At 35.3% G+C, this 71,936-nt stretch overlaps 6 protein-coding genes and 2 long non-coding RNA genes across 13 annotated transcripts in view; 2 read left to right on the top strand and 6 right to left on the bottom strand.

Moving 5' to 3' along the window:
* Positions 1–679: 679 nt before the first annotated feature.
* LOC131013363 (protein RICE SALT SENSITIVE 3-like) lies at positions 680–3,327 on the bottom strand. Its single transcript, XM_057941428.1, has 7 exons — positions 2,788–3,327; positions 2,642–2,692; positions 2,275–2,403; positions 1,954–2,059; positions 1,742–1,783; positions 1,571–1,627; positions 680–1,452 (listed from the first exon to the last, which is right to left on the bottom strand). The coding sequence occupies exons 1-7, from the start codon at positions 2,916–2,918 to the stop codon at positions 826–828; spliced, it is 1,143 nt and encodes a 380-aa protein (XP_057797411.1). The 5' UTR covers positions 2,919–3,327; the 3' UTR covers positions 680–825.
* An 8,249-nt stretch (positions 3,328–11,576) lies between these two features.
* LOC131008309 (uncharacterized) lies at positions 11,577–17,952 on the bottom strand. The gene is made up of 2 exons (XM_057935196.1): positions 17,826–17,952; positions 11,577–12,016 (listed from the first exon to the last, which is right to left on the bottom strand). Exons 1-2 carry the CDS (start codon positions 17,950–17,952, stop codon positions 11,577–11,579), a joined length of 567 nt encoding a protein of 188 aa, XP_057791179.1.
* Positions 17,953–39,096: 21,144 nt separating this feature from the next.
* LOC131013365 (uncharacterized) lies at positions 39,097–39,900 on the bottom strand. The gene is made up of 2 exons (XM_057941429.1): positions 39,245–39,900; positions 39,097–39,154 (listed from the first exon to the last, which is right to left on the bottom strand). Exons 1-2 carry the CDS (start codon positions 39,889–39,891, stop codon positions 39,145–39,147), a joined length of 657 nt encoding a protein of 218 aa, XP_057797412.1. The 5' UTR covers positions 39,892–39,900; the 3' UTR covers positions 39,097–39,144.
* Positions 39,901–39,984: 84 nt separating this feature from the next.
* Positions 39,985–44,001, bottom strand: LOC131013366 (uncharacterized). The gene is made up of 3 exons (XR_009097659.1): positions 43,707–44,001; positions 40,175–42,864; positions 39,985–40,086 (listed from the first exon to the last, which is right to left on the bottom strand). It is a non-coding gene; the product is annotated as an uncharacterized LOC131013366 (long non-coding RNA).
* Positions 44,002–52,198: 8,197 nt separating this feature from the next.
* Positions 52,199–65,901, top strand: LOC131013367 (uncharacterized). Of its 5 annotated transcripts, XM_057941434.1 has the most exons (22): positions 52,200–52,441; positions 52,781–53,015; positions 54,483–54,539; positions 57,230–57,257; positions 57,337–57,459; positions 57,951–58,062; positions 58,338–58,375; positions 58,475–58,528; positions 58,916–58,984; positions 59,108–59,224; positions 59,320–59,388; positions 59,931–60,010; positions 61,452–61,571; positions 61,655–61,922; positions 62,699–62,785; positions 62,881–63,048; positions 63,304–63,431; positions 63,560–63,707; positions 64,708–64,832; positions 64,947–65,120; positions 65,364–65,408; positions 65,782–65,901. In XM_057941434.1, the coding sequence occupies exons 2-21, from the start codon at positions 52,921–52,923 to the stop codon at positions 65,398–65,400; spliced, it is 2,097 nt and encodes a 698-aa protein (XP_057797417.1). In that variant the 5' UTR covers positions 52,200–52,441; positions 52,781–52,920; the 3' UTR covers positions 65,401–65,408; positions 65,782–65,901. The 5 variants fall into 5 exon arrangements, with proteins under 5 accessions (XP_057797414.1, XP_057797417.1, XP_057797413.1 ...); XM_057941431.1 differs by lacking the exon at positions 65,782–65,901 and having other exon boundaries at positions 52,199–52,441; positions 61,658–61,922; positions 65,208–65,693; XM_057941430.1 differs by lacking the exon at positions 65,782–65,901 and having other exon boundaries at positions 65,208–65,693.
* Positions 60,195–61,156, top strand: LOC131013369 (uncharacterized). Its single transcript, XR_009097660.1, has 2 exons — positions 60,195–60,597; positions 60,930–61,156. It is a non-coding gene; the product is annotated as an uncharacterized LOC131013369 (long non-coding RNA).
* LOC131013368 (protein yippee-like At5g53940) lies at positions 65,724–67,145 on the bottom strand. Of its 2 annotated transcripts, XM_057941436.1 has the most exons (5): positions 66,861–67,145; positions 66,595–66,638; positions 66,284–66,392; positions 66,151–66,206; positions 65,724–66,065 (listed from the first exon to the last, which is right to left on the bottom strand). In XM_057941436.1, exons 1-5 carry the CDS (start codon positions 66,954–66,956, stop codon positions 66,014–66,016), a joined length of 357 nt encoding a protein of 118 aa, XP_057797419.1. In that variant the 5' UTR covers positions 66,957–67,145; the 3' UTR covers positions 65,724–66,013. The 2 variants fall into 2 exon arrangements, with proteins under 2 accessions (XP_057797419.1, XP_057797421.1); XM_057941438.1 differs by lacking the exon at positions 66,284–66,392 and having other exon boundaries at positions 66,861–67,022.
* A 3,723-nt stretch (positions 67,146–70,868) lies between these two features.
* Positions 70,869–71,936, bottom strand: part of LOC131013370 (uncharacterized) — an 8,744-nt gene continuing 7,676 nt past the window's right edge. The window contains exon 17 of the mRNA XM_057941439.1: positions 70,869–71,064. Coding sequence (XP_057797422.1) covers positions 70,978–71,064 — 87 coding nt within the window. The 3' untranslated portion in view covers positions 70,869–70,977. The remainder of the gene's footprint in view (positions 71,065–71,936) is intronic.

Below are 71,936 nucleotides of genomic sequence, written 5' to 3' on the forward strand. Positions count from 1 at the left end.
TTTAATTAAGCCCACTTAATTAAATACTAATATTTCTACTTTTAGAAAGTGACCACTTTTAGTGGGACAAACCAAAATGAAAGGTGACCACATTTATTGGGACGGGGGGAGTATTATATAGGGAAATAGATGAGCTAATTTTTGTAGGGGAGTGGGATGCTCAAAGATATATACCACTCATGATTCGTATATACATATACACATAAATATACTAGAATCAAGTACAAGGTAGCATGTCACTTCATGTACACATATTACACAAGTAGATATTGCACTAAAAATCACTATATTTTGTGCTTTATGCAAGCATAAATTGATCTTTCCTACTTTAAACCCAACAAGATAGCAAAAACTTGACCATTTGGGCTGCAAGACGACTGGCCAGCTATACATCTCTTTGTTTCAACTTTATAGGAAAGCTACATTTGTATTTGTGAATTTTGTTGGGTCATCTCATCATGATCACATGTTTCGTATCGTACATCATATGTATATGCTGATGCTTCCAACCAAATAAAATGAGATAAGAAATCTCATAATCAATTGGGCCCTTTGTTTTGCATGTTGTTGGCAATAAATGATTCTAACATCATCACAAATATCAAACTCCTAAGGCAAAATGCTAGGCTTTTGTTTTCTTCTTTTTAAACGAGATTATACTAATTGTTTGGTAATCGGATGAAGTCTATAACTACTAATATTGCATATGAAAGAAGAAGAAATTACACAAAGTTCTAGAACATACAAATAAAGGTGAGACATGAGACATCCAAATACAACATGTTCCTCCTAGCCCTAGGTACAAACTCAACATATAAAAAAACACTAGTCCAAGAAAGTCTCCATAACATCGCCATACATCCCCCCACCTTCATTCCTATACTCCCCGGGATTGTGGGAGAGATGGTTGAGCGACGACGAGGACGACGACGTCGCCATCCTGGCGGGCAACGTGAAGCTCCTCTTGAACTTGGCATCCATCTTAGAATGGCTGTCCAAGCTCAAGAAGTCGTTAGGGTTCGCCCCGCAGTTCGGATGATTATCGGGCTTCGAGTCCGGATTGAACAGCAGCTTCGCCTCATCGGTCCTCCCCGTGAGGGCGCTGAAGAAGGACAGCCCGTTCGGCCATTTGATGTCGTTCTCGTGCTCCCCGATCATCTCCCCGTTAGAGTGAGGGTGCAAGAACATGTGAGGCTCATCCTTGGATGGCGGCATCCCCATTCGAGCACCCGAGTTCGGGAAATTCGGCATCGAAGGGAGGGGCCTGGACCCCCAATTGAACAGGGGAGGAGGTGGCCGTGTCGCCATTGCCGGCTGCTTTAGAGGAGCCGGGGATGACGACGAACCATTCCGAGTCGACGAAAACAGCTGGGATAGGTAGAATCCGGATTGATAGCCCAAGGATTCAAAAGTGTGCCTCATTCTCAGCACAAAATGAAGGTCTTCTGGTATCTGAACATCATCACATTAATCACACAAACCTCAATCAAATAAAAAAAAACAGTTCCAAACATCATTTTTGTTCAAACAAACAAGCAAAAATACTAAAAAGGGTCAATCGAAAACTCACAATCTTGCAAGAACCAAGCTGGAGTAGGCCATGTCCAGCTTGAATAACAGCAATAGTCTGGTAAATGAAAAATCACACAGTTTTAGCATTAATTACAAAATAAAGGTACAATTTTTTTTGTTTTTTTTTTGTCTTGATTTTTTCCAACTACTAAGATTGTTGATATCTGACCTGAATGCCTGACTCAAACTGTTCGGTCCACTCCGGAGGTAGCTGTAATTAATAAAACAAGAAGGATCATCAAAGCAATAATTGGGACAATGAAAGTCCACTTTCTTCCACATCATCAAGAAAATTAGCACAACCATAACTATGATTAAGGTACCAAATCAATTACTTTGATGCTTAATCAATGTCAATTAAGTTATAAGGTGATTACATACAGCATCAAATGAACTCTGCCAGTAGTTGGAGATGTTTGGTTCACATTCTGTAGGCTCCTTGAATACCCATTTGTGGCATTTATCAGAAGCAACTTTTCCCATCAACCTACAACCAGTTTTTTTCACCCCATTCAAACAGGTCAAAAGATAAGTTCCAAAAAAAACAAAAAACAAAAAAGAAAGAAATAAAAACACACACAAAGTTACAAATGAGTCTTCTCTCTCTTGATCCTTATCAGAACTCCACTGGTTAGGATAGGAGGAGAGAGAGGGAGATACAAAATCCAATATCCATATAGCATGCACCTACCCAGTACCCACCCTTCTCCATAATTATACAATTGAATCGACATTTTGCTGAAGGCTTTCCTGACAGGATCCTCTCCATCCATTTCATCCAAACACTCTGCGACTCTGCCTCTGCAGAACCCATCTTCCCACATCAACATTCTGCACAAAATTACAAAAAAATAGTAAATGATAGTAAAACAAAGATTTAGAAAATGACAAGAGATAATCATCTCCTACAAAACCTCAAATCGGCACCACCTGTCACTCGCTATCCTCAATTACACACACTCCCAATGAATATCACAACAAGTGAATAAAAATCAAATCTTTAATCTTTTAAAGCTCAAATTTTTACAAGTAAATGGAGCCCATTAAAGCAGTGAATCTCAACACTCACAAGCTACCATTGTCGTCTCCAACTTTGCAACCATTGCCGCCTCTAACTCTCCTGCAAGAAAATGACATTTGGATTCAGCACCGAAAAAATTAAACAAGTCAGAGTTGACACCTAAAATCAAGAAAATGGAGGAGAGAGAAACATACGGGCGAGGACGAATGGTCCAGAAGACAGAGTAAGTCCAGTCTGAGTTGAGACAGACGCTTCTAAGGGCCTCATGAAGGGCCATCATCCCAACTGCTTCTTTGCTCCTGTCTGCTGCGCCTGAGCCCACCATCTCCCCCTTCTTTCTCTCTCTAACTTTTCTAAAATTTCCCACCCTTTAGTGTTAAGCTATATAGTAAGATGGATAAAAACGCCCCCTTTCCTTTATTTATCTACTATCTAAGCTCTCTCGCCCACAGCTGCAGAATGCTTGTCAAATATCAACCACAGAGAGAGACAGAGAGAGGAGAGAGAGAGAGGGAGTGAGGTGTGACTGCTTCTTGCTTCATCCCTTTTCTTTTCTTTTGTTTTTCCAATCTTTTTTCTCAACTTTACTTACCACACACACACGCAGTGTGGGTGAAACTACGTGTGAATTTAATTACCAGACAAAGCCGGTTACTTGGGGGGAGGAAAAGGGGAATCAGACGCGCAGTGGGGGAGTGAAAGTGCGTGCAAAATGACTCTGTCCGTGTCAATTGAATTCAAGGAATTTGAGGTTTTTGTTTGTGTCAAGATTTTTAACCGAGTGGGGGGGACACCATTTTTTTAGTTGTATCTTTATAAAATAGTCAAAAAATTGATACCATGGTAATTTTTTAACCTAAATTAATTACTCTCTCTCCCGATGAACTTGAGATAAAAAATTTGAACGCTAAATTTAAAAGATTATTCTCTCCGTCCCATACAATGATACAATATATTCACTTTTAAATAATATTGATTTTAGTAAAATGATTGAATGTGTTGTGAGTGGAGTAAGGGTCTCATTATACTATGAGTAGAAAATATACCAAAAATAAAATGGATACATTTTTATAAGGACGAACGAAAATGATAAATTAGATACATTTTATAAGAAGAATGAGTAATATTTAGTGGTTTAAATGTGGCATATAAAAAATTAAAAATGTGACTAAAGTGAAAAAAAAAATGACATATAAAGAAATGTATGAAGTTAATTGGGACGACTCGAAAAGGAATATGAATCAAATTAGTTGCAACCGAAATAGTATTATTTTAAAAATAAGTATTTATTTATCTCTATTATTCAATTTATAGCTCAAATTAAAAATTTCAACGACTCTTTAAATTAGGACTAAAAATATACTAAACTCAAATAATTAAAATTAAGTCGAATGATTAAAGCTAAGCTGGCCAAATGTCTAGATGTATATAATTCAGTCGGATGATCAATTTAATTTGATAGAAAATTTTGAATCGAATTATGAATTAAACAATAAATATTAATACAAACTATTTTTATGATAATTATAAATTTAAACTAAAAATTCACCGTAAGATAAAATTTCGGACTATTTTTAAAAAATTACCCTTTTTCAATCCTCCTTAGCAAAGCACCAACAGACAGCGGGAGAAAGGTTAGGAACCCAAAAAGTAAAAAGAAGAGGGCGCCTCTGCAATTACGATTATACCCTTTGAGAGGAATGGCTAGTTTTTTTTAGAGTAATGCTAAACGGCCACATTCTGGCTGCCCACAATTTACTTAAGTAGAAAATAATTTAATTGATTTAACTTATTTTTTAAAATAAAAATAAGATTTAGTCATTTTATCATATTCTCTACATTATAGTAATTTTTTTGCAATTTTTTGGTAACTTTTTATTTTTATTAAAAAATAAATTAAAAATAAAAAATGCAAAAAAAAATTAAAAAAATAAGTACAATATAAAGAATATAATAAAATAACTAAATCCTATTTTTATTTAAAAAAATAAATTAAATAAATCAAAATTATCCTTATTATATTAGTGTGTGGGTGGCCACAATGTGGCTGCATAGATTTATTGTTTTTTTAGCACATGGTATCATATAGTTTCTCATGTTTTTCGTTTTCTTCTGAATATGTCGAGAAATAGAGTCAAAATTTGTTTGCGGTGAATTTTACGGATCAAAAACACATTATATGTGTTTTCCAATAAATGATGCATATAATAAATAAATTAAAGACTGATTCTTAATATAAAGCATTAATGGCGGAATAAGATCAATCTTTTTTTTTTTACTTGAAATAATAAGATCACTCTTAAAATGTAGAAAAGCAATACTCGTGTATTGATCAAAAATCAACTCTAATTCCCGGAGGAAAAAATCGTATCCACTACAATAAAATGTTTCAATAGTAACATAATTTTTTTTAAATTGCTATTATAAAAAGTGTCACCACATAAAATTATGACATCTGATGATGGATATTTATTATGAGTATTACAAAAATTAAAAGTAATTTTTCGTTCCATGAACATGAGTCGTATGTTTTTAAAACTATCCTACAAAACTTGATATGTTTCTTTGTTTCTTCATATGATTTTTTTTTATTATTCACTTATTCACTTTTTCAGTTATCACACTTAATATTTTTTTAAATTTCGTGCCCAAAAGAAGCTACTTATGTTTCACATGACAAAGGGAGTATATCACAAAATATAGTTACATTTGAGGGTATATCAATTTTTTTAAGTAAAAAATTTTACTTATATTTTTATATATAACAAAAGTACATAGATACATGCATGAATATCACTAAATTTTGTTACGCAAAAGATGTAATAAAATTTTGTGAAAATTTGTGTCACTATTTGATAATTTGGTGTAGTAATCCCTTGTTAAGCATGTTTAAGTCTGTATAGACTATAGATCAATAAATAAAAATTTATGAAATGTTATAATCATAAAAATATACTCCATCCGTCCCTAAAATAACTTCATCTTTTTTCATTTTGGGACGTCCCCCAAATAACTTCCTCTTACTTTCTTTCCATTTTTGGAATCCTACCCCACCACTAATAATACTTTATTTATTCTTACTTTTCACTTTTCACCACTCTCAATACTAATTATAACACTTTTCGCAACTTCCAATAATAATTATATCACTTTTTCTCCACTATCAATACACTTTACAACTTTTTATTAAAACACGTGCCGTCCCCAAAGAGGAAGCCATTTCAGGGACGGAGGGAGTAATAATTAAGTGTGAATTAGTTAGGTTAATAAAAAAATTTATTTGGGACATATTTGTAGTTCACAAAGTATATACTATGAAAATGGTAAAAGGTCTAAAATCTTCATCACGATACAATGAGGGAGATCATGCTATAACTACTGATAATTATATATATATATATATATTTTAAAGATCATATAATCTTTATATATATAAAAAGCAAAGTAAATGTAATTTAATTCAATTGCAATGATATAATTGGAATTAGAGTAAATAATTAATCACTACATTGTTTGCCTTGAAAACCGCCGGCACTTTACTCCCTCTAAACAATATAAACTAATTCAATACTATTTGACAATACAAAATTAATTCATTATGCAATATTAAATGATTACTTATTCAAAACGACACACACATAACTAAATATTTTTATTACGCCCCAATCCAATTGTAATCTCTCTAAACAAATTGAACTAATTAATTCAATATTGAATAATTTTTTTACCGAATGAATTGAATATTAAATATTTAATTATATATATGAACACATTATCATGCAATTATGTTCTAGATAAAAATATGCAATATATATTCAGAATGAAAGATCACGAAATTATGCGTTACATTTTTTAACTGATTAATCATGCGTTATACGGACAAAGAAGATATAAAGTATATACATAATTTATACGAGTCTAAAATGATAATCACCGCGCATAGCGCGGGAGATACACTAGTTTAGTATATACACATATATGGTATTATGCCTGGCCCTATATATATATATATATATATATATATATATATATATATATACGTTTTATTGACTTTATATTTACGTATTAATATATGAGTGAACTTTAAAAATGGCCACTTTGAAATAATAAAAATAACTATTTATTAAAATAAAAAACTTAAAAATTAGTCAAATTTATCATTTTACCTTTCACATAAAAAAGCGTAAAAATTATTCACTGAACTCGAATTCAAAACCAAAGTTATTCTTAGTTGTGAATTCTAACCTTAAAACTTGTATTTACAATTAGCACTAATTTTAATTGTAAATTCAAGCTTTGAAACTCGAATTCACAATTAGCACTAGCTATTCGATAATGAATTCGAATTTTAAAACTTGAATTCACAACTATAAATAGTGTTAGTTGTTAGTTGTGAATTCTAGTTTTAAAGCTTGAATTCATAACTAGAAATAGTGCTTGTGAATTCGAGCTTTAAAACTCAAATTCACAACCAACACTAGCGATTTTGTTGTGAATTAATCAAATTAGCAGTGAATTGAAGAACGTTAACAATTCAAACTTACCTCCATATTCGTAACTTCAGAATTTGAAATCTACATGTCAAAAATTTACAAAAGAGAAAAATAAAAATACACAAACTTACAAAATCATTAAAAGTACACAAAAATCTACAAATTTACAGAAACGAAAAAATCATATAAGAAAACACGTATCTTCACTAATTTACAGAAGTGACCTAAACGCAATTTTCTTATCACGATTATTTGACTTTTTTCCCACCCACAGTCCATTGAATTAGAAACTTCTCGCGCAAAGCAGACACCTCCCCAAATGGAACCACCACATGGAGTTCATAGCCCTATTTTCAATAGCCATGCGTTGATATACACCATACTTCCACGTTCAATATTAGAGTCTCTTATGTGCGTGTGTTGACCAAACGGTAAGGGGTTAATGCCTAAGGTCAAAGGTCTTGGGTTCAAGTCTCATATGGCGCGACTTTTTAATTTCTCTATTTAATATTGTTAATTTATCAAAAAAAAAATTAGAGTTTCTTTGACGACTGCCCTCAAATATGGAATCTTCACCATGTCTTATTCATCAATCACATATTTCTTCTCCCCGGCCTCTGAACCAAACTAAATTGCCTCCACTGCCTCCGATCCATCGACAACAGCACTCGCATCCAACTTCAGGCCGACGACGTTGGACCAGCTCTGTCGTTGCGTGGAGAAACGGGCGGAGCTGCTGCAGCACGCGGTGGTGCACATATTTGAGTCCGCGGAGAGAGAGAGAGAGAGAGAGATTAGAAAAGTGGATATTTTATAATTTATTATGTTAGGAATAAATTTGTATTTTTTACACAAAAATTGGTCAAATTTTAAATTTTTTATATATGTGGATAAATTTTAATTTTACTATAATAAATTGGTCTTAAAGTAACACAAGTATATATAATAATATATATTTTTCTTTTTTATCAATAATCATTGGTATTGCATTTTTAAATAGTATATTCATAAGTATGCAAAGTCGCAATTTGAAACACTTGAGGAATGTTGAGGTTGTTATTTCATAAAAATAACATCCATGAGAGCCCTAGCAAGAGAGTTTTTTTTTTTTTGAGAATCAAACGAAACCAGATATCAATAAACTTTCGGAAAAGAGTTTACAACAAAAGGTAAAACCCCAAAAGACGATAAAGGTAAAGAAGCAGCAAGAGCAAAAGAAGCCAGTCTATCAGCTATAGAATTTCCTTCCCATGGCGTCCAGCTGAAAGAAATGTGTCGAAAACAACTCTTCAAAGCATGAATCTCCCTCAAAGTATCCCCCAGATACGATAGATCCTCCTCTTGGCAAACAATCATCCAATACAAAAGTTGGCAGTCCGTCTCGGCTATGACATCCAAAACCCCACGCTCCTTGCATAGTCTAAGCCCCTCGACCATAGCAAGTGCTTCACTTTCAACAACCGTAAAAGCACCGAGCTAGCTACCATATCTGCACCCCAGCACGAACCAGTCCTTGTCAGAAAGAACCGCTCTCATTCCAATGCCCATCCCTATTTTCACCGCTGCATCAGAAGAGATTTTGACTTGCCTTTCTCATGTGCATTCCACATGGGACGCTGAACATCTCTGCGGGGCTTCAGTCGTGAGAGGAAACCATCGAGCCCTATTCGCAATGTTGAGACACTCCAAATGTGAAAACTCCTTATGTTGGAAGATAAGCATGTTTCGAGAAAACCAAGTCGCCCAAGCAAGGTTAGCAAATTGAGCATGAACCTCCCTATGTGGACTTCCCCTAATCTTCTCAAACCAACCCGTAATTGAACAGTATTCATCAGTCTCAGTTGCACGGAGTCTAAGAGGGAAAACAGCCCAAAGAACTTCCACCCATTTTCAATCTCTAATCGCATGCTCAATTATTTCATCATGTTCACCGCAGCGACTACATCTAATATCAACATCAATATCCCTTCGCCAAAGTGCCTGCGCTGTCGGGATGGCGTTTGCTAAGCATCTGCACATAAACATCCTGACTTTTGGTAAAACATCAAGCCCCCAAATCCAATTCCACAGCGCCCCATGAGATGAGGATGACGAAGCCTCTTCCCTCATCTTGATATCCACAGCGAGCTTATAACCAGATTTAACAGAGTACATATTACACTTACCCCACGGCCAAAAATGTTTGTCGCTCTCATTGGGTTACTTTTCATTTAGGACAAAAACTTCCACCTCTCATCTGGTTGAATGACTCCTTCTAAAATGTCAGAGTTCCAGTTGAGCCCTTCCGCATCCTGGAGCTCCTTAGCTTTCATCTCCACCTTATCAGCCTCCACTCTCGCCGGAAGATACCTGCCCTTGCCATCAGGTAGCCAAGGATCAATGCCAATTCTAATTCTCGCCTAACCTCCACGCAATGCCTTTCACAAGTAAGTCTCTGCCCACTAGTATGCTTTTCCCTGCGTATGAAGGGTTATGAGCATTACTAGCTAAGAGCAAATTCGTTCTCGGGAAATATCTTGCTTTTAGAGATCGGGAGAGGAGGGAGCTGTCATGAAAAAGAAGGCGCCACGCTTGTTTAGCGAGCATGGCCTAGTTAAAAAGCGAAATGTCTCTTAATCCCAGCCTGCCATCACTCTTTTCCACACATAACTTTTTCCAGCTCTTTCAATGAATACGCCGCTCATCTCCTTTCTGTCCCAAAAAAAAACTCGCCGCCACACTGTTAAGGTGCTGGCAGATTTGTTTCGGAAGGGCAAAACAACTCATGATATATGAGGGAATGGATTGGAGAACAACTTTAATAAGGATCATCTTCCCAGCTCCCGAAAGAAAGCGACGTTTCCAATCTTTCGATTTCTTCCGTGTTCTGTCCACCAATGTTTGAAAATTTTCCATCTTGAATCTCTCCAAAGTGTTAGGAATCCCCAAGTAAGTAGTTCTATGTCCCGCACGAGTGACCCCCAACAGATCGGCGAGCTCAACCTGCAACATCTCATCAACACCACCACTAAAAGCCATCGTGGATTTCTCAAAGTTCACCAACTGACCTGAAACCCCCTTATAAGCACGGATAATATCCCAAACAGCCATTACTTCCCTTGCATTACTCCTCCCGAAAATAATATAATTATCCGCAAACAAAAGATGACTCACTCTCGGGGCCGTTCTACAAATCCGTGCTCCATGGACTAAGCGTCTAGTCTCGGCCTGTCTAAGTAAGCCCGAGAGAGCCTTAGCACAGAAGAGAAAGAGGAAGAGAGAAAGGGGGTCTCCTTAATGTAAACCACGGCTCAGTTCAAACTGATTTCCTGGAAAACCATTCACCAAAACACGAAAAGAAACCGACGATACAGCACAAGATCAAATCCACAAAAGAATTATTGAAACCCAAATGGCGCATAATAGAATCCAAGAAAAGCCACTCAACACGATCATAAGCTTTAGCCATATCCAATCTAAATGCGAAAACACCATGAGCTTTTGCCTTGTTTAATTTCATCATGTGAAAATTCTCAAAAGCAAGCAAAGCATTATCAGTGATATGACGCCCCGGCACAAACACAGATTGACTCTCATGCACAATAGAAGGAAGACACACTTTTAGACGATTAGTAATTGCTCTAGAGATCACTTTATAAACTACATTGCAAAGACTAATAGGTCTGAAATCAGAAGGAAGGACACATATTTTCTTTTTCGGAATAAGACAGAGAAAAGTAGAATTAATGGGGCCCGGGAACACACCATTATTAAGGACATCAAGGACAAGAGGAACAATATCACGACTAACAGACGACCAAATAGAAGTATAGAAGATAACAAGTATACCATCGGGCCCGGGAGCCTTAAGGGGGTGCATCTGTTTGAGGGCTTGGACAATTTCCACATGGGTGTAAGGAAGCATGAGACTTCTATTCATTTCTTCTGTGACCACAGGATCGATGGATCGGAGAACTTCCGTAGGGTTATAGATATGATCCACTGAGAAAAGATTCTGAAAATGAGCCTGAAACACCTCATCCATTTCTTCAAGTTTTCGAGTTTTTGTGCCATCACCACGCTAGATTTCGCGAATGAAATTTCTTTTCTTTCTACCCTCAGCCACTCTGTGAAAAAACCCGGTGTTCCTGTCTCCTTCAGCCATCCAGTCGGCTCTGGATCGTTGTTTCCACATAATTTCCTCATGTTTTGAGATCTCATCTAACTTATCCTCAAGTTGGCGTTGAGCGTCTTTTGTATTGGCCTCACAATTTGCCTTTTGAAGCTCAGTCGGCTTCTTCCTAATATCAGCGCATTTTTTCCTTACATGCCCGAAAACATTCCGCTCCCACATTTTCAATTCTCTCCCCATACTTTCCAGCTTGACTCTCAAACCATCCATCGTCTCCACACCGAGGCCAGCTTCCCACAAAGACTCACACGTCGGTTTACAACTGCTATCACGCATCCACATTGCCTCAAACCGAAAGGGTTTGGGGCGATTTTGAGAATCAATCGAACCACCATCTAGCAAGAAGAATAGGGCAATGGTCACTAGATTTCCTGAGCAGATGAGAAACCTCGAACCCCGGGAAAGCGGCTATCCATCCTTCACTTCCAAAAATACGATCAAGTCTCTCCATTATGTTATCTTCTCCCCTCTGATTGTTCGTCCAGGTAAAAGGTTCACCAACAAAACCTAAATCTAACAGCCCACAAGTCTCAATTGTTTCACGAAACTTCACAAGTTTATAATCTGATTTCATGTTGCCGTCTCGCTTCTCAAAATGATACATGGTCTGGTTGAAGTCGCCACCACAAATCCATTTATTAGAGACTGATGGCAGAAGAGAAATCATAAGGTCCCAAGTCAAGTAGTGATCTTCTGTATTGCTCCAGCCATAAACCCCACAAAAGTCCCAAGGTTCATGTTCTCCATCATCCACAGAAACTAAAATATGATTTGGAGAATGCGACTTCAACAGTATAGCTAAGTTGTCTGCCTACAGAAGACAGAGACCACCTCTGCGCCTTCCCGCGAAGCAAAAACAGTCCATGGCAAAAAAATTAGTGTAACCGATTTGAGGAAGAATAGGCATCCATTCAGCAGATTGCAATATTGTCTCCATCAAGAACACCAAATCGGGTCGCTTATGTTTGGCAAGTCAAACAAGTTGACGAATTATCGAGGGATTCTCAAGCCCCCGATAATTCCAAGGTAAGGTATTCATTGTGCCCGGCGAAATTGCCATGGGGCAATCACCGCCGATTACCCTAGCAAAAGGGTTAATCATATTTTGTATTGCCAATTTTTAATATTATTCAAAAAATATCTTTAATTTTTATTTTACTTAAAAAAATAACATTTAATGCTTATAAAAAATATTGTATTATAAATAACCTAGTGACGAATGATGAGTCAGCTCATCAAATTCTTTGGTGGAAACATATTATTTTATTGAATAAGGTTGAAGAAAAAAAATCACCTAACAATCTTAAGGACTGATGAAGTGACTCGTTATTCTGTTGTATAGCGGGAAATATATGTTCTGAAAAACGTTAATAGTTAGGATTTTTTAAAATAAAAAATGAAAGTTCGAGTTGAGATATTTTCTAAAAATCGTTGAAAGTTAGAGACAAAAAATTTGATTGACCCCTTAGCAAAAAGAGTCGTGTTATTTGGACAAAATTTGTCCAGACAAAAAAAAAAGGTTAAATACGTTAAAAAATCTATTATATATAAAAAAAATTGGTTCAAATTTAAAAAGAATTTAATTATTTTTATTCTTTTCTCCATATTGTAGTTTTTTTTATATAATTTTTTAACAATTTTTTAAATTTCTATTACCTTTTTTTTGTAGTTTTTGTACTTTAAAAATAATAAAAATTAAAAAGGTTATTAAAAATTACAAAAAAAAACTAGAATGTGAAGAAAATAATAAAACTAACTAAATTCTTTTTATTGGAAACCAAAAAATTTAAATAAATTTATTTTTAAAATATTTAATTATATTTTATCTAAATATATTTTGTTCAAAATAGGTTATTAAAAAAGTCCAAAAAACACTACAATGTGAAGAAAATAATAAAACTATCTAAATTCTTTTTGTTGGAAACCAAAAAATTTAAATAAATTTATTTTATTAAATATTTAATTATATTTTATCTAAATATATTTTGTTCAAAATAGGTTATTAAAAAATTACAAAAAAAACTACAATGTGGAGAAAATAATAAAACTAACTAAATTCTTTTTATTGGAAACCAATAATTTTAAATCAATTTATTTTTTTAAATATTGATGAGGACAAAAATATGCATCCTTTGAAGACCGGGAGATTAAAGCCAATTCAACGATAACAACGATGTTCATGGCCTAGCAGCCCTGATTCTCTGGGATTTGGAGCTATCTCAAAGACTATCAAATATCCGATAAAGAAGAAGATTACCACGAAGATATGGATAAATATATGAAGAATCATAGTCCTTAGTAGGTAAAATCATCTACTATCATTGTCTACTCCTTAAGCTGAAATCAATACAAAAATCCAACATTTCGATGCCTTTTTTCATGTTCTTGTTATTTTCTGTTACAAGGTGATATTTTTGGGCACAATAAATATTTAATTATATTTTATCTAAATATATTTTGTTCAAATAGTATAATTGTCGCAAAAATACCTCGTGCAACAATAATTAGGATGATATTATTGTATTAAAGTGGCGTGGGATTGATAATTACCAATTTTGTAACATACTAATATAAATTCTAAGGGAGAGTAGAATAGGGCAGTGTTTTATTGCGCATGATTCACATAGTTGAATGTTGTTGATGATTACTGCGTGCATTGCGGAGATGGATGGGTTAGGTTGCACTGCTTTTGAGATTCTTCATCATTTACCATTGTAGATTAGCACCCAAATCAAATTAACAAGATTTTTATAACACCTATATATATCAAACTAAAATGAAAAGGGAATAATATTATTATGGCAAACAAGAGAAATTAATTTAATTATTCACTAATTAGCTTTATTCCTGACAATCACAACACACACACACGACACATATATGTGGGATTTTTTTTAAAGGTGTTACCATGTCATCCATCTACACAGATTAATAATATTCAATGATGATGGACTCACAAAATAATTGAACATATTAGAATTTAGTTAAGAAATTCGAAGTAGTTGATAATCTTGTAGTGCTATTGACGATAAGATCAACGATCGTTCAATATGATTGCGTCTTAATTATTGGTTTATCTCATATTATAATAATACTTCATTTTCTTTATTTTATTTGTTGGTTTATGTCATATTATGCTTAATCTATGTATACTTAGGGCCTGTTTGATATGGGTTTAAAAGCAGGATAAGTTAAATTAATATGGATTTATGTAGTGTTTGATATTATGTGTTACTAATATGGTCAACTCCAGGTTTATCCCAAGACCCTAGCTTATTTTGTGGGATTAACCCACACTAATTATCTCACCTCCCCCATGGGATTAACCCACACTAATTATTCCACCCCCTCCATAGGCTACTAATTTAGGTATTTGATATGTTAATCCAACTTATTTCAATGGATACCAAACACTTTTTGGGATTAATTACCAATGATATCAAACACCCATCTGAGATTAGAAATCATGACTAATCCACACTAAATTATCAGGATAATTTATATCCTGATTAATCCAATACTGAAAATCAAACGGGTAATGTGTTTAACTATAATGTGATCTAATTCATAATTATGATATTACTGCAATTCAATTAGTATATGTAGGGGCATTTAATTTGAAAGATTAGTATTGATAGATAAAAATAGTTAGGTTAATTCATTATTTACTCGTATGAATTACAACTTTGGAATATATCAAGTCCTTTGATTATTTATATCATTTAAGCTAGTTTTGTTTGGTGTTTATTTTATTGAAAGGATGAGATTGGAGAAATTCTATTTTTAATAATAAAAAATATTTAATTATGTATTTATTAATCTTGCAAAGTAAATGTCTTAAAGGCTTAAATAATGCATGGGTATCGAAGCATAGAGTAAGAAATTATGTTTTTCGCTCGTAATTAGTAGTGCAATATATATAAGATTTTGCAGATGCTAGTGATAGCTTTCAACATCCATCAATTTTTTTTTGAAGAAACAAAGAAACTTATATTAAATCACAATGAATCAATTCCAGAAGCCAGCTAGGGAAGCCCGACTTCCAAATCTTTACATCATTACAAAGAGAAGCGAACTTCGCTAAAGAATGGGCAACAAAGTTTGCTTCATTACGGACATGCAGAAACTCAAGAACACACGTTTCTCGAACATGGGAGAAAGTCTCATGAAGCTCGTCGCATAATGCCTCTTGACTGACTTTGTCATCATTAATTTGCCACATGAACCGCTAAGAGAGAGTCCGAAATACACCACGATCGGGCCAAGGTCATTTTGTAAGCAGAAAGCAATGCCAAGGATCATTGCATGTAACTCAGTTTAAAAATACTTACACACACATGTAGATATATACTAAACTTTGCATTAGAAAATCCACATTACATGCACGAATGCCTCCAAACACAGTCTAATACTCTAACAATAACGCTGAATTGCTTATTATTCTTCGATGAGGAATCTATATGCATGAGAAGGGGGCTACTACTTAATTAATAATGTGTACAACTTTTTTATATAATGATGAGACAACATTCATGGAAAGCTAACACTTTGATCAATAATGCAATTTTATGGATAGTTTCCACCGCATGAATATATCATCTTTCGATTAGCATGTACTTAAAAGATGTTTATATATGTTAATAGGGTAGGTTCATGTGGAAACAATCCTAGTATATATTGTAGAAAACTACAAGATTGATATAAAGAGATTAGATTCAGATTGTCGGACCAAAAATATATAGAATTTGTAATTGTAGATGTAAGTAAAAAAAAGGCTTCATGCACTACAAAAAAACGCCGAAATACCGGCAGGAATTACCCGTGGCGGTGACCCCGTCGGTAATTACCGGCGGCCCATCGACAGCGAATGGGACGACCCGTGTTTTTCAAAATAGCGGCGGAATACCGGCGACAACATAGCCGCCGGTGATCACCGGCAGCGGTTCCGCCGGTATACCTAATATTATTTAATTTATATACTTAAATCAATTACCGGCGGCCTTGCCGCCGCTAATCACCGGCGGCGACTATCGCCGATATACTTAAAATCAATTAATTTATATATTTAAAAGATTTACCCACGGCCTTTCTGCCGCTATTTGCTGGCGGCAGCGAGGTGCCGTCGCTAATTTATATGTTTTTTTTTGTTTTTTTTTGTTCATTTTATTTTTGTTATTTTTTTCGTTTTCCTTGGATTTTTTTCACTAATCAATTGAAGAATCTTAACAAGACTATTCACTGATCTAGTTTTGAATTAAGAATCTTAAGTGTAATCCCAACTAATCACTCATCAATTTAAAATAATTAACAAGACTCTTCACTAATCTAGTTTGGAATCAAGAATCTTAAGTAGAATTCCAACTAATCTAAGATTCCTAGTAAGAATTCAAGATTCTTAGTAAAAATCTTATAATTATAACTTAAGAATGTTAGTTTGATTAGTGATTCACTCATCACTAATCTAAGATTCTTACTAATAATTCAAGATTCTTAGTAAGAATTTTAATTCATGATTCTTATAAGATTAAGAATCTTATAATTATAACTTAAGAATGTTAATTTGATTAGTGATTCACTCATCACTCGTCACTAATCTAAGATTCCTAGTAAGAATTCAAAATTTTTAGTAAGAATCTTATAATTATAACTTAAGAATGTTAGTTTGATTAGTGATTCACTCATCACTCATCACTAATCTAAGATTTTTACTAAGAATTCAAGATTCTTAGTAAGAATCTTATAATTATAACTTAAGAATGTTAATTCACGATTCTTAGTAAGAATCTTATAATTAGAGCTTAAGAATGTTAGTTTGATTAGTGATTCACTCATCACTCATCACTAATATAAGATTCTTAGTTAGAATCTTATAATTATAACTTAAGAATGTTAATTCATGATTCTTAGTAAGAATCTTATAATTATAACTTTGTTTTTACATTTATGTTTCATTGAACTATTTATTTCATGTTTTCAAACAACATTGTCTTTACCTCATTCTTCATCCCCTATTTATTGTCATTGTATAATTAAGTCGAAAGATATATATACTTAAAAAAAAAGGTAACCTAGATTGAATTCAACGTATGCAATTTAATTCAAAATACATTACAAATACCAAATTAAAATACTTATTGTGTATAAACTAGATTGATAAAAAATAATAATAATAAATTAATTAATAAATATTTTTTCGACATAAAAATAAGGACGAAACGAGACCGATCAATAATTAACGACATCTCTTGGACATCATCTAGACATATTCTAAGGTTATGAATGCTTATTGTATATTGTATATTGAAATAGAGTTTAAATGAATTAATAGGTATTAGATATATTAATAATACGAGTGTTCTATACTGGCAAACACTTGAAAGGAACTTCAAGGTTAAGCGTGCTTGACTTAGAGCACAACTAAGATGGGTGACCGACTGGGAAGTTCGTCTAACGTATGCAATACTGTATAAATATGAAAATACTTGTGTGGAATAAATAAAATAAATAATAATATAAAAAAAATAAATTAAAAAAAAATTACCGGCGGCAACGTGCCGCCGCTAATCACCGGCGGCGGCGAGGGTCGCCACCGCCGTCCGGTGAACATTACCGGTGGCGCTAATCACCGACGACAATTGCCGCCGGTAACGTCCGGCAAAGGTCTGCCAATCAATGGCAACGTTTACCGGCGGCATTGCCGATGTTATTTATTAACGGCGGTCATTTGCCGTTGGTATTGCCATCACCGATGAGGATGTTACCGGCGGCCGTTCACTGCTAGTATTTCCGCCGGTGATTACAATACCGGTGGCCGCCCTATATTTACCGACGGCAAAACCCCGCCGGTAATGCCGGTTTTTTTGTAGTGATGCACAATCCCTATTCCCTAACCCAACTAACATAGCGTGAATTTGGAATTGCAAACCCTCCAAAAATATGATCTGCACAAATCAAATTCAAGACTTCTAACACCTATAAAACTTTATCACGTATAAGACCTTGAAAATTCATCATGTTATAATGCTTTATCTTGACTATGACCATGTATTTCGAATGTGTTTGAGTATGCACGTTGAGTTTGAAAAATGAATTATGGTTCAAATGGGATATAAATATGAACGCAATGATTAAGGAAAGCAAACGACGATAAAGATTCAAAATATGAAAATATTGCAAAAAATGGCTAAATTAATTAACATTCATTAAAAGAAACAATAGGGCCGGATGGCGGCCCTATTGGTGATTGAAACTTAAATTTTGTCCATAAAATTTAAAACATCAATATTTGGCCATCTTTATGGGCTCTACCTATTTACCCTTTAACCAATAGATCCAACAACTTTCTTTGACACCGGATCCAGATTTAGGGATTAACACATGCCTTGTCTACACCCGCCCCACCCACCCCCCACCCACCCACCCCTACCACACCACCCCAAGCCAAAAAAAAAAAAAATTTTTTACTTCCCTGCTTGTCTACCCCAGACCCCCCCCACCCACCCACCCACCCACCACCCCCACCACAAAAAAAAAAAAAAACCCTTGTTCCCCCGCACCCCACCCAACCCCCCACCACCCAAAAAAAAAAAAAATTTTTTTACTTCCCCTGCCTTGTCTACCCCAGACCCCCGACCCACCCACCCCCACCCCCCACCAACCCCCAAGCCAAAAAAAAAATTTTTTTTTTTACTTCCCCTGCCTTGTCTACCCCCCAGACCCCGACCCCACCCACCCACCCACCCCCAAGCCAAATTTTTTTTTTTTTTTTTTTTACTTCCCCTGCCTTGTCTACCCCCCAGACCCCCGACCCCACCCCACCACCCCCCCCCACCACCCACCCCCAAGCCAATTTTTTTTTTTTTTACTTCCCCTGCCTTGTCTACCCCCCAGACCCCGGACCCCACCCACTCCCACCCACCCCCCACCCACCAATCCACCCCCCCACCACCCACCACCAAGCCATTTTTTTTTTTTTTACTTCCCCTGCCTTGTCTACCCCCAGACCCCCGACCCCACCCACCACCCACCCCCAAGCCAAAATTTTTTTTTTTACTTCCCCTGCCTTGTCTACCCCCCAGACCCCCAACCCCACCCACCCATCCCCCACCACCCACCCCATGCCAATAATTTTTTTTTTACTCCCACTGCCCTGCCTACCCCCGACCCTACCCCCCGACCCACCCCCAAGCCAAAAGGAACTTTTTAAACACTTCCCCTAGGGTTTAGATATTCCATTTAGGGTTTAGATGTTCCATTTAGGGTTTAGATTATCCATTTAGTGTTTAAATGTTCCATTTAGGGTTTAGATGATGTTGTTGTTTCTATATTTGTTCTGCATGTTTGGCACTTATGGCACTATTAGTGCCATAAGTGCTAAAAAGACCATTTTACTTTATTTTATTTTGGATTTTCGTTGGCACTTATGGCACTATTAGTGCCATAAGTGCCATAAAATAAAATAATAAAGTAAAATTTTTTGGCTTGGGGGTGGGTGGGGTCGGGGGTCTGGGGGGTAGACAGGGCAGGGGGAGTAAAAAAAATTTCGTTGGCACTTATGGTACTATTAGTGCCATAAGTGCCATAAAATAAAATAATAAAGTAAAAGTTTTTGGCTTGGGGGTGGGTGGGGTGGGTGGGGTCGGGGATCTGGGGGGTAGACAGGGCAGGGGGAGTAAAAAAAAAATTTCGTTGGGACTTATGGCACTTATAGTGCCATAAGTGCCAAGCTTGGCACTTATGGCACTAATAGTGCCATAAGTGCCTAACCCGACCCGCGTGCCTGATCCTACCCGGCACGCGACCCGCGCTCCTGACCCTACCCAGTCCGCCCAATTAAGGGCAAAAACGTCCCAAAGCTATAAAAATGGCCAAAATTTGTGTTTTTTCAATGTGTGGCCATAAATTGTGTTTTATGCTTCATTTTGGCTACTTCAAAATTTTACTCTTCATTAAAATACTTGAATCTCTCAATTTAAAGAAACAATTAATCAGTTATAACTCAAAAGTTAATTACATCATTATGCCATATATTGGTTATATCTTGTGATATATGTGAAATTGTAAAGATCAGATCATTAATATGCCATATATAGGGTCAAGTTAAACAGAGAATTATTATATATTTCACTTTAAACAAGTCTATACATGTTACGAACAGATCAACATAACAAACGAACAGACGTATTTAGTAAAAAAATAGAAAAACTCGCCACCAACAGGATTCGAACCCGGGGCAAATTGCTGTTCATGCGATACATTGATTTGTTCGTAAAAATTGTAGATCTGTTCGTTTTTGTTTCACGAATTCTCTATTCTCTAAATATTTAGCATTCTCTGTTTAACCTTTCTCTCTCTCTCTCTCTCTCTCTCTCTATCTATATATATATATATATATATATATATATATATATATGTGAAAACAGTTCTTAAAATACAAATAAAAACATTTTTCAATGTACGAATTTTATGTAGAACACGTATGAATTCATCCAATGGGGTTACGAATTGTGAAAAATAAAATTTTGCTACATTTGGGATTCGAACTCAGGACCACGAATTCATCCATCAGGATTACGAATCAACTGTAGATCTTGATGATCTAAGGGCTGAAAATTGTTCATATTGTATATTTTAAGAAGTGTTTTTATTTTAGCCCTACCATATACATACATACATACATACATATATATATATATATATGTGTGTGTGTGTGTGTGTGTGTGTTTTAATCCTAATAAAAAACATAATTAAATTAATAAGAGCATCTACATCCGTTGAGTAAGTTAGTTACTCATCCAAGGAGGGACCACTTATGAGTCAGTAACCTGCATTGAGGAGACTCATCCAACTGACTCATATTAATTAGTTTTGATTTTTTTTATTTTTTATTTAATTTAAATTGCACCAACTTAAATAACACAATTACTTGAAATTAAAATTGCATTAATTTAAAATTCCTAAAAATTACATAATTAAATTAAATTAAATTAAATTAAAGACATAATTAAAAATCCTTCGCCGCTTTATTTCCCGTTGGCCGGGAAGACGAGGTTTCCTCGCCCCGATGCCGAGGTGGTGCAGTCGACCTCTCACTCGTCTTTGTCCTCTTGGAGGAATGCACGTCTCCCTCGAGGTACAAGCTCTTGAACTTTCAGTTCGTCTGGAGAATCCTCCGCGCATTCCACCATTTGAATGCAACGTCTTTGCTACGCAAGGCGTAGATCGTTCGGTCCTTCTCCCCAATCATGTCGTCGAAGTGCCCGGATGACCACTTTGCGTTGGTCTCGACCCAAATCGCCTCCCAAAGCTTGACCTCCGAACTCACACGGGCATAGTGAGATTTGATTTGGTGGTGGTTGAGGTTGGTACCCAAGATGGCATTCATTCGGTCAATAACGCGTTGCCAATAATCAGTACCACGGATGACGTCATTCGTCTCCTCCACCCAAATCCAAGCGATGAGGTTCGTCTCCTCAAGGGTGTAAGAATGACGACTCTTTTGGCCACCTTCCGTCGACGCCAGCGCCTTTCCCTTGTGAGCCATCACCTTCCCACCACTCACTCTTCCCCGCCGCCGCCTGTGCCGCGCCCTCAGCTGCCGCCTCCTCGGCCGTTAGAGGCTCGTCCCCTAAGTTGAACGTCGATAAGTCGGGATGGTAGTTGCCAGAAAGATTACCGGTCCAATTTGGCGAGAAGTAGTTGGGATGATTTGGGTCATTGGGATCCATTTTGGTAATTGAAATTGAAAGAGTTTGAGAGCTCAAAAAGATGAAGGATAAAAAAAATTGCAATTGTGGGGGAATGATTTTGGAAGAGGATTAGGGGGATTATATAGATGAAAATTAAATAAAAAAATAAAAAAAGAGGATAATCGTTGGAAATCAAAAAAAAAATTGAAACGGTCAAATAGCCGTTTAATAAAAGGAAAATAAAAAAAGGAAAAATATCGCGCGTGCAATGCACTCGCCTTACATTTCAGCTAGAGTAAGCAGCCTCCTACATCGGCTTACTCATCTGATAAATGAATCGAGTCCCCTTGGATGAGTAAGCTGATGTGGATGAGTTAGGGGTGTTTGCAGTTTGGTTTGGTGCAGTTTGACACCAAACCAAACTGTTTTAATACGATTTGGTGCGATTTGGTTTGCGGTTTATTTATATTTTCTTTTTTCATGTTTCAGAGTGGTAAAAAGATCAAGAACACTAATGTCTTAAAAAATACTTCATCCGTCTCACAAAAACATGAACATTTGTGAGTGACATAAGTTTTAAGAAATATATGATAAAAGTGTATTGTGAGTGGAAAATAAGTCTCACTTTATGAAAAATTGAGATAAAAAGTAAAGGGATTATGGTGGGGTAATGTACAAAAATAGAAATATTCTTGTTTTTGTGAGACGGAAGGAGTAATAAAAATAAAATATCATTGAAAATAATAATAATAATAATAATAATAATAATAATAATAATAATAATAATAATAATGATAATAATAATAATAATAATAATAATAATAATAATAATAATAATAATAATAATAATAATAATAATAATAATAATAATAATAATAATAATAATAATAATAATAAAGTCGAAACACACTAAGAACTATTTTAAAACATAAATGAAATGACTCCATGTGTCTTTTTAAGAATAAAATAACACCATTTGCAAAAAATTAAGAGGTTCTATAAACTTCACATCTTCAGCTTTTGTGATAGAACCAACAATCAAGCCTGAATATTGTATGAAATTAAAGATGACAATAATTAGTAGCATATAATGAGTAATATCTAATTATCTACACCATTCCTTGCATCTTTCCTTTTTAACGTAGAGTACATAATTACATAAGTATGCAACAAATTACTATATAATAATAATAATAATAATAATAATAATAATAATAATAATAATAATAATAATAATAATAATTGTTAGAGTAAGTGTACTCTAATTATTTATTTTGTCATTTAACATGTAACAGCCGCCTCTGATACATACGGTGTTACATTTCTTGGGCGAATGGATTAACACAGAACACTCCACATCAAAGCATACCTCTCTTACGGATATACTTCAAGGTTTATATGTTATCTCTCAGTTCCTTATGGATATGTTTTCTTCACAAGAGATAAGCATGAGATGGACGTGTCCTACATGAAGATGGAGTTCATCAAATTGTTAAAGAGTAATTTGTAAAGTCTTTTCTCTAAGTCTGTTAGAGTTCTTCAAGAGTCAAGTCTTTATTTGCATTAATAAGGCTCTTAAGTATTTATGCCTTTTCGTATGTATCCATCTACTATAAGTATCCTCTATGTAGTTTGGATCATTATCTACTTCTATCAATAAAACCATAAAGCAAGAGCTGTAGCTTTGCATTCTCTCATATAAATCTATTTCGTAGAATATTCTCCAACAAATTTGGTATCCAGAGCGCAGGCTCGTCGTCATTATGACAACCCCTCCAAATTCCATTTTCTCATATACAGCTAGCCAAGTTCCAATTTTCGATGGTGAGCACTACGATTACTGGAGTGCTCAAATGGAAACTATCTTCCTCTCACAAGATCTCTGGGAAGTAGTCGAAGTCGGCTACGAGGTTTCTCCAAATCAAGCAGGAGATAAAGCGAACAGAGACAACATGAAGAAGAACGCAACAGTGTTAAGGATTATTCAACAAGGTCTCAGCAAAGCCATCTACCCTCGAATTTTCGGCAAAAAAGGGCGAAAGAAGCATGGGAAACTCTAAAAATTGAGTTTCAAGGATCGGATAAAGCAATCTCTGTTCGGCTACATTCCTTATGGAGTCGATTTGACAGTCTGTCAATGAAAGAAAGCGAGCCCATAAAGGATTTCTTCTCCAACGTTGCTGAAATCGTCAATCAAATTAAGAGTTGTGGAGATGACGTACCTGAAAAGAAAGTCGTTGAGAAGATTTTGGGGAGTCTTCCCCCAAAATTCGAGCATATTGTCGTTGTCATCATTGAGACTAAAGATCTCAATAAGCTCACTCAATACGAACTTATGGGATCTTTAGAAGCTCACGAGCGGAGAGTAAGCAAATACAACAATCAACCTTTGGAGCAAGCATTTCAAGCCAAAGGAAATACTTCAAAAAAGTCCCCTCAACAAGGGCGAGGAAATTCATCTCGCGGAAACTTCTCGGACCGAGGGCGCGGAAGAAATTCTCCACGAGGAGGCAGAGGAAGAGGGAGGACAGATTCTTCCTCACAACAAAAATCTGGTAACGCTGATCTCGAATGTCTTGTTTGTGGTAAAAATAATCACGAGTCTAAAGATTGTTGGTGGAAATGCACTAGATGTAAAATTCCTAATCATTCTAATGATGATTGCTGGTTTAAGAAAAAGGAAGAACATGGTGACAAAAAGAAAGGAGTAAATTTTACGGCGGAGGAAGAAGAAAATAAATTGTTTTCTTCTTTCATGGATGCTGGAAAAACTAACCACACTTGGTTTTTGGATAGCGGTTGTAGCAATCATTTGACAGGAAATCAGAAAGAGTTTCATCAACTCGAGGCCTTCACGTCTCACGTCGAACTCGGTGACGGGAAACATGTCAAAATTGAAGAAAAATGAACTGTAACTGTGCACACCAACAAAGGTAACAAATTCATCCATGATGTCCATTACTCTCCTGATATCTCTCAAAATCTTTTTAGTGTTGGACAAATGATGAAAAATGGATATAAGTTGGTCTTTGATGAGGGACAATGTGAGATTCTTGATAAAAAGACTGGAGATATCTCTACTGTCAAGATGACCTCAAACAACCTGTTTCCACTCAACTTGACATCCACCAATGTTGCTTGGAAGAGTGCTACTCCGGACGATACTCGTCTTTGGCATTTGAGGTTTGGCCATCTACACCTCAAAGGTCTGCAACTTTTGAGGCAAAAAGACATGGTTGTTGGGCTGCCAGAAATCAAACTTAAAGAAGAGGTATGTGAAGGATGTGTATATGGAAAGATTCATCGTCTTCCTTTTCCAAAGACATCCTGGAGGGCCAATGCACCACTCGAGTTAGTGCATTCAGACATTTGTGGTCCTACAAAAACACCTTCGTTGGGCAATAAGAGGTACTTTCTACTTTTTGTTGATGATTATACGAGGATGACTTGGGTTTACATTATTGAGCAGAAATCAGAAGCTTTCATGAAATTTCTGCACTTCAAAGCTCTTGTGGAAAAACAAAGTGGCTATGCACTTAAGTGCCTCAGAACCGATCGAGGTGGAGAATACATCTACAAACCATTTGTGGAGTATTGCAAGGATGAAGGAATTAAGAGGCAGCTTACAGTTCATCATACACCACAACAAAACGGTGTTGCCGAGAGAAAGAATCGAACTATCGAGGAAATGACCAGAAGCATGTTGAATGGCAAAGGACTTCCAAACAAGTTCTGGGCGGAAGCTGTAAGTACTGCTGTTCATATTCTTAATCTTTCTCGAACAAAGGCGGTCCGAAATAAAACACCTTTTGAAGCATGGCATGGAAGAAAACCTGTTGTAAGTCAACTTAAAATATTTGGTTGTCTTGCATATGCTCTCATTCCATCACAAAATAGGGAGAAGTATGATAAAAAAGGTGAAAAACTCATTTTCATTGGCTATAGTGATGAATCGAAAGACTATCGTCTCTTTAATCCAATAACTAACAAGTTGGTGATTTCAAGAGATGTAATTTTTGATGAAAGTGCAGCATGGAAATGGGAAAATGAAGCATCCCAGCACGATTCTATGGATCTTGTACCCTTGCAGCAAATTCTTGATCCAGAACGTGTTCCATTGCAGCAAAATTCTGATCCACCGGAGAATGATTCAGAGTCGGACTCGGAGGATGGTCGTCCAAGAAAAGAACGCTCACTGCAAGAGATTTATGCCTCGTGTAATGTCTCATTCTTTGCAGGAGGATATGAAGAAGCTGTAAAAGAACACGCATGGAGAGAAGTAATGGATGATGAAATGAGATGCATCGTCAAAAATGCAACTTGGACAAAATTAATGGATCTTCAAGAAGGAAAATAAGCCATCGGATTGAAGTGGATCTATAAGATCAAGTATAACGAAGATGGAAGTGTGCAAAAACATAAGGCATGGCTGGTCGCTAAGGGCTATTCACAGCAGCCCGGGGTCGATTTTACTGAAACTTTTGCACCAGTCGCGCGGATGGAAACAATCCGAACTTTTCTTGCTATTGCAGCTCAAATGGAGCTACAAGTGTTTCAACTTGATTTTAAATCTGCATTCCTAAATGGCGAGCTGGAAGATGAGGTGTATGTCAAACAACCTCAAGGATACGAAGTAGCAGGGAAAGAAGAAAAGGTTTACAAATTGAAGAAAGCTTTATACGGCTTAAAGCAAGCCCCACGAGCTTGGAACAGTAACATCGATGCCTATTTTTTAAGCAATGGATTTGTGAAAAGTCCATCAGAATCATCTCTCTATGTGAAGAAAACCGAAACTGATTTTTTAATGGTTTGTCTTTACGTTGATGATTTGATTTATGCAGGAACAAACGGCGCTATGGTGAGATTGTTCAAGGAGACAATGATGAAAGAATACGAGATGACTGACCTTGGTTTGATGAAGTACTTTCTCGGAATTCAAGTAAGGCAAAATAAGGGAGAGATTTTTATCTCTCAAGCAAAATATGTTTCTGACTTGTTGAAGAAGTTTGGAATGGAGAGTTGCAAGTTGGCTGAAACTCCCATTGCTTTGAATGAAAAGTTGGAGCAAGAAGATGGAGCAGAAAAGGCTGATCCTAGTCTGTACAGAAGTCTTGTTGGTTCTTTGATTTACTTAACTAACACAAGGCCTGATATTCTTTATCCTGTGAGTCTTATTTCAAGGTTCATGAGCAATCCGAGCAAAATCCACTTTTCCGCTGCGAAAAGAGTCATTCGTTATCTTCAAGGAACGAAGAACTTTGGAATCAACTATAAAAAAGAAGAAGGAAACATGTTGATCGGCTTTACGGATAGTGATTGGGCCGGAAGTCAAGACGATAGGAAAAGCACGTCGGCTTACATTTTCTGCATTGGTTCCAAACCAGTTTCATGGAGTTCTAAGAAGCAAAGTTCAGTTGCTTTATCATCTGCAGAGGCCGAATACATCGCTGCGAATGAAGCTGCACGGGAAGCAATATGGTTGAGGAGAATTCTGAAAATTCTACAGCAAGATGTCTCCGCGCCAACACCAATCTTTTGTGATAACCAATCTGCGATTTCGATGACCAAGAATCCAGTTTTTCATGCAAGGTCGAAGCACATCGAGTTGCGGCACCATTACATTCGTGACGTCATTCGCAAAGGAAAAATTTTCCTGGAGTATATCAAGACCACGGAGCAGCCAGCAGATATCCTCACCAAAGCCGTGGGTATTGAGAAACTTCACCAGTTCAAGGAAGCTATAAAGATTACAAATTACGAGGGGGTGTTAAAGAGTAATTTGTAAAGTCTTTTCTCTAAGTCTGTTAGAGTTCTTCAAGAGTCAAGTCTTTATTTGCATTAATAAGGCTCTTAAGTATTTATGCCTTTTCGTATGTATCCATCTACTATAAGTATCCTCTATGTAGTTTGGATCATTATCTACTTCTATCAATAAAACCATAAAGCAAGAGCTGTAGCTTTGCATTCTCTCATATAAATCTATTTCGTAGAATATTCTCCAACACAAATCACATCCATGTTAACCGAAGTCTTTGATGAAGTCCAGTTTGGCTCATTGTTTTCTAGCTCTTCTTGTGCTTCTCATATTTAATTTGTGCGTGAGAGTGTTACTTTGCTTTTCCATGTTGGCTTGAGCAAAGTAAATTCGATATATGTGTTTGTCAGATTGTTGATTGAAATTTTGAGTTGTAAGGGATTAGGTGCGTTCGCCGGGGTGCGCATCTAGATGGTTAATTCTATCTAGCTTTGAATATTTCACTGTTGTTGAAGGTTTAGGAAGTTATGGATGCGTAGAAAGGTCGATACTAATTGTAAGTCTTGTTGTAACTTATCTTCTTATAGCGGAACATTTTCTATGGGCTAGGCCCCTCAGCCGTAGGTGTTCTATCACTGAACTGTGTTACCATTGTTGGTGTCTTTTAGCCATTTCATTATTTGTTACGCTTGATACTGCTCTGCTAAATGTACTAACTCGATCCGTGGCAAGTTTATATGTACACTACGGTTTGATTTGATTTGGTCTAAGATTGAAACTAAACTAGATGTTCATCCGTGCGATGCACGGCGAGTATGAAAATTAAACAATATGTCTAAATTAATAAGTATAAATATTAAATATAATTAAAATATAAATAAATGTACAATATATTTTACAAATAAAATAAAATAAATCACACCAATTACTCAAAAAAAATCTCGAATTAAAAAACAAAAGTTTTCAACTTTGTACAAAGTGTAATGATAATTATAGTTATTAAATAATTTTAAACTATTTGATAATGAAAATTTACATTACACATTATTAATATTATATAGTATTACATGTCACAATAAATAAATAAATATTTTTCATACAAAAACATAAATAAAAAGTTATAAAATTTTAACAAACAGTGAGAAAATAAATATTTTAAAGTTTTCATAACTTCGTTTCAGATTCATTTTTGATGATTTTTATACTATATTAAGTATTTTGTCACGAACTTAAATTTAAGATACATATTAAATATTTTTTCATTAATTAAATATAACGATGTTTAGAAAAGAATTAAATTATATAACAAATAGAGATAAAAAAATAATGGAAAAATTGGTAGGAGAAGAGAGAGAAAAAAAAAAGGAGGGAATAATTGTAGGGAAAAAAAACTCCTCTCTTATAGTATTATATAGATTGTCCCCGATCAAAAAAAAAAAAAAAAGTATTATATAGATTGTCAACACCCTAGCGTGAGTATGTGGTGTGTGAATTATCAGTTTATCACTAAAAAATCTCAATAAAAAAGTAATCAATCACCAATAAAATATAAATGGCATCATTAACTCTCAACCATATCGTACAACTAAAACAATGGAAAAAACAGTGTACGTATATATTTAATCAAAGCGTTACAAAAATAGTTTTACATATGTTCGTTAACGTGATTTATTAGCATGGGGCTACAAGTCCGTGCAACTTAATATGCATTAATTTTTATTTATTTTTAGTTGGGGGAAGTAAGTGAGGATTGAACCCATGTTTATGCAGGCCTATATGTCTTTGATAACTTAATTATGCGTTAATTAATTTGTAATTTAAATGATTAATTACCCTCCTGCAGCAGTTAGGTCAACAGAATCGAATTATGAACTTAAACTCGCAATGATTAATGGCCTAAGTAATTCTTAGCTGTATAGTGAAATGAGGTCAACTTGGTGTAAGAATTACAGCTCAACCAACAAATTGATTTCGAAACCGGTGGTCCTTTTATGATCTTACTCTAACAAATGCTTACTATAGTACGAGTATAAGTAATTAATATCATTGTAGCTCTCAAAAAAATAAGTAATTAATATCATTAATATCTCTTTAATATTTTACATATTAAAATAAAACAAGAAACCAATGTTCAATTAAAGTGAAGGAGCCAATCAAAAAAACGTGGCCATCCATTTTACCCCGATATTATAAAAGTCGTTGGACTTGGAAATATGAAAATATGAAACAATACTACTACATCCTTGCTTGTGAATAACGTGTTCTTGTTTGGAGAATTAATTATTATTGTTTTTCTTTTATTATATACTAGTTGGATGGTATGTGTGATACGTGTATAAAATATAAATATTGAATTTATTTAATATATATATATATACATATATATATATATATATGAAGAATAGATAAATCTTATCATAATTGTGGAGGATTTTAGATGCAAAAATATTACCATTATTTTATATCAAATCTACACACTCTAAATTAAACCATCGTAAAATTTAAAAGAAATAAGGAAACTGTGGGTAAAATTTAAATTTGTCAGAATACAAACCTTTTAAATTAGTAATAGACAGTAAATAAATACACTATTATCCTGAAATTGAATGTAATATAATTAATAGGCAACCCAAGTTTTATACAATAAGACCTTTTCTCATACGCATGGATAGTCAAAATAGATTTTTATTTAATTACAATACGATTTTTACTGAAAGCCCATAGTTTAATTTTTTAGGTTTAGCATTTATGTCTGTTTTGATCCCACATATTAGTCATGCACTAAAATTGAAAGCGACTATAATCAATCAAAAGCTCTATTATTTACATCCTTAAAAACAATTACTATAGCCATGATATTTTATGGCTAGATTTATTTGAATATGGGTCTTAGGCAAACGTTACATGAAAAACCTATATTGAAAACCTCAGAAAACAAAGTTAAAGCAATATGTGTGCTCTTTGTACTGATTGAGCAAATGGCAAACATACCCTAAAGCTAAAATAGGTTTTTACCATATATATTCTTTTATATTTATCTTATCTGTGGACAAAGAGTAAGGAAGCATAAAACTATAGGCATTTTAAAATAGGTGTAAGAGAATCTTTACCAGTCAAAAAGCAAGTAGTAGACACACTGAGCTCAGTATATGATAAATGGATTATTTTATATGCAAAAAATATTAATATGTCAGTTGGAAAGATTTGTGGGTTATCATAATTTATTTGTACGGTCATAGTTTAGACTTTAGAGGAAGAAAAAATCTCGGATTTAGGCACTCCTTTTTTCATATTGACAAACTTAGCTATCTCTTCAAGGCTAAGGCAAGTTCATGTCTTTCTCTTAAGCTCTTACAGTAATTCTTTGTAAAAACTGTCCAATTGTAGCCGACTTGTTTTACTTGTGTTTATGTTTTTATCTTAAATAAGAATGTTCACCATGGACTGCATGCACCAACAAAAGATATATATTCCATATATATACACGTACTCTCTCCATCATTCAAACATCTTTTTAAGAGAGGATGATACAGATTTTAATAAAAATTAATTGTGTATTTGATTAGTAAAAAATAGATTCCACAAAAATTAAAAATTGTAAAAATAATTGTTAGTGAAATTATTTTTAAAAGTAGGTTATGAAGATGTTTTGTGGACGTCCAAAAAAAAAGAAGATGTTTGAGGAACAGTGAAAATATAGTTATGATTCAAAAGAAACTATACTTTGAAAATTTTCTGCCAAGTTTAGTATAGAACGAATGAATCCATTATAGTGCTTATTACACTTGGCTGACATTTGAGAAGGAGGTCCTTCAATATCATAATTAGTTGGACGAAATTTGGATAGTTGAGAAATCAAAATAAAAAAGAAAAGAAAAGTTAATGTATGATTTACATATTCAACCAAAGCATTATATCACAGTTTGTGGAAACATATCCCGTCATCATGAAAAATATATTAAATATGCAGAGATTTGTGAGATTGGACTTGTCATCTAAAGAGGTAGGTGTTGTATTATGTATGTCATGGAACACTTAGCTTAATATAGTAAAGGTGAATATGAAGTTGCAATAGTAATTTTGTGGTCAATTTGGATTTCCATATAACCCTTGTGAGCTAGGAGGTGTGCCCTTGGAGAAAAGGGATATATGATAAAAGGAGCACTGTGCTTTGCAGGATAAAATAAAATAAAATACGAATTAGTTGTGACAAGTGAGGGAGCTACGAATATTTTTTAGGAAGCCATTTATTTTATTTGTTCGTAGTAAGATAGTATTTTTTATTATTTTTTGTTTTATCCTAATAAAATTTTCATTGATTAATGGAAGATGATGCGGTCGTTCATTCTTACCATAGAAAATAGAATAACATCATAAATAACGTCGTTTTATATTAGTATTAAATTAGCTAAAAACAAAATCCACTCAACCGGGGAAATTAAATTATTCAATTTACTTGCAAATAATTAAACAAACAACTAATAATAGCTACAAAAATTAAAATAGTTCAATATAATAAATAACTTGTAAGTTTCATTATAAGAAATAATACCTTACAAAAATTCAAATCTTGATCTTCTTATACTAATCACATCATAATGAATCTTTTTTTTACTTGATAGATAGAAATTCTAAAGGTCATGTCATAATAGACTTGAGCTCAAGGTTTATATATATATATATATATATATATATATATATATATATATATCTTAGTTATTGATGAAGATAGAATTATATAATATATTATATCTTTAATTATTGATTTGTCTTGTTGGTCAAGTTAGTTTGTTTCCTTTTAGATGTCTAGGGTTTTATTATAAATATGAGTTTTATTTATGTTTTAGGGGAGTTGAATTGAGAGTTAAAATGTAGAGGGTGGGATTGTTCCCTTCTCGCAGTATTCTTCCGGTATTCATGAGTGAATCAACGGATTAACCCTTATTGTACGTATTCCGGCATACAATGGTTATCAACGGAGTTCGTATATTTATCAATATCAAATATATTTCACGCTTCTACCTGCATCAGTTGGTATCCAGAGCCTTGCTACGCTCCTACGCGATGTCTCCCGTCAATCAACCGTTCAGAATGTTCAAGATTATCTCCATCGTGACGACGACCTTCTGTCTCAACAATTCAAGGAATTACGAGCACAGAATCGAGAGATCTTTGACTTCCTACACGGTCAATATGATCGACCCTATGCAGAACATCATCAAGGTCGACGTTTCTGATTCGAGGACGAATCGTTTCAAGGATGGAGAGAATGATGAAGATAGAATCGTATAATATATTATATCTTTAATTATTATTTGTCTTGTTGGTCAAGTTAGTTTGTTTCCTTTTAGATGTTTAGGGTTTTATTATAAATAGGAGTTTTATTTATGTTTTAGTGGAGTCGAATTGAGAGTTAAAATGTAGAGGGTGGGATTGTTCCCTTCCCACGGTGTTCTTCCGGTATTCATGAGTGAATCAACGGATTAACCCTTATTGTACGTATTCCGGCATACAATGGTTATCAACGGAGTTCGTATATTTATCAATATCAAATATATTTCACGCTTCTACCTGCATCAGTTATTTATCATTTTATTACTAAATCAACACATGCATGCACACCATTTATAATGAATCTTAAATCCAAATTCAATCATAGATAAGGAAATACATAAACTACAAAACAGTTGCAAAAAACAGCAGATTTGGAATTTTCTAAATTTTACAATTATGATAAAAAGAATAACAAAAAGTAAAAATGAACAGTTTAAATTAAGAAATCAAAGCTCGTTATTTTACCATGTGATTCATGCTATCTAAGGCAACAACAATTTTTTTTTAAATTATTAGACATAAAATTATATATATAAAAGGATTTAAATGAGAACAATAAGCTATTGTTAGAACGACAAATATTCTTAATCTTTCAACCATAAAGATTTATAGTAAAGGAATTATTTTGATGAATAAATAGAATGATAAATTTTGAATTTGAATATAGAAAGAGGTGATTTTTTATTTGTAGAGTGCAATATATTGTATGTCAATACACTAATTTTATAGGTAAATGCAGTTGTTTTCATGCACTGATGAAAATATAATTTTATAGTAATAATTAAAATATATATCCACCTATTATTTTTTGATATAAAGAAAAAAGAAGAAAAATCCTGGGAGCGAGAGGTCAGTCAATGGGGGTATAATATATGATTATTAAAAGGGATTAAGAAAAGAGAGGAAGAGAATATGGGGATTAAGGAGTCACGTGAGCACGTGACATGGCGCAGTGAGTCGGTGCATCGTTTCTCATAATTAAACGAGAAGCGCACGAATTGCGGGCCACTTGCCCCTTCTCTGCGGCATCTTCCCTTTTCACGCTCCCTCGCCTCACGCGCTCCCACGCGTCTCATCAACTCCACCGCTCCATTTTCGAACAACGACGCATCTAATTCCACTACACGTAACACGACTCATCTGTTGCACTTTGTTTTTTGAGTAGCAAAGTAGTTTTTTTTTTATCGGTCAAAGTCATGTTAGATGTTAGTAGTTAGTTCCCCATCCACTCCAAGAACCACCTTATCTCTCCATTCACCAAACTCCATTTTATATCTCCAATCACCAATTCGTTCCCAAGAGGGATCGAACCCGGGTCACTTCACTTAAGTGAGGACCCGGTGGCCAGTAGCAAAGTATTCAAACAACTATTCCCTCCATCCCGTATATTTGAAAGTATTTTTTTTAATTGTCCAATGAAATTTGAGCATTTTTTTATTAATAATTTTTTTTATATTTAATTTTTTATTTTTTCATCTACTATAATTAATACATAAAATATATATTTTTTAAAATTTGTGTCAAAAAGAAATTATTTAAACTTCATGAGATAGAGAGAGTAGTATATAATTATTACTTACTCCGTCCCAACTAATTTTATCACTTTAGTTTCGATACAAATTTAAAAGTTAGTGTTTAATGTGTTAAGTATGATATGTGAAAAAGTGAAAAGATGAGTAAAGAGAAAAACTTTTGCCATAGGCGAATGAGTTCGACCTCAACAAGAACAAACCAGTTGGATCAGAAGAAGACGCTCCATCAGGATCAAAGGGAGCTGCACTGAAGGCTTCATCAAAGGAAAGCAAGAAGCAGTCGAAGGAATCGACTGAACTAAAGCCAGAGGATTACTTCAGTCAATATGCTTTGTTGACTGAAAGATTCAACAGAATGGAATCCAAGTTTCGAAGGTACAAGAAGAAGTTCCACAAGGGGAACTACAAGGGAAAGGAGAGAGAGCACAAATCCAGACACTCCACCGACAAAAGCAGAGAGAAGAAATCATCCGCTACCGATCTAAGAGATGTGGAATGTTTTGGATGCTTGAAGAAAAGGCACTACCGAACAGACTGCCCTGAATTATCACACGAGGAACGCAAAGAGCTGCAAGCAAAAAGAGATCGCAAGTACGCGAAAAGGAAAGCGATGGTGGCTGGAGATGCTGAAGATTCTGATTCAGCAACTGTATCATCTATCAGCAACTCCACCAACTCGAACGATGAGAGCTAAGCCCTCATGGCCAAAGATGCCAAAAGCGTGGCTGATAACTCCTGCAACAGCTACGAAAATGGAATGAATGAGCCTGAGGTAAATTCTCAATCTAGAACCCTTAATACTGATAACACCTTTATGATTACAGGAGATTACTCAGAATCTAGAGGCACCTCAACCAATGAAGTTGATGAGTATGATTAGCTCATGACCGATCATCAACTACTGAGATCATTATTCGAGAAAACTCCTGCTATAAAATCGGAAACTAGAAAAGGGGGTCAGTGAAGATCAGTCAAGGAAAGAGACAATCACGGTCTACTATCCAGATGAGAGCTTTATATGAAATCAAGAGGTTCAAATACAAACAGGAGCAAACAGTCAAGAACTGCATGAAGGAATCTCCACTGATGGATAACTTTCCATCAAAAGCTTTAGTGGAAAGCATTGGAGGAAAGATAACCACTACTGATAAAGGAAAAATAATCATGATCCAGGATGTGACTGAAGCATCCGACGACGACACACCAGAAAAACCCAAGGATTATGATAAATAGGAAACTCAAAAGAGAAACATGATGGTGAACAGGAATGTCCCTCATCCACAAAACTTTAGATGAGCAAAGGAGGTACCTAATCAGTTCATCCTCCTGAAGAAACTTCCTGACTGAAACAACATCAACGCAATGGAGCTAAGAGTCAGAATCTCCCTCATCAGTCCAGGGGGAAAAACAAGAGCAACTAGAAACTGAAACCAGTTTAGTTCAGAAAAGAGCAACAACCGTGGAGACAAGACCATGACAAGTCCAGTCAAGCTCAACATCAACCAAGACATCACATAACTGGACCTTATCAGTCTCGGTTCAACCAAAATCAGTTCAATGCTCCACACTTTCAGTCAATACACCATCAGTCGAGATCAACTCCAGTATCTCAAGGGAGATACAATACTGATCAAAGGAGACCTCCAGTCTACACAAGACCTTACAACTACAAGAAAGAGGTTCCAAAAGTGAAGAAGACTCGACTAAGAAAAGCACATGTGCCAACTAAAGTACCTTCGACTCCAGTCAAACGACCAGTCAACCGCAAAGGAGCAGTAGCATGACCAGTGCTGAAGCAGATCTGGGTTCCCAAGGGAATAATAAGTAACGCTCAAGGACCCAAACATTGACTGGGTACCTAAAATACTTCTTCCTTGCAGGGCAAAACCAGGAAACTCAAGAAGAAGGAAGAAGGCCAAGGCTCCAATCAAAACATGGTATCTGGATAGTGGCTGTTCGAAGCACATGACGGGCTACAAGGAGTATCTAACTCAATATGTTGAGAAAGCTGGATCAAAAGTTGCATTCGGAGTCAAATCATTAGGAAAAACGAAAGGCTATGGTGTACTCAACATGGTTAACGCCAGTATCAATAATGTTAGCTATGTTTCTGGACTAAAACATAATTTGTTGTCTGTGAGTCAATTTTGTGACAGCGGATTCGCAGTGAAGATCAAGAAGGATGAATTCACTGTGAAGAACAACAAGAAGAAGGTGGTGCTGAGAGGAATCAGGAAATGAAATCTCTACGTCGTATTATGGGAAGATAGCCCTCCTGAAACATGCCTCATCAGCAAGAGCAACACAGAGCTCAACTGGCTATGGTACAGAAGGTTCAACCACCCCAACTTCAAAACAATTATCAAACTTGCAAAGCACAAACTGGTAGATGGTTTACCTTCTATTGTGTTTCAGAAGATGCAAGAATGTGAAGCATGCCAAAGAGGAAAGTAGACCAGAGCTTCATTCAAGTCAAAATCAGGCCACTCCTCTGAAAGAATTCTCCAACTGCTTCACATGGATCTGTTTGGTCCAGTGTCTCCCAGAAGCTATAGCAGTAGAAAATACACCCTAGTAGTTGTAGATAATTATCCACGATACACTTGGGTTGTTTTTTTTTCTATACAGAGAAAACGAGAAATTGAAGGAGCTACCAAAGCTGATGAAGAGACTAAGTGTTGAAAAGGACATGAACATCATCAGCATCAGGTCAGACAGATAGACTGAATTCCTCAATTCAGTGATTCAGAATTACTGCAAAGAAAGGGGGATCAGTCATCAGACTTCTGCAGCAAGAACTCCGCAGCAAAATGGAGTAGCTGAAAGAAGAAACAGGTCTTTGAAGGAAGCAACAAGGACGATGCTAGCTAAATCAAAACTTCCACTGAAGTTTTGGGCTGAAGCCATCAACAATGCCTGCTACACTCAGAACCGTTCATTCCTCACTCATAGACATGGAAAAACTCCATACGAGCTATGAAAGAACAGGAAGCCAACAATTTCTTACTTTCATGCTTTCGGTTCTAGGTGTTATATCCATAACAATGACAAAACAAAGTTAAACACCTTTGATAGCAAGGCTGATCCAGGAATTTTTCTTGGATATTCTGGTACTGAAGATTCCAGCAAAGATTATCGAGTGCTTAACTCTCAAACTCTAGTTGTGGAAGAAACACCTATTGTTATTTTTGACGAGTTCAGGAAACAAGAAACTGAAGATAATGCTAAGAATAAAGGAGTTTCCAGTACAGAAAAGAAAAGCATCGAACCAATTGAAGTATTGGTGTGGGGACCAGGAAATGATGAAGATACTGAAGAGCTTCAGTATCAGAAGATCAGTCAAGTAGCTGAAGGTCCAACTGAAGTTACAATAGAAGACATCAGTCAAGGGGGAACTCCACTCACTAGAGGGCCCAAAGAAGCTGCAATTGAAGAACGCGTGGAACCAAACTCACCACCTGTTCAACACTCCCCTGCTCGAGGAGCAACTGAAGCCATCACAAAACTATGATCGACTAAATACCACGACCCATCCTAACTGAAGAACCTTCACCTTCACCAGAAGAAATCAAGAAGTACAAAAGATAGTTCGAGCTACATTCCAAGGACAACATCATTGGAGAACCATCAGAAGGTGTAAAGACTTGAAGATCAATGTGCAACCTCATCTATGACATCAACTATAACTGCATCAACAAATATGAGAATTTCAGTTGCTTTTTATCAGAAATTGAACCCAAAGATATAGAAGAAACACTGAAATTCACTCAATGGATAATAGCTATGCAAGAAGAACTAAATGAATTCAACAGGAATTCAGTTTGAGAGCTAGTGGATCGCCCAGATGATGCAAAGATTATTGGACCGAAATGAATTTATAAGAATAAGAAGGACGGGAAAGGAAATGTTGTCAGAAACAATGCAAGGCTAGTGGCCAAATGATACAGTCAAGAAAAAAGGATCGATTACGATGAAACCTTTGCCCCAGTTGCTAGACTGGAAGCAGTCAGACTTTTTCTAGCTTATGCAGCATACATGAAATTCAAAGTACACCAGATGGACGTGAAGTGTGCATTTCTCAATGGAATACTCACCGATGAAGTCTACGTGGAACAACCTCTAAGTTTTGAGGTTGCTGGACCAGATAAGGTGTACAAACTCAAGAAGGCGCTCTATGAATTGAAGCAAGCACCAAGAACGTGGTATGACACTCTCTCTGAGTATCTGATCGAACAAGGATTCAAGAAGGGATCAATGTATAGAACATTGTTCACACTAAAAGAAGGAGAAGATCTCCTACTTGTTCACATTTATGTTGATGATATCATCTTTGGATCTAGATCCGAACGAATATGCAAGAAGTTTGCTGAGATTATGACGAATAAATTCCAAATGTCAAAGATGGGATAAATGAATTTCTTTCTGGGATTACAAGTAAAGCAAACCAAGGAAGGCATACTGATTAATCAGTCAAAATATGCTAAAGAACTGATCAACAAGTTCGGGGTTCAACACATGAAGATTGTGAAGACAGTAATAGATTCCTCCAGATTGCTAAATCCGACAACCAATAATATACTATTTGTCACTACAAAATAAGGAAAACTGCATGATAATAAAAGAATACGATCAATTTTTCACCAAAATAATCAGAGCACCAAAATTTGCACAAATATACCTGGAACAAAATACACCTATAACAAAATCTTCAAGAAAAAACGTTAACTTCAACTCCTTCCATATCTTCACATATCCAATTGACTTCTTCAATGTCATTTTGAACTGTAGGACTACAGAAATTGCTTTGCAGATAGGTTTTTTAACATCTGCCAGTGGCTCCATATTGTAAACACCTCTAGCTCTTGTAGATATAACAACATGCCAATCAGTATCAACTGGATCTCCTACATGAAACACTTGTGTAGCTTGGGAAGATAGAATGAAAGGCTCTTCGTGTCGTATAATATTTGTGAAGTTAGCAATTGTAAACCCATTAATATTTTGTTTTAACCGTTTTCCTTTTGAAACCCAGTCACATCCAAATAACACAACTTGACGGTTAACATAACGTAGTTCAATGATCTCAGTTAAAACTCCATAATAATCCAACTCACTTAGTATAGGATTTTCATCTCGTGTGCTAGAATAGCTTGATGTCGCTACTTTCACAGATATTCCGCTGTTTTGTGTTTTTCTTTTGTGCTCCAATTCGCTAGTATGAAATCGAAAACCATTTACAACATATCTTTCGTAGGAAACTCCAATGATGTCTGGTCCATCGGCAAACAATTTCAAATCCCGAGATATTGGGTCCTCCTCAAGCATGTCAACATGTTTAACCTAACAAATAATTAAAGATATATAATTATACATAAAAAAACAAAAATATAATTTAAAATGACATTCTAATAGAAGCTTACATGATTAGAAAACCATTTAGCAAATTGTTCACTATGAATGCGTTCAACCTGATGTCTTGCAACACGGGGATGATTTTTTTCTACTATTGCACGATGATGCCTACAACCACAATTTTAATTATACATCTAAGTATATGTATAAAATTAATCTTAAGATAAATGCAAGAATAGGTATGTGAAATACTTACTCAATGTAAGGTTTAACTGCCTCACAATTAAATAAAATGTACTGGTGTGCTTGGCTAAGTGTGTCATCATCAAGCTTTTTAGTTGTTCCTTTCCCAACACCATGACCAGTCAATGTGAATACATCCAACACAAGTGCATTGGTGTTATTACTATTAGTATGTAACGATTCATTCTCATTTTGACTCTTTTTGTTGAATTTGGATTCAACATAATCTGCCAGGTACAGAGAGCAGAATGTTAAACATTCTTCAGCCATATATCCTTGTGCAATTGAGCCTTCCGGTCTACTCCTATTGCGAACATATGACTTTAGTGTTCCTAAATATTTTCATTTCACATGAAACAAATCAAATTAATTCATATGTTAACAAATATATGAAAACAAATACTATAGCAATTTAGTAATTATCTCTCAACTGGATACATCCAACGATAATGAACAGGGCCGCCAAGTTTGACTTTAGTAGCTAAATGAATGGTTAAGTGCACCATAACATCAAAAAACGAAGGTGGAAAAATCTTTTCCAAATCACAAAGAGTTACAACAATTTCTTTTTCAAACCGAACAACATTAGGATGGTAAATTACCTTAGAGTATAATTCTCTAAAGTATTGACTTATTCGAATCAAACGAAATCGAACAGATTTTGGTAAAACTCTCCTCAAGGCTACTGGTAATAATTGTTGCATCAGAATGTGATAGTCGTGACTTTTTAGACCGATGAGCTTTGGTGGTTTCAACAGAACACAACGTGATATGTTAGATGCATAACCATCAGGTACCTTTACCCGTTTCAAGACATTGCAGAACATGCTCTTTTCTTGCTTATTCATTGTAAAGCATGTTGGAGGCAAGTATACCTTGTCAGAACCCTTCGAAATCGGATAAAGCTGAGTTCTAATCCCCATATCTTCCAAGTCAAGTCTTGACTTTAGATTATCTTTTGTTTTTCCATTCGTCTGTAGAAAAGTCGAACAAATGCTCTCACAAATATTTTTCTCAATATGCATAAAGTCAAGATTGTGACGTATTACATTATCTTTCCAATAGGGTAACTCAAAGAAAATACTTCTCTTTTCCAGTTATGTGGCAATTCTGAATTAGTTTTGACATCTTTACCAAAAGTAAAACTTATGTCTTTTAGTTCTTCCAACAACTTATCCCTCGATGGTCTGCGTGGAGGCCCTTCATACTCTTCTGTACCATCAAACAAGCGAGCATTTATTCTAAATGCATGATCTATTTCCAAAAATCTACGATGACCCGTATAACAATATTTTCCTCCATATTTTAACCAACGCGATTGCGTGAATTTGTGACATACAGGACATGCAAGTTTACCTTTTGTGCTCCATCCTGATAAATTTGCATACCCTGGAAAGTCACTAATTGTCCACAATAAGCTTGCACGCAACTGAAAGTTTTGTTTAGTTGAGGCATCGTATGTTTCTATTCCAGCTTCCCATAGATCTTTCATGTCAGAAACAAGAGGTTGCAAATAAATATCAATATTATTTCCTGGCTCTGATGGGCTAGGAATTAATAAGATAACAAGAAATATGATTGTTTCATACACATCCACGGAGGAAGATTATATGGTATTAGAACAACTGGCCATGTACTTTGTGTCACGCTCATATTACTAAATGGATTAAATCCATCTGAAGATAATCCAAACCTCACATTTCGTGGATCCTTGGCGAACTCAGGATATTTGCTATTAAATGTTTGCCAAATGGGAGAATCAACCGGATGTTTCATATGCCCATCATTTGTATGACTTTTAGCATGCCATTGCACGTGGCATGCAGTTTTTGATGACATGAACAAGCATCACAATCTAGGTTTAATTGGAAAATACCACAAAACCTTCTGTGCAATCTTTCTTTTCTCACCAGTTGGATCATTTTCTGAAGTACGCCATCTTACCACATTACATGTCACACATGATTTTTGCTCCTTGTTCACTCCCCAATATAACATGCAATCATTAGGACAAACATCTATCTTCTCATAACCAAGGCCCAAGTCTTTTATTAATTTTTCAAATTCGTAATATGACTTTGGTAAGTCGGCCATTGCCTCAGGAAAAGCTTCTCGTAATAATTCTAACAACATTTCAAAGTGTTTGTTACTCCATTTACCAAGGCATTTAATGTGCAACAAACGTATGATGAATGACAATTTTGTGAAATTCTCACATCCATCATACAAACTCTTTTGGGAATCATCAATCAACTTATAAAATTTTCCAACAACCCCAGTGGCAATTTCTGCATCCTCAGGAAATCCTACCGGACTATGTACATCACTTCTATATTGTGGAGTTCCAAAAGCATCATGCAATAATCCATACATGTCATCAGCATCATGTGAAGTCCTATAATCAAACGAAGAAGAAGAAGAACCATTTGGATTATGTGATGAAAACTCTCCATGAGCTACCCAATCATTATACCCTTTAATAAACCCCTTAACTATCAAATGTTCTCGTGCATCACTTCTTCCAACACATCTACCAAGTTTGCATTCTACGCATGGACATAAAATCATTCCATTCTTGATTGATTACGAAATACAAACTGTAAAAACTTCTCAACTCCAAGCATATACGGTTCACTATGTCTTGGTTTATTCATCCAACTTTTATCCAATTTCTTGAAAGAGAAACAATGATTTGGCACAACCCTTCATGCAAAAAATAAAGCACAAAAGAAAAAGGTTAAAATAGAACCCAATACAAACCACATACCAAGATTATTCTGAAATCAAGTAAAAAAAAAAAAGATTATTCTGAAATCACTTAATTCAACCGCTAAACTCCAAAGATCAATTTCTAAACCAAGGGATAAAGCAAATACATATTTAATAACTATATTGATCAAGGTTGTGCTGAAAAACTCAGCCCACAACTCACATTTAATTACATTGTTTTATTTTATTTTTAAGAAGGAATTACATAATTTAATTTAATTTACTAGCTAGGAATCTGAAATTCTAACAATTTGAATTTGAAATACAAAAAATTTGATATTTTTTTTCAAGAAATAGATCATGATTTAATTTTGCTTGCGAACACCAGCAAATTCGATAGGGTCGAACACGCACATGCATGTACAAATATTCTATATATAAAATTAAAATTAAAAAATCAGAACTATTAACTATCTATCATACATCAACCAAAAAACGTAAATCAAAATCAACTCCTCATATCATTGATCACCACATCCACTAAACTTCCACAAACAAGCCCCAACTCACACAAACTATAAGTCTTATTACAAGCTAAAATCAAGATTGGGATCAATTTGACGAACAAGGGATTCATAAACATTTTTATTCCTTACAAAACCATAGTGCACTACATTCAATCTTTACGCTCTATATGGACATCTGATTTGCATAAAAAAAAAACATAACATGTACGAAATTGGATTGGATATGCCTCATAAAAATGAAAAAGAGACTGAATGGATTCAGAAATTCATAATTAAAGAGAGCAAGCAATTGCATTAATAGGAACCTACCTCTGTTCAGGTGAGAAATCAGAGGGCCAAAAGCGGCGCTGGAAAGGCGAGAAGGGAGTGCCGGAGGAGCCGCCGAAAACTATGGCGCAGGGCGCGACTATCAGTGGGGGCGCGGCGTCTGCACTCGTGCTGCTTGCGAGGCTGTGGCTGGGGGTGCGGCACCAGGGAGATAAAGGGCGGCGGCGCTGCGGTGTTGGGGTAGGGGTGAGTTGCAGCGAGAAGGCCAGCGAGAGGAGGGATGGGAGGGGGCGGCTGGAACGTGGGAATTGGTATGAAAGATAGGATTTAGTTAGGGAGGGGAATTGGTATGAAATGGGAATTAGTTAGGTAATTTCAGGTTTTAGATTAAAAGAAAAAAATACTAGTTATTAATTAATTTATTAAGTATTATGTATATGTCATACATTAAACTATACACATTTATTATATAAAAATGTGTATCTCATTGAAATCATCTAATGTATACACGAATTAAGCAATACTATTTTTAAAAATAAAATATTAAATTATTCTCTTTCAAAATTAATTTTGCTAACACATTGAAATGTCGTAATTATATAGGTATAACGATATATAATATGTTGTGTTGTAATAGCATATAGTAGATGTTTAGCAACATTCTATAATGTCGTAATAAGATTAGTATTATGACATATAGGATTCAGTGTTGCAATAATAATCAATAAATATTTAATAATCAATAATAAAATAGTTGATCGATGTCACAATAAAGATCTTATTATGACATGTAATATTTTATGTCACTATAACTATGTAGTAATAGCTACTTTTTTTATAGTGTTTGTAATTTTATTCAATTTGTTGAAGCATGTATCAGACGAGCTTAAATGAGCTCGAGCTCAAACTCGATTAAAACTCCACAATCGAGTCGAACCAAGTTGAGTAGTCGAGCTTGAGCTAAAAAATATCAAGCTCGACTGAGCTCGAGCTTCATGCATATAGCTGAGTTTGAGTCTGAGCATAGCAATACTCGACTGGACTCAGCTCATTTACACCCCTACGTGTGATCAGTCTAACAGAACTGACTGGCCAAGTTGACTTGTAGCTATAAACAAAGAAATCCAAGGTTAAGGGTTTCCTCTGTATATCAAGGTAATGAATGTAATAGAGTTGCTCCTAACTATGTAAAACTGCTTGTGTGCTGTAATTTATGTATTTACTTCAATTTGTCGCATTTGCTTAAACTACCTTTCAAACTAACAATAAGCAAATCAAGTAAAACTGATTATGTTTTTACTATCACCACTTTGGCTTAGTATTGTTTTATATGTTAAACCTTCCAGCATTCTGACCACAAGCATTGCATGCATCATAAGCTTAAAACTGAATTCAAGTTTTATCAGATTAACTTAAGTCATTGATCTTTAAAATGCACTTTGCCTTAACTGAAAAGACAACTTAAAAGATTTTCTAAGCGAGTTAAAACTTTCATCACATTCCGTACACGTTTCAGTTACTAGTTCAACTAATCTGTTGACGAACAGTCGGTAGAGTAGTTAACTAATCACTTTGTTATGCAGGGTTTATCTGGACATCAGTCAGCTAACTTCAGTTTGTTGATCTGTATCATCCAACTGTCTCATTATCAGTTAGCCCCCCTTAGAACACTCAAATTGAAAAATGAGTAAAATTGCTAGCTAGTGTATCCCCCCATACACCTGTATATACTCGCCTTGGGACCAACAACTGAGTTGGAGACTCAAAAGAATTCTGCCTCCTCATACCAACAATTGGTATCATAACAAATGTTTTCTTGACCACTACTTTTAGATATTAGGTTTCTCAGAACTGATCACATTTTTTTTACAATATAAGGATTTAAAATTTTTTCACAATAAAATTATCTTAGTGCATTTTTTCCATAGAGCACTCTACTTTCTGATATCAACACTTGATATCCAAAATCCGAATAGAAGTTCAAAAGATCTTTGTATTTTGTAAAAGATTTTTCATTCATCCAATAGTTTATAAAATGTCATTATGGAATATCTCTTATCGTGTAGAGACCGAGTCCTCTCTTAGGTGTATAAAGTTCAGAATCTTTCACTCAAAATCTCACCTATTGAAGAGGAAACTCAGAGGTCATCTGACAGAACAACTCATATGAAAATTTAAAGCTTCATGGAAATGTTGTCGTCCAAGGAGCCTGCTGAGTCATCGACAGAGATATACGATCTCATGGTCAATCGGTTTGAAAATATGAAATTAAAGCTCAAAAAGCACAAAATAGTCCATCAAGAATATCACATCTAACCCTTGAGGATCAACAAGTCATCAAAGGAATCATCAAGCTCAGATGATGAAGGCAACAACCACTTTGCCGACAAAGCCAAAGACATTCTACTCAGTAATCAAGATAGTAGCTTCACTGGCTAAATGAGCCAAAGGTAATATCCAAGCATCTATTTAAGTCCATATCTAAAATTGTTGTTATCTCTGAACATGAAGCAGACTTTAGGGAAAATCTCCCCTACAAAAGAGAAGATTGAGACAATCAAAATAGAACATGAGAATCTGCTCAATCAAGCCCAACATGAGATTGACTATTTAAAGGAGAAGCTTGGTGGACGTCGTATACCACCAAATAATTCCTGTAGAATTATCAAAACCAATTAGTATAATGATAAGCAGGGTCGATCCCACAGAGAGCGGGTAAAATCATTCAATTCCCTATAATCTATAAATTTGGTGTAGCCACCACGCCTTAATTTTGAGAAGAATTATTAATTAAACTAAGAAAAAATAATTAATCAAATAAAATGATCTAGAAAAATATCAATAGAAAGGTAATTCGGCTCAAATAAATCCACACTAATTCAAAGCTCTGATCATCGACGAAAAGATTAATTAATCCCTATCAACCAACTAGTTATAGGATACCATGATACGCACTGACATACCCCAATTCCTACTTACTGTGTCGATAGACGGCTGGATACGCCAGTCCTGCCTATTTCCCTTATTAAAATATAACCTAGCTGGATACGCCAGTCATAGATTTAATATTCTAATAGCATTAAGAAGAAGGAACCCAGTTTAGATCAATTATCCTAGATACGCTAGTAATAATTAATCTACCAATTTATTCCTACTACAAACACGGTAGCTTTATCACTAATCAGCCATATTCCAACAATTACGGATTGGAGGTGCTAATTGACTGTAATCTAATTTAATCTAAGTTGATCAGGCTTAAAATAAATCAGAATTATCTTTAAACCCTAGGAATAAATCGAAATCAATAGGATTCAATTTTATGCTCAATTAGGTCTCACAGATTAATAAATTAGTGCTTCATTATTCTCGCCGAATTAAAAGTTTAGCTACTCATAATTAAACTAAGAAAAAGCAAATAAATTAAAGCAAACATAGAACAAAAGAATTGAAATTGCAATTAAATAAAATCACCACCAAACCAAAAGAAAGTGAAAAAATCATCTGCCACAAATTGAATCCAAGGTCCAGCTGCCACTTTTAATTCTCCCAAACTAAAGAACAATTAAAACCTAACTAAAACTCTCTGTAAAAGAAACGTGCAGATCAATAATTAAAGGAATAAAAAGTTAGGGAAAAAAAGGTGTAAACTAAAAGTCAACCTAATTCCTCTTATATGGTGCTAAAAGTGGCGGTTACACCCTATCATAAATAAGGGAATTAATCCCTAATTTCCTTAACTAAGCAGCCGCCCATCACTAAGAATATGGGCTGATCGGCCAATTCAAAATAGGCCCAACAAAATATAATTAAAAAACAAGAATTTTGGGCTAAATTAAATCTAGACAATTAATTCCAAGCCCAATCTCTAAACATCTTCAAAATCAACGCTAATTTTCATCAAAAGCTCGATTTCCACCAACTTCTTCCATCCACGAGATCCATCTCCAATCCATCTAATTCCTGCGCCAAATGTCAACAGCTTGGGTAATATCAAGGAAAAATCAACGGCAAAACGACACGAAAATAGATAACTAAATCACACACATCAAAGCTGCAACAAACTGAAGCCATCCATGCTGAAGAAATCAAAGAGCTCAAGGAAGAGAACTTCGAACTACAGTACAAAATTGAGCTAGGTGACAAAATCAACAACGACAAGGAAAAGAGTCTGAAGAAGCTTGTGGACAAATACTACGCCATCTATCACAAAACAAAAAACTTCCAAAGCTCAACTTAAAGATTCACTTGCCAGAGAAAATGCTCGACAAAGACACAATTGCTTGTAGAATGCGAAGGATGAAAATGGCATCAAGACCATGCAAAGAACAACTACAAACAGATCAAGGTCTTTGATCCATCAATACAAATGTACAATAGCTATGTACAATAGCTGCTGAGCACTCCTAAGGTTAGGTCTTAAAAATCTCATATACTGATTCCATCAGTTGACCTCAAGAGACTTAGTTGAGAATCAATCAACATGTGCCCCTTCCAATGATTGATATCATATACTGAAATAATCTCAAGCCATAACATTGTGTGTTACATTCTTTTATCTGTAGCAATGTTTTACCTCAATGTGTATGTTGGGAACTTAATGAAATATCCTAATCCTAGTTTTGATGATACCAAAATCAATAGGTTTCTCGTGTAATAGACTAGAACTGTTCGAACTCAAGTGTTAGAGTTCTTTTTCTAGTTTAGTTCTGTTATGAAGACTGAAGACTGAAGATCGAAAGACTGAAGACTGAAGACTGACGTAGCCGACTGTTGTAACAATGAAAAGTAGAGTCAAATACTGATATTTGACTGACCAGTCCAAAAATCAGTTACGACTGATTACTTAATGCGAGCCACGTGGACTCAACTAATTGATACTAAAGTCAAGTATCAGTTAGACATTCTTCCTCGCACTGAACCTCTAAAGTTTAAAGGAAGCCACGCACTCCAGAAGTACAGCCACAATAAATGCAGAATCTCAGGATCGTCCTTTCTCTGCAGAGGCCCTTCCTTTTTGGTGGTTACCTTTTTCAGAGATGTCCTATCTCCTGCTCCTCAATAGCCGTTCTTACCAAACAAGGATCCTCAAAGATTGAAGCCTCAGCCCAAGTTCAAATTACTCTCTAACGGAAGAATTCTTGAAGACCATTTCAGCCAACAAATCTATTCAAGACGTCTCTTATAAATAGAGCTCGAGGATCACTTCAATCTTCACCGATTCAACTACATAAGCTGAAACGCTGCCGAATTCGTCACTCAGCATTCAAAGCCATTCCAAAGTTTGAATTGAAGAAGAGAATCACAAAGTCAAAATTAGTCACTGCTGATTACATACATTCTCTTAGAACTTAGGCAAATATTGTATATCCAAAGCCAAGGTATAACTGATTGCAGAGAACTTGTTCTTTGTAATCTAGTTGGCAAGTTTTCGAACCTCTATTCAACTGACCGAATTGAGAGTTTGAGTTGTAAAGGAGTTCAGACCAGTGCTCTGTCTCCGAAGAGATCTTAGTGCCCAGTGTGCGCTAAGAGTGAGAAATCCAATCAGGTGTGTTGGCACTGAAGATAGGATCTTCAGTTGTCTAGGTTTGCTGTGCACCCGTAAGCACATGCCCAATGAAGTTTGTCAGTGTGATCGACTGACCGTGGATGTAGGAAGTGTTTTTCGAAACACGCAAAAATCTCTGTGTTGTTTATAGCTTTCAGTTTTTACCTTCTTACTTGTGTTCAAACCTTCTCCAACTGAAACTGATTAACTGCAAAGAAAAACTTAATCTCTGACAACGTGATTAATCCCACAGGCAATTTCGAATTAAAAATTTTCCGCTACGTGTGTTATTAGTCTAATTGATTAATCTTCAGATAGTCAGTAAGATTCATAACATCTCTCTATTCAACAAACTTGACTGAAGCTTTACGTGTATCAGTTAAAGTCTTAGACTTAACTGATAACTCCTTACTGAAGAGTATTCAGTATCAGTCATCAACCTAAACTTTAATAAACTCCTTTAACTAAAAAGGTTGTGTCAGTTTGTGTTTCAAGTTTCGTTTTGAAAAATAGCCCATAGGTGTATTCTCCTCCCTCATACACCTATTCGAGACCCTCCGGACCTAACAGTGTATTCCCTTACACATTTACATAAGCATGTACCTCACTCAGTGCACTTAATGTTTACCCTGCTATCAATCTGTTAGTTTCCTTGTCTACTATCAATTGGCGTTAGATTGCTCATATCCTATTACATATGAAAGACAAGGTCTTGCAAGTTCAAATCAAAAACCAACAATTGGTATCACTGATCGAACAAGACCTAAATTTCACGAAGGGAAAGCTAACCCCTCCAAACCCTATCTAAAATGGGGTACCAGAAAAACATTTGAAATTGGGGGAGAAACTTATTGGTGTGCAATCTGGTGCTAACAAAGGAAGCTGAGAGAAATATCTGGAATCTCAGATTCCAGATGATCAGAGCATCTTGAACATCCTCAACGGCTATCTCTTAAATCATGTTAGAGGATCTCAGTCCAAGAAGTATCTCTTGACTAAGATCATCAGATGTCATATTCAACACTTGGTTAAGATACTTCATCAAGAGGAATCATTTGAAGGAAGAAATAATCAGCTGAAGCGAGGCTCAATTCTATTCAGTCAGAAACCACAATGCTCAACCATTCATCCTTGAAGACTCATTTGTTCAACCAGCTAGCCAGCTCAAGTCAAGGAGCACAAGAAGATTAAGCTAGAAGAGCAGAAAACCAGAAAGATGATGTTGTTATCAAAAGAAAAAAATGGATCAAGCTGCTACAACACCAATAATTGGTAGACCCAGGACAATGGAACCAATTATTGGTATCAACTACAGATATTCAACAATTTATATCAACAAACTGGTGTCATAGCTCCGTGCTAATACTCCAAGCTGATCCAGTCAACATCACATCATCAAGAAAGACAAAGCATCATGAATCGTCATGCAAAATGAATTCAACAATTGGTATATTCAAGAATTCAACTTAGTGCCGTCAACATCCAACAATTGATATCAATGATGTCCAACAAGTGATCTTCAATATTATCGGTTGGTATCAGACATCAAAACAATACGCAACTACGAAGACTTCATATTGAATAATGATGCTCAAGGAAGATCAGCACGAATCTCACATGGGAAAAAAGTTGAATCATAGAAATCAGCTTCACAAAATCGTGCTGAATCAAAGTACGAATCTCACATATATATAGGCTCAGCCGAACACCCTCTTAATACATTTTTCTAAAATGACCCAATCATAAAAAAAATCAATTTATATAATCTTTATAGCTTTTTTTTATATCAAACATTGGATCAACATCCGGTAACCTAAAAATTAACGCGGAGTGTTGGATCCTACGTCGAAAATCATGCGTGGAACAATACTCCTAACTCCTAAGTTAGGCCGTTAATGCCGAAAATGGCGTACTTTGAATTTAGGTTGGTTGCATATAAATTACCGAATTTATATAAAATGAAAATAATATAAGTCAGTATAAATGTACGAATAATTCAAATTTTCTCTCTCCTCTCAATTTTTTCCATCAAAGTTTCTCTATCTTTTTTTCTATTTTAATTCTTTTCAAAAAACCGTTAACTTCGATTCATGAAAAAAATATTTAACATGAATAATAAATTAAAGATTACGAGAAGATTTTTCATTCGATGCAAAATTATAAAAATATGAATTTAAAATAAATAAGTTATGATCGCTTTACAATATATAAATTTCATTATTATTATACATATTTAATTATTATTATACTATACTCATTATGTTTAATATTATACTCATTAAGTTGATAGCATTGTTATTATACACTAATTAAAATCAAATACTAATTATTTAAATTAACATAATTTTTGTAGTTACCTATTAATCTAAATCATATGTAATGATATTTTGACATTTTTTAAAAATAAATAAATATATCGTTATCCCGTACATCACACGAGAGGGCATTCTAGTTACCATAATAGCACACTAAACGATAACACATAGATTGCTCTTGATGCATTGATTAAGTCAATTCAAATGATAAAGTTGAGGCAAATAAATTTTTTTTAGTAATTTTTTTTTGTTCGAATATCATCGACAAGTTGGTTATATTTCGATATAATCCTATTTATACTAGTCGATCATTATAGTATTATTATAACTTGTTAAACTATCTAATCAATTTATGATAATAAATATGTTGTACTATCTTGTATTATGAAAAAAATGCTATTAATACTACTGGTTATGGATTTGGAGGTTTATCTAGAGCACAATGAGAAGAATGATTCTAAATTCTCATGACATAAAAGAAAATTCTCTTAAAAAGATCATGGGCCTTACAGCCACATAAAGCTGTATTTTTAAAAAGCGAAAGAGAGAAATTTGTAATCCATGAAAACAACATTTATGTTATTTTTCGTATTTGGCAACTCGGCCCATTTAAAAAGAGCCCGGCCCAAAACCCGCAATACATTGTGTATGCTGTTAATGACGATAGACAGCAATTTCTACTCCCATTTTCGCAGCATCCCAAAACAAACAACAGTTGAATTTCTCTTTATCGATCGCCTCTAACTCCGCAAAAATCACAAGCCAAAGAGCAGGCAAAAAGGGATTACATGCATGTATCTGCATACACCAACAAATCTAACGATCTATAATTTCAGTTTAGTCCCCTTATTTGTCAAATTTCCCTGTTTACAGTTGTGAATCTCGAAATCGTTTCTCCAATCCGCATTTGCGAGGTTAGATTTTCATTCGTTTGTTTATTTATTTGATTCTTTTATGGGAAGGAAAAATTATGCCTCGCGTTGAAGTCATTGCTGGAGTATTTGTTTGGCAATCATTCTGTAAATTTGGGGTTGGAGAATATTAATTATGTGAATGAAAAATTGAAACAAATCTGTTGGGCAGTCACTTTAGCATCCCCACTTCACCTAACTGTGATATCTGTACATATGTAGGAGTCCCATTGCATTCCTGTGTTAGTTTTGAATTTCTCGTTTTTATATATTTGTTGGATCTCACTCAATGATTCAGTCTTAATGATTTGAGTTTCAATTGCTTCTTTGTTCTCTTTTCAGTATTGAGTTCGCGATTACAAGAAAGAGTGGAATTTAGATGGTGTATTTGCGGTGTTTGGCTATGGGTGTTTGCTTTGACTATTCGTTATTTTTACTGAGAATGTGGTAAAGGAAGTGTCTCTTACTCAAACATTTGCATAATGGCGGATGCGGAAGCTCTATTAGAGGCCTCAGGATCCAGATTTAGTGATCTGGAGCTCATCGGAAGAGGTTCCTTTGGAGATGTTTATAAAGGGTAAATTTATGGAAATGTAGTTGATGTAGTTATAAGTTTTGGTTTGTACTTTATGAAACTATGAGGTTTGAGGATTTTTCCCCCCATTCAAATGCATTTAGCCATTGACAGTGCTGATGCTATGAACTTTTTTGCCCATATTGCTATGGAAACTTGACTATTCTTCACTCTTGGTAGTTGCATAGTTTCTTGCTTGTCTGTCATGCTAACATAATCAAGTCCGAAAGATATAATTTTCCTGAATGATAGGGTTGCCCTTTGTAATGTGTGTTCTTTAGATGCATGTCAATCTGTAAGTTTCCACCATTTATTTGGATCACTATTCTGCATGTGGTTGAAATTTTTGGACTTCGCATAATCGAAGATATAGTAAGATTTGTAGCTTTAATTCATTAGTAATTCCCATGCACATGGGAAGTATCTATTATGGTGTGTGGAGATGCAGTATTACTTAATCTAAATATTGCTGCTAGTGGTGAAATTAGACCATTTCTGGCAGATACACTGATGGAATAACCCTCATATACTGAAAAATTTAATGTAATTGAGACCTGAATTTCTGGTAAGCACTGGATCGATGATCTTTTGTAAGACCCGGCAGTTCATTTAGCTTAATGGAAGTGGCTTGAAACAACAAACAACTCTAAATTTAGGAGTCTTGCAACTAAGTTGCAGAATTTCAAATTTTCCCTGGCAGTCTAGAGTTTCATTGCATTTAGAGAATATCTTCGTGCTTAATGTGACATGTCAGTAAAGTACATTATAATTTCAATGTATGACTGAATAGGCTTGGAGAGACGTTAATTTGATTGCTGAAGCTTGCTTGTAAATGTTGTCGGTCGATGTTCCATTGATTAGAGCTCCACATTTATATGTTTCTGATTATCTATGGCGTAAATCACCAAACCAGGAAACAGATAGGCTCAGTTTTAATCACTCTTAGCTAAATATTGAGTTTGAATGACTACTACCGGTTAATGTTAGGTAAGGCTTGATTTGCTAGCTACTATGGCTTGAGAAGATTCTGTAATACTTGCATATGTTAATATGGAAAACCAGCTAATGCTATTATGGAAATCAATGAGAACCTTTCTCTTCTAGAGAGTATGGTATTATGTAGTTGAAATATGCGCCATTGTATGCGTTCCTACATGAACAAAGTTTCTTTTACTTGAAGAAGAGATTTTGCTGGCAATGGCTTTCATGATACATTACAAGGAACTTGTAGAGTTCTTCCCTGGAGATGATGTTAAATTAGTGTTTGCAGTAAAAGCCTATTTGTGGCTAGAAATCCTTCTGTTCTAACCAAAACTTGTCTGATCTCTTATTTATTAAATTTCTGATTTGTTTGTGTGGAAGTTTTGAACCTCACCTGAAGGGTCACTTTTTTTAAGTCGTATTGGCTTGTAAGTGTAAATAGTTTATTACAAAACTAATCAAATTGTTTTTCCTATTTTGCTTTTGCAGGTATGATAAGGAACTCAAAAAGGACGTTGCCATCAAAGTCATTGATTTGGAAGAATCGTGAGTGTATTTTCTCACATTAGTTTTACTTTGATAAAATATTTCATGTACCTTTCACCAATAATGTGGAACAAAAACTTTTTGCACGAGACGTTTTGTAAATAGTTGTGTAAAGCATCTTACTATCTTTTCTAACTTATTCTTTTCCCCAATCAATTTAGTCAAATTACATAACCATGTTATATGGGAGGAAATAACTGTCATGTACCGTACGTTTCACCATGATTACTGTGGAAAAACAACTTTTTGCATGAGACATTGTTTTCTAAATTGTTGCATAAAGCATCGCACTATCTTTTCCCTCGTCAATTTAGTCAATTTACATAACCATGTTATATGGGAGGAAATAACTTTTTTATGTGTGCTGGAAGTACGAAACTAGGTTTGATGAAGCTTAGGATACATCTACATGGGTTATTACATGAAATAGGTATATTATCTATTAAGAATATATTGGTTCAGCTTCCTACTAGGAAAGGGTTGTGCGTTGCTGTCTCTAAATAGAAATCAGTTTTCTTAGCTAATATGCACAACATAGCATGAGGCAAATATCTTGAATTCAGTGCTGATTGGTATGTTTGGGAGGTGTGGGGAAATAATACTTGTTAGACGCACCGTGGTATAATTTTTAGGGTATATATCACTTTTTGTCCCAACCTAAAGGTAATTACAAAAAAATATCCATCTTTTTCCTAAAATCCTGTTTGTGTCCCAAAAAAGTTTTTGGGGCCTGAAGTTTGATGTGTATCGCTGGGGCTTCGACGTGACATGCTGATGTAGATACACAAAATGAAGAGGATTTTCATTCATAATTAAGAAAAAACTGAAATACCACATAAGCATGAACGATGCCGTTTCTTTTAACACAAAAAGACCCACATAAGTGAAAACGTTCACGATTAACATGAAAAAACTCACTTCATTCGTGGTGGAATTTGCAATACTTCAATTCCATTTCACAATTCATCATCAAAAGTGGAAAGTGAGGTTTTCATCCCCTACAGCTGCAGCCATAGCCATGCCTACAATCTACACCCGTTTCCATTTCCATCTTTTTCCTCACCTTCATCCCTGCAACATTCCCACTTTCCTTCGATCAGACAAACAGCGACCACTTCAACCTCACCTGCGATGCCTACGTCAACAGCGACAGTATTCAAGTCACAACCAACAATCGCAGCCAAGCTCTCGATCAGAGAGCCGGCTGAACCACCTACAATGAGTTTCTGCATTTGTGGGAGAAAGCTTTACAAATTCCGGCTGATCTCTCCACTCAGTTCTCCTTTGTGATAGACTCATCTGGCAACAATAAGATCTCGAGGGACTCGCCTTTTCTTGGCTCTAAACAGTTTAGACTGCTGCTGTCCGGCTGAGGTGAGAAAGGGGAAGGCTGAGCCTCGACGGCAGGCGGCAGCGGCTTTTTCTTTGTTGTGGCCATCCGGTCAAGTAAAGGAGCTGACAGAGGCGGCGGCTTCGATAGCCGCTGGTGCCGCGATGAGAATGGAGAATGGGACTATAACAGTTGGACAGGGTGACTGGATCTTGTGGTGGTTATTGCTGTTGCCAAATATTGTAGAAGGTGAACGACAATGCCTTTTTTGCCTAGAAAGGGAGTGACGGCAGCAATTGCTGTTGTCTTTACTACCCAGGTGAGGAAGATGGCAGACATGGCGGCATCTGTTTGTGGTGACGTTTATGTTGTCGCTTAATTTGAGGAAGAAGAAAGGAACAAAGGATTATAGGATTTCAAATTGGCGTTTCCTGAGTTCCTGCAATTGAGGGATGGAAGTGACATTGGTTTCCAGTGGCTGATTCCGCCAGAATTTGAGAGAATGATGGGGAGGTGGAGGGGGTGAATAGGATTTTTTTATATAATTTTTTCATTTTTTTAAATAAATTTTGGTGGCCATGTCATTTTGTTTTTCCACTTGGATATGCCACATCCAAGCCCCAGTGATACACATCATATTTCAGGCACCACAGTTTTTTTGGGGAGACAATTTTTGGGAAACAATGGGTATTTTTTTGTAATTAGCTTTAGGTTGGGACGTTTTTTAAAAAAGTAAAAAATGATGGGACAAAAAAGCGTTATTTACCCTTATTTTTAAGTGTCCACATTTTGTTTAGAGGTTTGCTAGAGCACTTCATGATCTATACAATTGAAGTGCATTGTTGACTGTTTTCCGAATTTAGGTTGTGATGAGACCAATTTCCTCCAGACAGAATCCGTAAAGTTTCTTAGGGTTAGGCAGCAATGCAGCATAGATTGTCTGACAAAATTTAGTTTATCTCTGTCAAATCTTGTTGGCAATTCTGTAGTGTCATTAAGAGATTGGAGTTTATAAGTGGGTGAAGATCAAAGATAAATATTTTGTTCACAGAAAGAGTAAATACTGAGGAATCCTTAGTTGGTTATACATATTGGATATGCTGCAGTGTGCCTCTAGTTCTATGTCAGTGCAACTACCTGTGGTTGATACCTCGTTTTGTCCTTTTGTTTTTTCTGCTGCTGCTGCTGATTTGTGTGGTGTTGAGGGTTAGTCAATACTATACACCCTCTTATATGTGGGGCTATAGTCAGTTCTGAAGTAATGCAATGCCTCAGCCTTGGTTTTAAATTATTATTTATTCTTCGGATCTCAAAGATAGGCCCTTCATCTTGTGCCTTATACTTGCTTGTTCTTTCACAGGGAAGATGAGATAGAGGACATCCAGAAGGTACATTTGAGATTTCTGTAACTCAATTTATTGAAGTTATACAGTCACATTTTTTTCATTTCATTTTATTTGTTCATAGGAAATTGCGGTTCTTTCAGAATGTCGATCTCTATATATTACCGAGTATTATTGTTCTTATTTGCACCAAACTAAGCTGTGGATAGTAATGGAATACATGGCCGGTGGTTCTGTTGCTGATCTGGTAGGTTACTTCGACATCCTTCTATTTTACTTTTATGTCATTATTTCAATCTTTTGAAACTTACTCGCCCTAGATTTGATATTCCATATTGTATTAAACCTCACATATAAGCTTGTTAAAGTAGTTAATCTGTCACATTTCTTGTAGCAGCTGCATCAGGTTCTCCAAATTATCAATTATGGTCCTAGTAATTACTCCTTGGATAAATATTATGGTTCTTCAAAATTTTATGTCTCAAGTCATGCCCATAAAAGTAATGAGATTAAGCATCTGTATACCTTCTATGGACATTAAAAAGTTTGCTTCCCATGGCATCTTGTGCGAGAAGCATTGTTTTATCTGGATAAACTCTTTCAATGTACAGAGGCATCCAAGAGGACCATGAATGTAAGCTAATGTTGAGATGAAATAGTAGTCACTGTTGCTGTAGCTACTTGGTTACTTATTGACCTTCAGAGATCACGTATAGATAAGGTTCTATTCCTTTGCAGATTCAACCAAACCAGCCACTTGATGAAGTTTCGATAGCTTGGATTTTACGCGACTTGCTCCATGCAATTGAGTATCTTCACAGCGAGGGAAAAATTCATCGCGATATTAAAGGTACATTATCAGGCAATATCACTTCTTTTTACTTAATCTCGTCGTCACTGCTTTCTGAACTCGGTGACAATTTATGTATCATGCTTTCATATAATTTGAAAGAATAAATCTTTAACAATGTGTTTCTGTACCTCCTCAATTCAATGTTATCTTCAATATTCTTATGAAGTCAGAATACAACCATTTCCATGTATTGACTGTATCTAATCTTCTGTGTCCATTTTCCTTTTCCCTTAATTTGTCTATAAAATAACTTTTGCATTACGATTTGGCAGCGGCAAACATTCTGTTGACAGAGAGTGGAGATGTTAAGGTATAATTTTCTTGGTTACAGCAATCTAATGATTGCTTGAAGATCTTTGGATGGAAATTGTTTTTGTATACTGCTTTAGTTTATTTGGATCTGGTACAGGTAGCAGATTTTGGCGTTTCTGCTCAATTGACAAGGACAATTTCAAGAAGAAAGGTATATTTTCTTAATTTTGTGGCTTTTGCTCGAGCATTACATTTGAACTTCTTTCTTTTCTTTGCTCTAGTTTTATTTTATAATGTGCTACTCTATATGATCTCTACAAGATTGGGAATTATTTGTTTAAGAGAAAAGACCTTGACATGGTCACTGTGGTGAATGATTTCTTTCCTGATTGCTTTTCCAACTTTCTTCATTCAGTTACCTTATTCTTCATTTTCTAAATCCTTAGTTTGTACAAATAGAATGTACAGGGTGTGATATATTATTTTCTCCTATAATGAGGTTGAATGCAAAATAATCCAACTCATGCTCTTTGTTACGCTGAGGTGGAACTGTCCAAAGAGTCATCACATCTCAATCTAATGCAATTAAAAGTTACAGACTTTTGTAGGAACGCCATTTTGGATGGCTCCAGAAGTTATTCAAAACTCTGAAGGATACAATGAGAAGGTATGTCCTCTGTCAGCCACTTCCTCGCCTTTTTATGTATCTGAGGTTTTAATGATCTGGCAATATTACGTGACAGTTCTACCCCACTCCATTTGATAACATTGGGAACTTTGTCTGAAACAGGCAGATATATGGTCTCTGGGGATAACTGCAATTGAGATGGCAAAGGGTGAACCTCCACTTGCTGACCTCCATCCTATGAGAGTGCTTTTCATCATTCCTCGAGAAAATCCACCACAGGTGTACTATCATAATCTTCCCGATAATCCAGATTGTTAGCTAATTTCATGTTCTTTCTCAAACCTGTAGAATTGATAATGTTCTTTGTTATTCAGCTAGATGAACATTTCTCTCGTCCCCTGAAAGAATTTGTTTCTCTCTGCCTGAAGAAGAACCCTGCAGAGGTAGCTTTTATGAACTTCTATCCATCTTCCACTTGTCCGTTATGTTGGTGAACTAGTCACATAGAAGTAAAACATTCCTTGAGAGGGCATTTAGTTAGGGTGATAGCATGGATCAATGATACATAAGATTAAATTGAAGGATTGCATGATCCAACAAGCTCAAAGTTGTTCAATACATCAAAGTATGTGGTGGATTTGCCTTACTTCTTTATATGTTCTACCTAGCACCCATACCAAAAGCCTCCTAAGGGGTATTTAACAGTTAGTGGGATGTTTTTTTCATATGTCCAACCTAACAGTACACTTCTCTCTTGTTCTTTGCTTTCTAAGGTATAATAATATTGTCTAGTCTCTCAATCTTCTGTATCGTGCTATCTGGTTCTTTGGTAGACTGTTTCAGCTTTCTCACTACTATTGATTTATTTTATTTTTTGACTTAAGAATTTTAGTGTCCAATGTCGTAAACATGTCATTTTTTATTCTACTATTTTATTTTTATCCTAGTCTTATACTTCTGCTTTTCTTTCAATATTCGATCTTAGAGGCCCAGTGCAAAGGAACTGCTTAAGCATCGCTTTATCAGAACTGCTAGAAAGAGTCCAAGGCTTTTAGAGAGAATCAGGTGTGTTCTTATCTCTTAATTGTACTGAATTTCTTTGAAAATTGTTTCAGATACCCTATAACTAACATATGCTAATTGCCAGGTATACTAAAATGTCTAATACTTAATTGATGGATTTGTTTGAATAAGCTATTAGTTTTCCTAAGACAATCACATGTGGGGGTGTTTTCTCTCTAAAGATCAGTGTTGTCAAATTTCCGCCATGGCGGCGCCATGGCGGATGGCGGTGGCGGTTTAGGGGTAGGACGCCATAAAATTGTTATGGCATGGCAGTTTTGCCATGGCGGGTTATGGCGGCCGCCATATCCATGGCGCCATGGCGGCCATGGCGGGATATGGCGGAAATTTGGCCCATACCCGCTTTACGGGCGGGTCGACCCGTTGACCCGACCCTTTGACCCTTTGACTTAGTTATATTAGGTTTAAAAATTAGGGTTTTAACATTATAGTAGCCTTCAATGTTCAAACTTCAAACATGAAACTGCTCTGCGGCGCCTCCTCTGATTCTCGGACCGGCGACCACTGCTCCGGCGACGCACCGGCGACCCACTGCTCCGGCGAGCTCCGGCGATCTCCGGCGACCTCAGGTAGGTCCATTTTTTTGGGTTTTTTTAGTTATTTTTCGTTTTTTAGTTGTTTTTTTAATTTTTATAGCAGTTTATTTCATTTAAACACTAGATTATTTTGATTATTTCATATTTTCTGAAATTTTTCAGTTTAAGATTATGATTACAAATTTAGTTGTCATTTTTTCTTATTTGTAATCTGCCAATTTTTAATTTTTAACAGTAGATTATTTCTTTTTTCTTTTCTAACATTTTTCAGTTTATTAACAAAGAAAAATATTTCATACTTCATGTAAAATTATGATTTAGTTGGCGATTTTTTTATTTGCAATCTGTCATTGTTTCGTTTTTAGGTTGAAGAGGAAGAAGGGTTTGCTCCTTTGGATGATGATGAAGATGATGACTACGTGGATGTTGATGAGGAGGACTAGCATTATTATCTATCTATCTATTTCTTATGTCTTATGCTTGAAGTTGAAGACTTGAACTTATTATTGCATTTTGTTATGTTTAAACTTTGAACTTAGGAATATGTCATGTTTAAACTTAGGATATCAAGTTTTCTATGATTTTTCATGGATTTTGCATGTTTTAATTTCATAATTTGCATATATATAAGTATATATATTATTATTTTATTAATCCGCCATGCGTCCGCCATAACCCGCCATGGCACCCGCCATATCCTTATGGCGGTTTTCAGGCCGGACCGCCATGGACCGCCATCCGCCATCGATAACATTGCTAAAGATTTAACATTAAGTCTGGGGTTTTGATGCATGGCATATGTCAAGATCTTTTCTCTCAACCTCCGAAACCTTACACCATCTTTAATGCACGGATGAATAACTTGCAATAACTTTCTACTTCTCCAGAGAGCGCCCCAAGTTTCAAATAGATGGTGAGACTGAGAATGGCCCAACACCCTTGGGAGAAGCTTCTGGCACTGTCAAAGTGAATAGAGAATCTGTAAATGAAGATACAGTTCGAGTCAGGTTAGTCAAATTTGTTGATACACTATGGAGCCTTACTTATTCTTACAGGATGATGGACTGAACGTTCTTAAGTCTTAACACAGTAGTCAGGCAACGGGTCTGAGAAATGCTGGATGGGACTTCAGTATTGGTGGGTCAGGTAGCACGGGAACTGTTCGAAGTGTTGTAAGACCACCTCAGGTGAGAGAAAGAAAGCCAGAAGTCCCATTAAATCAGTCTGCTCCTAGAAAAACATTAGATTCTAGTAACCAGCGGTCTTCTGCTTCTGGAACCACGCTTCATACAACATCAGAATTCTCCACGAGGAAAGATACCAACGATGCGGTCAAGCAAGAAAATTATCTTGAAGATGTATGTCATGCTTTCCCCTTTTATATACTTTCAGTTTCAGGCTCAACATGTTTTTACTTTACATCTTGAGCACATTGTATTTGCTACTCATAAGCCCAGAGGCTAGATGTTTTCCAAACAATTGAGTTCAGTCTGAGTTGATGAGAAGTAGGTTTGAGGAGTTGGAATGAATGTCGATACTGAGCATGCGAAGCAGAAACTTGCGACTTTACTACAAATAATAGGTTTTGTCTCCAGAAGTATAAAAGTCTCTCTGATCCTTACACTTGACTTGAACTGGCCTCTATTATGGTTTTAAGCTTTGAATAATTTATTAAAGTTGGTCAATGCAATTTAATTCTAATTTCATTTATTATTTGCCTCAAACTTCATACTTACCAGTAGAGATCCCCCATCCATTTCCCCCCTTAATCCATGTTCTGATCAGTGCTTCAGAACCAGTTGGTTAGTCATACATGCTTGCTATTGAACTTTTATAAATTGGAGCTTTATTTTCTATTATTTCTAGCTCCATTTCTCCATTTAACTTAATAGTTTATCTATCACTTAGCACTCGCCAGTTTATCTGATCCAGAAAGTAATTCCTTGTGCAAGCTCTCATTCCATCTTTTTTCCTATTCTCCATCGGGAGTTCTTGAAAATCTGACCTCTTAAATTAAATTCATGATAGATGTCTTGGATTGAAATCATAGTTTCTGAAAGAAACTTTTTGAGAATATATTACCATATATCATACCACAATGCCTATAATTTCTTATATCTGTTCTAACTTTCAGGAAGATGCGAGTGGGACAGGAACTGTCATTGTTCGATCACCAAGAGGAGTTCCACGGTCCTCTCAGTTCAGCAGCCAAAGCTCAATAGTATGTATATTAATTGTTTGAGCAAAAAAAAAATAGTGTTATGCCTGCTGCATTGCAGTGATACCAATTAAGGGTTCGGTTTATTGGTGTTCTAGTCTAGCAGCAAATATACCTCGGCTGAAGACGCTTCCATCAGTGGCACTGTTGTTTATCGTGGACAACATGATGATTCAGATTCTCCAAGAACTCCAAAGTCTAGGCTTGGGCTTCAAGAGAGAACTTTTAGTGCAGCTCTTGAAGACAGTGAAACAAATCTTGCCGAGGTTGACATGCTTCTTTTCTGTGCTTGTTTACTAATAAAATGAATCACTCTATAAGACTGATATTCACTTTAGTTAACTGAATTATTGAAGCTCCATCTTAGATATTTATCATTTATTCCAGCTTGCTGGCCGACTTTCCTGACTGATTAATTAGCCCTTTTTCTCTTTTCCCGTAAAAGCTACATTACAGTAAAGTTAATACATGTAGTCATGTTATATGATTGTTTTTTAAGCCTATGTTTGATATTTATTTAGGCTAAGGCTGCAATTCACGGAGGCAGAAAAGGAAGGGAAAGGTCTGCACTGAGCAAGGGGAACCGGGATTTGCAAGAGAGCAGAAGGATAGAGCATGACCAAACAACGACAAGTTCTGACTCGTCAAGGTACGTGATGCTCCTTATTTAGCACAGCTCTTGCACATAAGTAGCACAAAAATCCCTCCTTTGCAAATTGCCCAAAATTGTAATTAACCTTTTTAATGTCTTCCGTTATGTCATGAATCATGAAACAGTCAATCCAGATATTCTCGTGATTATTTTGATGCTCAAAAGGCATTTTCAAGATCCCCGCATTCAACTGAGGATGTGGACAATGCACGAAGTTCCGTAGCAGCTTTATCTGCCCCTTTATCAGTGCTTCTGATCCCATCACTTAAAGATGTATGGTTTCATTTCAGTTTTCTGAATTTTCCCAGCTCAACTGATGCATGTTCCATATTAATATGATGTTCAGTTGCATAATATAGCTGGTAGAATAAGGTATTAAGGTGTTTAAGATTGAATAGAAAGAGAAGATTTAAGCAATTAACAGATATTTCTCATAACCTGATAGTATAGAAGCTTTATAGTATCAGACAATTAAAAACTTGGGAAGTTAAAATATTATCCCAAAACACATGGGCCTTTTGGAAATTTTGGTACCACATGCAGGTTTTGAAGTCCCATGAATCCAATACCTCAAGGTTAACTTTTACTCAACTTTCTTTGAGAAATATTTATGTTTATCTTTTACCTATTCTTTATTTATAGTTTGACTATCAAAGTTATAAAATACAGATATTTCTTTGTATAAAATTTGTAAAGTTGATCCAAAACTTCACTAAATCTCAATAACCTATAAATTTTTTTAAAAACTAAATATACATAAAAAGAACAACATATCAAGAAAATTATGAAACATAGTATTACAAAAAATCTTTAGTTTTTGGAGTTCTAGATTGTCTGAAAAGATTAACCAACACACTCATAATTTATAAAAAAGTATAATATAAAACTTATAGATCATAAAAGTGTTCAAATGCTTGAAAATATACCATGAAATAAATTTTCCAGTTAGGGACCAATTTAAGAATGGAAATGTTTAGGGGACTGAAGTGGCAATTTTCCGTAAAAAACTGTCAATTTTTTAAGTCAACCTTACATATATCTTGCATCATAAAATAGCAACTTCATTCCATGCACGTCTGAAGTTGCATGGAATTGATGGTTTATGCAAAGAAAATTTCTCCTGGCATTGATTAGATGTATACCGCCCTGTTGGAAAAGTAAACAAGAGCTAGAGCTCTGAACTAAGATTATCCAATTTGGATTAGGCAACATTTTTATGGAGAAGATTTGGTGTTCCTAACTAAACTATTTTCATGTGTTGGTTTTTTTGCAGGCAATTGTCGATGATCCAGGAGGTTCAGTCTTTCAGAGAGTGACCAATGCTTTAATAGATATGGAGCATGCTAAGCCTGGGTCATCTGAACTTTTTGTCACCAAGTTGCTTCAGCAATTGGCAAGGTCTATTTGCACTACACATTTCCATTTCTCTTCCATTTTTGGACCCTTTTGTTGAACATATAAGATGTGCGAAATGATTTTCATCATGGTCTCCAACTTGAGCAAAATGTGCAGTTCAAAGGAAGGTTCTATGAAAGACCTCCAGGAGCTTGCAGCTCGGATCTTTGTAAAGGGAAAGATAGAAACACAGGCAACAAATGCAGAAGCTGATAGCAAAAAGAAGCAACCAAACAAGGAGCTTCATTCAAATGCCAATATGAGCCCACTCGCAAGGTTCTTGCTGTCTAGGTTAGTCGAAAAGCTGCTCATCTCTTTTTCTTCCCTTCCCGCTTAATATGGCAGTAAGTTGTGACCTATGATGCCATACTTGTACAGAAGAACGGTGCCTTCTCCCAATCTCACTTCACTCAAAATCGAGCAAGTGAAAGCTCTTTGTATATAGAAAATTTCCCATTTTCGTAGTGAAGCAATCTTGTTGTTCGTGACATACTCTATTTCTACTAACTCGAAGTGTTATGTCTACTAATACAGATGGCAAGGCTTTGCTTCCCGGGATTTAAATTCTTGACAATTGAGGTCAGATATCTTTTTTTGGTGAATGTCTTTTGGTTGCTAGCTAATGAGTGAATACCTTATTTATAGCTTTTCCTGTTGACCTAAAATTTTCATGATTATCAAGTTTTTTTTTTTTTTTCCTTCTGTTGTGCGAAAGGTTTCCAGTTCGCTTGTTGTAAAGAGTGATGGGCATATTGTATTTGGCAAGGTTAACATTAGTCACATGATTATATATGATCTACTCTAACTATGTACAATCTCTAAGATTATAAGTTTGCTTAAATGAAGCAACTTGGTTATTTTTCATCTTGCATCATTCTATTAATACTTAACAGATTTTATCTGATAAATAGATTGATGATAATTTCTATCTGGCTCCAAATTTGTACTACAGAAACAGATCTTGAAACAGAAGATCATATCATATCATACAATCATGATACTATAGCCGTAGAACTCCCAGCAATATCAAAGAGAATGCCCTTTCTCCTCAGAGGTCAAAAGATTCAAACTACTCATCCCTGAATGATTTGCAGGTCGGAATTCGAGTTGTTTCAGCGAACTTTTATTACTATCATCATCTACAAATACAAATAAACCACAACCAAATCTTCATCTTCACTCTCTCATAGAAAGGCGATGCAGAATTCGGAATCCTCTCCGTCTGTGATTCCATCTCTGCTCCACATGTTAGAAAACGATGTGACACCAAAAATACTAGGAAATAAAAACATGGTGAGAGAAGATGGATAAATATATGTACCTCTCAAGAGCAAATTTCCCTTGTTTATATTTCTGGCTCTCCTCGTGGGCGGTCTCCTGGGGAATAACAAGAGATGATCAAAAATTGAAACCCAAGTGAGAATATAAGCAAATTTATGCAAGATAACACATACATATTTCCAGCCTAGTAACTGCCCACAAGAGCAGCAAAATACATCTGATACAGTATGCATCCCAGAAATCATCATCCTTTCCTCATGAGGTCCAACTGTCACATTCACTCTGACATCAACAAATTCATCAACACTTCAACTATGATTCATGGTCTAAATCATATCATCACAACAAGGAAAACAATTCATTCTCTTGTTAACTAGGACTAGCAGCTTGTTATAATACTAGGATAATTCTTCCCCAATTAATAATAATACATTTAGTAATTGAAGCAAGCAAATACTCCTATTAGATATAATGAGTTGCTTACACATTATTAAAAAGGTACGCCTTCCCCCTTCGGCAGTGAAACGCCTGAAAATACGAGCACCCGTTAACTTAATTATTTACATTTCTCAACTAAAATTCTAAAGAAATGCGATAAAATCAGCCAATTGAGTGTTAGAAGATAGAGTTGGTTGAGAAAGGAATAAATTTTGAATAATAGTATCTTCCAACCAATCAATAGAAAAGATTAAATTTTGGGGCGACAATAATTTAGAGAAAGAAGAAGAAGATAGTAAAGGTTTATTATACCCGGGAAATAAGTTCATCAGCAAGTGCTAGCTGGGTTTTGCAGAATTTGCATCTGTAGGATCTTCCTTCCAAATCAACCACGAATATCCTTCCCATCTCTCTCTCTCTCTCTCTCTCTCTCTCTCTCCTCTGCGACGATATAGGATATGGATGGGACAATTAATGAATTTGGACAACCCCATGCCCCGACCCGACCCACCAATCAGTATGACACTGACACGTGGTTTCTTTTTCTATTGGGCCTCTCGCCCCATCTTACCACCCTTTTCTCTTTCAATTTATTTTAGAGGGGTTATACCTCAAAATTGTTACTCATTAGACCATAAGGCTTGAACATAAATCTTAATAAACTAATAATTTATAATAAAATAAAAGAAAGAAAATACTCCCTCCGTCCGCCAAAAGTATGGCACAATTACTATATTTGGCGTCCGCAAAAAGTATTCCACTTTCCTTTTAAAGCCATGGTCCCACCATCCACCTTTATATTTTATCCTTACAAACACTCATTATTTACAAAAAACTCACCCCAAATTCAATCTCAACCACACATCTCAAAAAGTTGTGGGACCCTTTCTCCACTACATCAACATCATCACCAATTTTATTAAATCCCGTGCCCAACCAAAGTGCCATACTTTTGGCGGACGGAGGGAGTAATAATTTTTGTAAGTACTCCCTCCGTCCCACGAATTTTGACACATTTTTCTTTTTGGATCGTTTCACGAATCTTGACACATTTCCAAATAAGATAATAATTACTCATTCTCTCTCTTACATCACTTTTATTACCTTCTCTCTTCTACCTTATCACTTTTATACTTTATTAACTACACACTTAAAATAGTAATCTACAACTCCTTAATTCTCGTGTCGAAACCAAACGTGTCAAAATTCGTGGGACGGAGGGAGTAATATTTATCCAAAAAATAAAGTAGAAATAAATAAGATATAATTATGTGTGTGGCGCAATAACATTTAGTGTAAATAAAAAAATATATATAAACCTATTAGTGTAAATATTCTTTATATTTTTATATATTGACTTTTCGGCCTATTAAAATAAGACGTCAAAATAAAAAAAATATGACCTATTAATTTAGAGCCGCGGAGTAAATGATTGCAAGTCTTTTAGTTTTAGGCGCTTCTTATAAACATGTTCTACACTAACCTAAACGTTTAAACCTATTAGTACAAACTTTTATTTGTGATACTTAGACCCTCCGTATTTTAAGAAAAATTATAAAAAGTGATAGATTCAATTGTAATGTACTGTAAAAGTGAATATTTACGAACAGTCATTTTCTATAGTAAGGCTTTTATACAGCCTACAACATAAAAATGGAAGTTTTATAGGCAAAAAGATGTAAAAATCTAATATAACCTTCATGGTCACCACCAAATAATTTAAATAAATAATACAATCACTTTTTTTTAGAAACTCTCTCTCTCTCTCTCTCTCAATTGTGTATTCTATATCAATTGGGTACTTCAATTTAATTTAATTTCAACGATCAATAAATTTCATGAAAGCACAAATCACATGCCTTGCAAATTATTCATGAAGGAAACTGAGGAGCAAGAAAATGAGGAGTAAATTCTCAGCCTGAACCTGAGCCCAAGCCCTCTCGACAGAGCTCTCTACTACCACTGTCGTATTCGCCTATCAACAACATTACTAAACTATAGCCAACCTATATCCACAACTCAAAACAACAACAACAATATCCTCATCATCGACTCACTTCACAGTCACAACAAACCCATACTTGGGGAATTATTATTATTATTATTATTATTATTATTATTATTATTATTATTATTAGAGTTATTTTAACTCTAATAATTTATTAATTCATTTTATGAATTAATACCTTTTGTTTTATTTTCTTCATTAATTATCAAATAAGAGAATTAATATAATAACTTATATTTTCGGCCACAAGTATTTTGAGGGAATTTAATTTTGATTAAAATTTGTTGCAAAACAATTTCGATTTACCATATTTGAAGTGCCGAAAAATTACTCCAGGACATGACTACAAATATGAAACATTTGTGGAGTGAAAGATCAATTCAAAACTTGTAGAAGTGTGAAAAATTGGATTACACATGAAGTGAAGAGAAGAAGAAGACTAGGTCTTCCATCTAACGGATGATTAATATGCTTAACCAATCCCTAAACTTGGGGAGCAACAACAAAAACCTAGCACGTTCGAAACCCTAAAGTATCAGCCATGTTTTCTTGCCTATCAAGCTTATATCTCATCTATAAATAGGGGCAGAGCTCATTGCATTCGGCACCGGTCTAAGCTAAAAGAAACACAAGTGCAGGAGCTCAAAAGCTAATATTCGAACATCATTCACGACATCTAGGTCACAACACACCTTGAGTGGGAGACTCGTGTGTCTAACAAACCTTGAGTGGGAGCCTCGTTTGTTAGTTCTAGTCCGTAGGTTTGATTGTTTGAGATTATAAATTAGCTTTGTTCAAAGTCTAGTTGTTGCTAGCATTAGTTTATAGGATTAGAAGAGATTTTTTTTTTCTTTTCAACTTCACTCAATAAGAGGGATTTTATTAAAATAAAGAGGCCAAAATTATAAATACTAAAAAAACAATAAATCATAAATGATTTAGATATTTTATATTTGAGATAATAAATCATAAATAGTTTCATTATAGGTGCTCCCAACAATATAATATAATGAGTAATCTTAATTGTTTCTAACACGATCTACCTATAAATAATTATTTATTCATATTATATGATATTATGTGATACATATTATATTTGAATTATTAAATGCAAAAACTAAATTACTTTATTTCACTATCATTCATATTTAATTACTATTATTTCAAAGATTTTTATCGTACAAAAATGTTTTATCACAATTCATTTTTATTATTTTTATCTCCTTTAAGTATATAATAGTAAAATAATAAAATAATAATAATTTTATTTAATTTGGATTAGTTGGGAAGCTCATTTATTAAGGTAGGAAACCTTTTTGTAAAATGTTGATAAGATAAAATAACTATTGCAAAAATTAGAATAATTTTGAGAGGAATATTTTTTATTAATTTATCAATAAATAATGGTGCGACGAGGCGTTGGTACGCCGCGGCGGACCTAGAGAGAGAGAGAGAGGTGTGACGCAGCAGATCTGGGAAGCGAGGCAAGGCGCGGCGTGACGAGGTGCAACGAAGCGGAGGCGCACAACAGAGAGGCTGAGGGAGGAAGCGGTGGAGAGAGAGAGAGAGAAGAGTAGGGGTGTAAACAAACCAAGCCGCTCGCGAACTATTCGGAGCTCGGCTCGAAAAAAGCTCGTTCAAGTTCGTTTAGAGAAGCTCGATAAATAAACAAATCAAACTTGAGCTTAATAGTATTCGGCTCGTTAGCTCGTGAACATGTTCGTCAAGTGATTCAGCTTGAAAAATATAAATTATTAGTATATACAACTTATATTTATCCACTAAAATTAATAATAATTGTATTAAATCTCTAATTAATTTTATTTGTCATAAGAAAATAATCAATATTTTGAATATAAATATAAATTTAGAAAGTTCGTATAGGCTCGATTAGGCTCGCGAGCCTCAAAGTATTCGGTAAGTAAAGTTCGGGATTCGATTCGATACTAAACAAATCAAACTTGAGCACACCACTATTCGATTCTGCTCGGTTCGATTACACCCCTAGAGAAGAGGGCGGTGCGACTTGGCAATTAGGGAGAGAGGCTAAGGGACGAGATAGAGGCTGGGCGACTGGGCAGAGGAGAGGCTGAGGCGGGAGGCAGTGAAGCTTGGCGTAGGCGCATTGCAGCTGGACAGAAGGGGGAAGCGGTGGTGGAGAAAGAGAGAGAGAAGAGGGGACTTGCTTGGGAATTCTTCTTTTATTTTAAGGGTATAAATATCAAGTGTAACAAAAATGAGTATTATTTATATATTTTAGTTTGTGTGGGTATTTTGTTGTTTTTAACTTTGAGAATGGGTAAAACCTACAATTAACCCAAGTAATAATTAGCCTTGTTATTTTAAAACCCGGCAATTCTTTTTATTTTACATTTATACAAAGTTAGTTCGTTTGAGATGAAGTTACTCTTATTGGTACAGCTAAAATCTGTCGGCCGTTGCGACAGCTGGTTGAGCTTCCATGCGCTTCCTCGCACCATAAGGGCCTTTTCTGATTGCTTCCTGTAGCTGCAAATTTTTTTTAACAAACATCTTATTAGCAAAACGATATGAATCATAAAAAATTAAATGTCATGCATGTTATGACATCAACCAGAACCACATCTTGATGCTATTCGGAGTGCATTTCATATAACCATGAATTCTCGAACCTTCAAATTTCAATGTAATTATTTAGGGCATTCCTCTTCAAAGTAAATAGCGTCTTTTACCATCCCTACATAAGTTGGTTTTACAGTATGCCTTGTAAAAGTAATGACCATCTACTACTAAAAACATCGACTATATATATATATACAAGGGTTGATTATCGTGAGAAACTACATTTTTCATGAGAACGTAAGAACAATGCACTTTCCTATAAATTTAATGCATACACCGTTAAATTTAACGCATTCGAATGTGTGTGTGAGTATATATATATATATATATATATATATATATATATACATATAGGGTTAGGTTCCATAGAAAACTGCAAATAAGTAGAAAAGGGAGAACAACGAATAAATCTATAAATTTAACGAATATATCAGCATAATTAATGAATATGTGTATTCGGTAAAAATACGGTAAAAATATATAAAATCTCGCCCCTCTCAAGATTCGAACCCAATACATTGATTTATTCATCGAAATTATATACTTATTTGTAACTTTTTAGATTTGTTCTCCGTTCTCTACTTATTTGCAGTTCTCTACGGAACTATATATATATAGTTGCACCTCATGGGATTTGAACCCGGGTGATGCATTCGTCCAGCAAGATGATGCATCCACAGTGGATTTTTATGATCGAAGGGCTGAAATAGTTCTCCGTTCTCACAATAACTAAGGGTTCTCATTTGAACCATTTTCTATATATATACATAGAAGTGTTA

This window comes from Salvia miltiorrhiza, chromosome 2, assembly GCF_028751815.1.
Source record: "Salvia miltiorrhiza cultivar Shanhuang (shh) chromosome 2, IMPLAD_Smil_shh, whole genome shotgun sequence".
Classification (NCBI taxonomy): Eukaryota; Viridiplantae; Streptophyta; class Magnoliopsida; order Lamiales; family Lamiaceae; genus Salvia; species Salvia miltiorrhiza.

Bases quoted from the DNA above. Each gene is read 5' to 3' on its own strand.
- LOC131013363 (XM_057941428.1), bottom strand. From the start codon at position 2,918: ATGGTGGGCTCAGGCGCAGCAGACAGGAGCAAAGAAGCAGTTGGGATG. The intron at 2,693-2,787 runs GTATGTTTCTCT...ATTTTCTTGCAG, and splicing joins TGGACCATTCGTCCTCGCCC to GAGAGTTAGAGGCGGCAATG. The intron at 1,784-1,953 runs GTATGTAATCAC...TATTAATTACAG, and splicing joins GGCAGAGTTCATTTGATGCT to CTACCTCCGGAGTGGACCGA.
- LOC131008309 (XM_057935196.1), bottom strand. From the start codon at position 17,952: ATGCCGCCGGTAAACGTTGCCATTGATTGGCAGACCTTTGCCGGACGT. The intron at 12,017-17,825 runs GTGATTAGCGGC...ATCATATTTTAG, and splicing joins GGCGACCCTCGCCGCCGCCG to TTTCTGTGGATGATGGAGAA.
- LOC131013365 (XM_057941429.1), bottom strand. From the start codon at position 39,891: ATGCTTGAGGAGGACCCAATATCTCGGGATTTGAAATTGTTTGCCGAT.
- LOC131013367 (XM_057941430.1), top strand. From the start codon at position 52,921: ATGGCGGATGCGGAAGCTCTATTAGAGGCCTCAGGATCCAGATTTAGT. The intron at 53,016-54,482 runs GTAAATTTATGG...TTGCTTTTGCAG, and splicing joins TTTGGAGATGTTTATAAAGG to GTATGATAAGGAACTCAAAA. The intron at 60,011-61,451 runs GTGTGTTCTTAT...CTACTTCTCCAG, and splicing joins AGGCTTTTAGAGAGAATCAG to AGAGCGCCCCAAGTTTCAAA.
- LOC131013368 (XM_057941436.1), bottom strand. From the start codon at position 66,956: ATGGGAAGGATATTCGTGGTTGATTTGGAAGGAAGATCCTACAGATGC. The intron at 66,639-66,860 runs GTATAATAAACC...TCGTATTTTCAG, and splicing joins CTGATGAACTTATTTCCCGG to GCGTTTCACTGCCGAAGGGG. The intron at 66,066-66,150 runs GTACATATATTT...CATGTGGAGCAG, and splicing joins GGGAAATTTGCTCTTGAGAG to AGATGGAATCACAGACGGAG.